This window comes from Oncorhynchus tshawytscha, linkage group LG09, assembly GCF_018296145.1.
Source record: "Oncorhynchus tshawytscha isolate Ot180627B linkage group LG09, Otsh_v2.0, whole genome shotgun sequence".
In the NCBI taxonomy this organism is placed as follows: Eukaryota; Metazoa; Chordata; class Actinopteri; order Salmoniformes; family Salmonidae; genus Oncorhynchus; species Oncorhynchus tshawytscha.
This window is the reverse complement of record NC_056437.1, coordinates 66,426,925-66,480,193: the sequence shown is the minus strand read 5'-3', so window position 1 is coordinate 66,480,193 and position 53,269 is coordinate 66,426,925. Positions and strand designations below refer to the sequence as shown.

The 53,269-nt window shown below is 43.6% G+C and overlaps 2 protein-coding genes and 2 long non-coding RNA genes across 6 annotated transcripts; all 4 read right to left on the bottom strand.

Moving 5' to 3' along the window:
• Nucleotides 1-2,857: 2,857 nt before the first annotated feature.
• Nucleotides 2,858-5,760, bottom strand: LOC112258439 (heme-binding protein 2). Its single transcript, XM_042327277.1, has 7 exons — nt 5,609-5,760; nt 5,260-5,319; nt 5,004-5,085; nt 4,403-4,523; nt 4,104-4,243; nt 3,711-3,874; nt 2,858-3,594 (listed from the first exon to the last, which is right to left on the bottom strand). Coding segments are annotated over exons 1-7 (648 nt in total). The 5' UTR covers nt 5,611-5,760; the 3' UTR covers nt 2,858-3,515.
• A 3,455-nt stretch (nt 5,761-9,215) lies between these two features.
• Nucleotides 9,216-9,850, bottom strand: LOC112259397. Its single transcript, XR_002954842.1, has 2 exons — nt 9,767-9,850; nt 9,216-9,460 (listed from the first exon to the last, which is right to left on the bottom strand). It is a non-coding gene; the product is annotated as an uncharacterized LOC112259397 (long non-coding RNA).
• An 11,909-nt stretch (nt 9,851-21,759) lies between these two features.
• Nucleotides 21,760-23,930, bottom strand: LOC112259396. Of its 3 annotated transcripts, none has more exons than XR_006084141.1 (3): nt 23,202-23,928; nt 22,148-23,066; nt 21,760-22,042 (listed from the first exon to the last, which is right to left on the bottom strand). XR_006084141.1 is itself a non-coding variant. In XM_042327276.1 (3 exons), the coding sequence occupies exons 1-3, from the start codon at nt 23,629-23,631 to the stop codon at nt 22,096-22,098; spliced, it is 1,296 nt and encodes a 431-aa protein (XP_042183210.1). In that variant the 5' UTR covers nt 23,632-23,930; the 3' UTR covers nt 21,760-22,095. The 3 variants fall into 3 exon arrangements, 2 of the variants coding, with proteins under 2 accessions (XP_042183210.1, XP_024289869.1); XM_042327276.1 differs by having other exon boundaries at nt 21,760-22,118; nt 22,224-23,066; nt 23,202-23,930; XM_024434101.2 differs by having other exon boundaries at nt 21,760-23,066; nt 23,202-23,927.
• A 1,231-nt stretch (nt 23,931-25,161) lies between these two features.
• On the bottom strand, nt 25,162-26,834 carry LOC112258437. The gene is made up of 2 exons (XR_002954753.2): nt 26,455-26,834; nt 25,162-26,176 (listed from the first exon to the last, which is right to left on the bottom strand). It is a non-coding gene; the product is annotated as an uncharacterized LOC112258437 (long non-coding RNA).
• Between the last annotated feature and the right edge of the window lie 26,435 nt (nt 26,835-53,269).

The following is a 53,269-nucleotide window of genomic DNA, read 5'->3' as shown; positions in this document are numbered from 1 at the left end:
AAAAATAAAAACAGGGAAAATAAGTACTTAGAACTACCAATTTATTATAGATAAATATGACAGAAAAGGGTAAACACAACACTGGACTGAACCCCCTAATTGTCAAACTAATATTAATCTACAACAATATAGAAGATACATGACTAGAGTTTCTTAGGTGTGTAATTGACAGGACCAAGGAGCTATTGAAATGAGAAAGTTTGGCATATTCATGTAAAATCGAGTGAGATAAAAATGGACAAACAAAAGGGTGTGCAATATCGAAGGGTAGTCAGTGGACATTCTGAACCTTGTTTGAGTCAAGTAGGTCACATGACCAAGGAGCTATTGAAATATGAATGTAAAAAAAAGTTTGTTCTTTGTTCACGCTCTAACTAATTCAACTAGGAATACAAAATGATGCTCACATTTCCACATGTTTATTAGCTTTGGAAAGTGAATTAATGTCCAAATCGTGAAAATAAGACCTGTGCAATGTTGTGCGCAGTTTTTCCAACATCATGCCACTTATTTGGAGTCTGTGGCTCAAGTGGTTTGAAAGCGTAAATATCCTTCGAATATCCAACTTGAAACCGTCTTTACCTCGGTATTATTTCAAGGCTATATAGCCTACAAAGAAATACATTCTGAAGCATTTGCGAGTGCGACACAATAGGCTGGTAGGGACATAAAGCGTGCAGCATTTAAACAATTATTATAGTCTATATATTGCGCATATAGGCTGTGACTTACTTAGAATTAAATAAAAATTGAACGAAAAATGTCTTATTAGTGCCTTTGAATTCATTTTTAGAAACACGAGTTTGGCCAGTCTGTGGCTTCAACCAATCCAAACTTGCAGAGCCACTGGGGATGCTAAACGCCCCTTTTGGCCACTCTTGCCAGGTTGGTCAAAGATGCAAAGTTGTTTATTGTTTTATTTTTTTCTATAGGTAGGCCTATAGTTTTTTAGGCAAAATAACCCAATCAAAACGGAAAGCTCCTTGAAAGTGGGAATATGCCTGGCCTATTGGGCCAAAATCTATATAGATAATAGAACGAAAATGAACGAAACATTTAAGAGACCTGATTTTCTGTTGATAAAAACTTTGCTACAATGACACACTTAGTTATCAAACCACCTCATTCCTTTCTTTTAACATGTGCACATTGTAAAGTACACCATCATACTTTGGGGATAAGTGTCTTTTCAGATTCCACAATGATTCTTTAGTTGTGGATGTTTCATGTAACCAGTGTGTGACTGCCAAGTCCCGCGCGTAGAACAATTGACATCCGGTCTATAACCTAACAGTTTTAGCACCATACCAGCAGGTGGCATCCAAGCCTTACACATAACAGTGGACACTATCACCGCACTCCCGCTCTTGTGCTTGGTCATCATCTTCGTAAGTCTCCTTGATTTAGCATCTGTGTGTTTTATTAGTTTCTTTATGAAAATATTTAGCGAACTGGGGCATATAGGCATTCTATAACGATATTCAATCTGTCAGTACAAACTTTGATTGAGAAAGGATGATGATGTCATTTACTTTTTTGTTGTTGCCCTCCCTCACCTCAAAAAAGAGCATTTAGTACACCACTGCGCTTCGGCTATGGAAGGAGGTAGCGCAGCCTCTGAATGTCATAGAGACAAACCAAAGATCTCTTATATGTATCTGAGTCACATCTTTCCCTGGCATTTTACAGCTTGTTTCTAGCATAAAGCATTGTGGTCTAAAGCCTCGTTATAGATTGCTTTATATAATCAGGTCCATTTAATTTGTATTAAAATCAATTATATCAGTAGCAAGCTTTGGACCCAAGAAAAGTAGCTGCTTCCTTAGCAATTTTTTTTTTAATACCTCTGATCCTCCATATCATATTCAGCTCTCGTTCTCAAACTGAACAGGACATGAGTAGGCCTGGTCCGCGTGCACAGATATGGCTTTTTTGGTTGTTGAAATTGACTCGCCTCCTGAGGTGCCACCATACACAGCACAGTCATTGGTTAGGCAGAACAAAGCGGTTTACATCTGCAAGAGCAGGGCAGGCCAGAGTTCATGACTGGGAATGCCTATCCATTGCAGTGTGTAATGCAGTGTACACAAAAAAAAAAAACATGTTAAGTAGAACCATACAGGGTTCTTCAGTTTGTCCCCATAGGGGAACCCTTCTATCTAGTACCCTCTATGTTTGGTTCATGAAAGAACCCCCTGTATATGGTTTTACCTAGAAACCTCTATGAAGGGTTCTACCAATAACCATTTTATAATCTAAAGGTTCGTCCTACAACCATCTATGAAAGATTCTACAGAGGGAAGATTGAAAATTGAGACGACCTCAATCATTTAAACTGAAACACTCATCTCAGTAACGGGTGGAATAAATCCAATTACTAACCGATTGGATTAGTTTAGAAAACTGTATGTTCTTTATCTTTGTGAAGCATAACATGAATCAACTGATCAATGTACAGTACATGCAAAAATACAGATATTACAGTAAAACAATCTATTCGGAAAATCTCCCTGAAAAAGAGCATGCTGGGAAATATTATATATTGTTCCATATAGAATCCTTCTTGCCTTCCAAAGAATTATCCAAGAACCCTTTCTTCCAAAAATGGTTCTTAGGATGTTAAAGGTTGTAGGTAGAACCCTTTGACTGATAAAGAACCCTTGTCTTCCAACAAGGGTTCTTCTGATCAAGTTCCTCAGTAAAGAACCCTTTTGGAACCCTTTTTTTCTAAGAGTGTACTTACTTGTGATCGGTATTTGAGATGTTTTCTTAGAACATGCCCTGAGTGGCAAAAAAGTGGCGTATAGTGGTCTTGTGTTGGGCACCGCTGAATAATAACAAACAAATGAGATTTTAATGGCTTTCAAATATGACTTCACTGTATTTGTGAAAGGAGTGACTGGGAAAAAATGTCATTTGTAATGTTCATCATAGTCTCTCATGGACAGTCTATGTAACAAATATGGTTTCTGACACAATGACCCAAGATTTTATGTTCATTATATTATATACTGTATGTACCACCACTCAAGTTTTACCAAAGAGCTGGAGAGGATTTGTTTGGCATATATTTAAGGGAACAAACTCAACACAGACAAAAGATCCAAATCATGTTCAACATTGAATGTAGTAGTTTGTCAAAAGGGAAGTTACTTTTCATAAACAGACTTTAGTACAAATGTATCCCTGTCTACATCTACATTCACCCCACATTGTTAGAACATGTCAATACGTACAGAGTTCGAATTATGGGGCTGGGTGGTGGGCAAGGCACCTTCCTAACAAACTGAACCCTGAATAAGAATGAGCAAATTCTAAGACATATGTATACACTCTATAGTATGTGGCATATTGATTGTGGATTATAGTGCCACCAGATCAGAGACACATGTCTTAGTTAATATCTTTGTTGCCCCCAAACCACATTTTCTCAGATGTTCTCAGTCTACCATGCACCTCCCATTGGTCCTCCTCAAAGTGGTTATGCCAGACTCAGCAGTAATGGAGGAGGATGTTTAGGAGGAGGTAGGGCACACAGGCTCTCCCTCAACCATGTACCACACCTCGTTGTGCCTATTCAGAATCTTCATTGGGCTGTAGGACACACACACACACACAAAATATTAAAGGATGGTTGAAAAAGTATTTTGGTGGAATTGTGTTGGATGTTGGATATGAGTATATTGAAGGATTTGTATCTGTGCTCTCACCTGTCATATCCCACAGCATAGTGGTAGTCTTTGTTGTAGGTGGCCTGGACGTTGTCTAGCTGCCTTTTCAGCAGCATAGAGTTTACATTGGATGTCAAAGACATCATCCATCCACCGTAGCTCCTCACGTACACTTTCATGTCTGGCGTCTCTGTAAAATATACCTGCACGGGGAAATCACAAAGACATCCACATTTTAACCACGGTCTTTAAAAAAACATGACATACTTGACATGGGTTCAAATGGTATTTGTGTTCTTTTTAATATTTTAACTGCGCTCGATTAAGCTTTTCTTGCACAATGGCACCAATAGAATACTCCCAAAACGGCAAACCCCAACCACCTGGCACTCTAGAAAAGCTGCATAAGCTGTAGGGTCTATTGAGTCTTACACTGCCATCAGTGGGTTGGGGAGGAATAAACTGATAGTCAGACGGCAGGAGGAAGTTGAGGGTGAAGACAGACGACTGCCACAACCTCTTCTTCTCCTCAATTTTGACAGTCACCGGAGTTGTCATGTCAATGTTGACACCTATAGGAAAAATGTGCATCCACACACACACAAATAGATCAATATGCACAAACTCACACACACACACACACACACACACACACACACACACACACACACACACACACACACACACACACACACACACACACACACACACACACACACACACACACACACCAGCCTCGTTGGAGCCGGTGATGTATTTGAAGAGTCTCTGGAAGGCAGTGTACATGGCCTTGTCCATGAAGTAGCTTTCCTCGTCTGTCGACACCCATTTCACAGAGTCATAGTGGCGCACCTGTAACACAGACACAAACTTTACTCAGAGTCCTGTGTTGGAGAACGTGTTGAGTTACGGATGTTGGATGCAGGGGGAGCAACTTTGGTGTCTTGGTCCAGTAGAAAGTGGTGGGAATCCTGGTTTCTGGGGCTTGGGGACTTGGGGACTTGGGAACTTGTCAGGTGGATGGCACCTTGGTAGCAGGGTGGGGATTGGGGACTTGGGGACTTGTCAGGTGGATGGCACCTTGGTAGCAGGGTGGGGATTGGGGGAAGCTCCTGTTTTACGCATGCAGGTACAATTCGTCTGTTTTTAAAATTTTATGGAAAATGATCATTATTATTATCATGTTGATAAACGATATTCTGATGAAAATGAAAATGTATTTCATCTGCAACCCTGACAGAAACCTAAACGATCCCCCAAAAAATGTGGTCACAAATAACACCCCTGATTCCGTTTTATGTGCCATTAATTTGTGCTTTACAATGAACTCACCTCATAATCGTCATTCTTGCACACCAGATCATACAGCAGACATTCCCTTGACTCGGTGCAGAAGCTAGACTCAGAGGAGATCCTATAGGGATCAGTGGAAAACAAATCAATCATGGAGGAATTCAGAAAATATTGCACAACATCATTATTCAATATGAATATTCAAACATTCACTATACAAACAGCGTGTGATTTCTGAAACGTGTGGTTACAATGTGAGGAAAGTAATAACAGATGTGCGTTATAACTTCCTTACCCAACTCTGGCTTCAGCAGTCAAGATGAGAAGCAAGCCAACCAACCCTACAAAATAAACCCTGAAGTACACACAAACAGTCATTGTCATCACATTAAAAACCTAAAGTACACACAAACAGTCAGTGTCATTATTAGAAGTCTAAACCGTCAGTGACCACATCACATGAAAAATCTATTATTCAGTCATTAATGATTACTATTGCAATATATTATAATACTTTAAGACAGTTTCCAAATTATGATACTACAACGTCCAATTTCTATAGAAATCATTCTCCCTTTAATAATGAACACCATCACAAGTCAAATGAAACATATCAAAGCAATGAGACTATCATTTCTACTTACATTGTGCTGAATGTGTGTCTTTTAGATCAGCTCAGTTCAGATGCATCCACTGGCCTGAGGGAAATGCTTGCAGAGAAACTATTTATACCAACTGAGTGTTATGAAAGAAATCCTGGACCCCTTCCCAAAACTTGTGAGACACACCCACTTCACTGCAGAATGGCCCAGGGGCCTCAACAAATATGTGCAATGGGATTATTTAACCAGCTGAAGAGAAAACCAGGTGGTTTATAAATGTATGTGCCAAGTTAGATAATGCGAGACGATCAGTCTTGATGTGTCTTTGAAAAAGAGCATAGGATAATGAGAAAGAGGCTGTGACTAGATCCGTCACTTGTAGTAGACTGTTATATATTTGTTTTTGGAAAATAGAAAGTCTGTTTCGCAATAACAGCTTGACTGCCACGTTTAGAGGAAGTAAATAGCACTTGGATGTATTCAGTTTGTTCACTGAGCATTTCTGGGTCGACTTTACCAATCGCTAGTGAGGAATGGAGTAAGAAGCCTTGTTAAAAACTGGTGCTAACATGGACCCTTTGTCCTGATATGGTATCTGACTCAATTACCCAAGATTTTATGAGCATTATAATCATACTGTATTCACCACCACTCGAGTTTGACCGAAGAGCTGGAGAGGATTTGTTTGGCATATACAGTTGAAGTCAGAAGTTTACATACACCTTAGCCAAATACATTTGCGCTCAGTTGTTCACAATTCCTGACATTTTAATCAGTTGAGAGAATGATTTATTTCATATTTTATTTCTTTCATCACATTCCCAGTGGGGCAGAAGTTTACATACACTCAATTAGTACTTGGTTGCATTGCCTTTAAATTATTTAATTTGGGTCAAACTTTTCGGGTAGCCTTCCACAAGCTTCCCACAATAAGTTGGATGAATTTTGGCCCATTCCTGCTGACAGAGCTGGTGTAACTGAGTCAGGTTTGTAGGCCTTCTTGCTCAAACACGCTTTTTCAGTTCTGCCCACAGATTTTCTATAGGACTGAGGTCAGGGCTTTGTGATGGCCACTCCAATACCTTGACTTTGTTGTCCTTAAGCCATTTTGCCAACAATTTGGAAGTATGCTTGTTGTCATTGTCCATTTGGAGGACCCATTTGCGACCAAGCTTTAACTTCCCGATTGATGTTTTGAAAAGTTGCTTCAATATATCCACATAATTTTCCTGTCTCATGATGCCATCTATTTTGTGACATGCACCAGTCCATCCTGCAGCCATGCACCCCCACAACATGATGTTGCCACCCCCGTGCTCCACGGATGGGATGATGTTCTTCGGCTTGCAAGCCTCCCCCTTTTTCCTCCAAACATAGCGATGGTAATTATGGCCAAACAGTTCTATTTTTTTTCATCAGACCAGAGGACATTTCTCCAAAAAGTACGATCTTTATCCCCATGTGCAGTTTCAAACCGTAGTCTGGCTTTATTATGGCGGTTTTGGAGCAGAGGCTTCTTCTTTACTGAGCGGCCTTTCAGGTTATGTCGATATAGGACTCATTTTTACTATGGATATAGACACTTTTGTACCAGTTGCCTTCAGCATCTTCACAAGGTCCTTTGCTGTTGTCTGGGATTGATTTGCACTTTTCGAACCAAAGTATGTTCATCTCTAGGAGACAGAATGCGTCTCCTTCCTGAGTGATATGACGGCTGCATGGTCCCATGGTGTTTATACTTGCGCACTATTGTTTGTACAGCTGAACGTGGTACCTTCAGGCGTTTGGAAATTGCTCCCAAGGATGATCCAGACTTGTGGAGGTCTACAATTGTTTTTCTGAGGTCTTGGCTGATTTCTTTTGATTTTCCCATGATGTCAAGCAAAGAGGCACTGGGTTTGAAGGTAGGCCTTGAAATACATCCATAGGTACACCTCCAATTGACTCAAATGATGTCAATTAGACTATCAGAAGCTTCTAAAGCCATAACATTATTTTCTGGAATTTTCTAAGCTGTTTAAAGGCACAGTCAACTTAGTGTATGTAAACTTCTGACCCACTGGAATTGTGATACAGTGAATTATAAGTGAAATAATCTGTCTGTAAACAATTGTTGGAAAAATGACTTGTGTCATGCACAAAGTACATGTCCTAACCGACTTGCCAAAGCTATAGTTCGTTAACAAGACATTTGTGGAGTGGTTGAAAAACTAGTTTTAATGACTCCAACCTAAGTGTATGTAACTTCCGACTTCAACTGTACAGTCGTGGCCAAAAGTTTTGAGCATGACACAAATATTAATTTTCAGAAATTCTGATGCCTCAGTTTGTATGATGGCAATTTGCATATACTCCAGAATGTTATGAAGAGTGATCAGATGAATTGCAATTAATTGCAAAGTCCCTCTTTACCATGCAAATGACTGAATTCCAAAAATAAAATTCCACTGCATTTCAGCCCTGCCACAAAAGGACCAGCTGACATCATATCAGTGATTCTCTCGTTAACACAGGCGTTAGTGTTGATGAGGACAAGGCTGTAGATCACTCTGGCATGCTGATTGAGTTCGAATAGCAGACTGGAAGCTTCAAAAGGAGGGTGGTGCTTGGAATCATTGTTCTTCATATGTCAACCATGGTTACCTACAAGGAAACACGTGCCATCAACATTTCTTTGCACAAAAAGGGCTTCACAGGCAAGGATTTTGCTGCCAGAAAGATTGCACCTAAATCAACCATTTATTGGATCATCAAGAACTTCAAAAAGAGCGGTTCAATTGTTGTGAAAAAGGCTTCAGGGCGGCCAAGAAAGTCCAGCAAGCGCCAAGACCGTCTCCTAAAGTTGATTGAGCTGCATTTTCCAATGCCTTTTCCAGCATGATGGAGCACCGTGCCATAAGGCAAAAGTGATAACTAAGTGGCTCGGGGAACAAAACATCAATATTTTGGGTCCATGGCCAGGAAACTCCCCAGTCCTTATTCCCATTGAGAACTTGTGGTCAATCCTCAAGAGGCGGGTGGACAAACAAAACCCACAAATTCTGACAAACTCCAAGCATTGATTATGCAAGAATGAGCTGCCATCAGTCAGGTCATGAGCTGCCATCAGTCAGGATGTGGCCCAGAAGTTAATTGACAGCATACGAGGGCGGATTGCAGAGGTCTTGAAAAAGAAGGGTACACACTGCAAATATTGACTCTTTGCATCAAATTCATGTAATTGTCAATAAAAGCCTTTGACACTGAAATGCTTGTAATTATACTTCAGTTTTCCATAGCAATATCTGACAACAATATCTAAAGACACTGAAGCAGCAAACTTTGTGGAAATTAATATTTGTGTCATTCTCAAAACGTTTGGCACGACTGTATTTAAGGAAACAAACTCAACACAGACAAAGTTTCAAATCATGTTCAACATTGAATGTAGTAGTTTATGAAAAGTAACTTCCCTTTTGACAAACAGACTAGTACAAATGTATCCCTGTCTACATCTACATTCACCCCACATTGTTAGAACATGTCAATATGTACAGAGTTCAAATTATGGGGCTGGGTGGTGGGCAAGGCACCTCCCTAACAAACTGAACCCTGAATAAGAATGAGCAAATTCTAAGACATATGTATACACATACAGTAATACGTGGCATATTGATTTTGGATTATAGTGCCACCAGATCAGAGACACATGTCTTAGTTAATATCTTTGTTGCCCCCAAACCACATTTTCTCAGATGTTCTCAGTTTACCATGCACCTCCCATTGGTCCTCCTCAAAGTGGTTATGCCAGACTCAGCAGTAATGGAGGAGGATGTTTAGGAGGAGGTAGGGCACACAGGCTCTCCCTCAACCATGTGCCACACCTCGTTGTGCCTATTCAGAATGTTCATTGGGCTGTAGGACACATACACACATACACACACACACAAAATACTAAAGTATGTTTGAAAATAAGTATTTTGGTGGTATTTGTATTTTATTTAACCAGGCAAGTCAGGTAAGAACAATTTATTTTCAATGACAGCCTAATAACAGTGGGTTAACCGCCTATTCAGGAGCAAAATGACAGGTTTGTACCTTGTCAGCTCAGGGGTTTGAACTTGCAACCTTCCAGTTACTAGTCCAACACTCGAACCACTAGGCTACCCTGCCACCCCAGGGAAGCCTAGTGTATTGAAGGGTTTGTATTCGTGCTCTCACCTGTCATATCCCACAGCATAGTGGTAGTCTTTGTTGTAGGTGGCCTGGACGTTGTCTAGCTGCCTTTTCAGCAGCATGGAGTTATATTATTTTGTAAGAATGGCTGTCAAATAATTAGCATACACGGAGGCACCAGCTAGTCTGGTCACAATGTCGACATATTGGACGGATAAGAGACACATTTTAATACAATTGGTAAGATCACGAAACTCACGTCAGCGCAAGGTGTAAACAAGGATTCAGTGTACTCCTACTGAGGACCCTGTCAGTGGTGTTTCACCTATTAAAGTAAATATAATTACGCTGCATTGGTATGATATTATTCTCTGATATTAAATCAATTCAAGACTTCATCAGTTTTCTTTATTATTTGTCTGGTCCAACCATCATCATCACTTCATTTTAACATGTTTATGTGTCATTACGTGTCAATGAGGGATCAATTGGTTAAAACCGTCTTTAATGTGAAATTATGATGTCATTATAATGTTGAGTGAAATATCAAATACACATTGGACGAACATGAACTAATTCATATAAAACTATATTCCCCACCTATGAAAACAGACAGCACTTGCATGACCCTAAGAGTTCAACTTTGACCCCCACAAAGAGGAGAGTAGCCTAGAAAAAAATAACTCTGGGGTGTAATCTCAATTGACTAAAATGTCTTCCTCTCCTCGTCTCCTTCCCTTCTCATGAGCTGATCTGAAGCTGAACACTGTAGATAAATACAAAATGGCATTTCTCACTGTGAATTTGATTTAATCTATCCCAGGTCTTTCACACCAGTGCAGAAAAAGAGATAAGAAAAAGGAAGCCACTGAATATCGAGATGGGATGTGATCATGGAATGAACCCTGCCCTAGATAAAAAAATATAGATAAAAAATCCCCCCCATGCAAAGTCAGGTCAGTTTGTATTGGAGAGATGCCCAGTTCGGGTAATGCCATTGAGAGGGTTGTTGTTTAACCCCCTCAGGCCTTTCAGCTTTCACAGTTAGAATATTGTCAAAGGTCATGACCTTTAACAAACCTCTGACATCGCCTGTGATGTCAGCTGGTCACCACCTCAGGTGCTCAACGGGCGACGGCCTTCACTTGGTGACTTCAACCTCAGGCGAAGACAAACTCAAAATAACTCAAATGATCCCCTCTCTTATTCCTGTTCTGTGTGGAGCAAGCACATGTGCTTTAGGTCAACTTCTTAGCCAAAGCGTGTTACTTTAGCTTGATTCAATCAGGATCACGAAGTTGCATGCTGTGAAAGTTTCCATGGCATCATCACCAGACATGGGCAAAAATGACAAAATACAAATACAAAATAAAAAATACATTGGAGTGTAGTTTAACCCAGTGTAATTTAAATGAAAGTATACTCAGAAGTAATTAAAATGCGTATTTTAAATACAGTGTATGTGTAACAGAAATACTGCCCGTCTCCGAGAGTATTTGCTGAGAGAGTATTGTTTTTATTTCTCTCAGAGCACGAGACACCCTGTTCCAACACAAATCACTAGAGTACAGTTCACTGTGTGTGTACAGGCCTAACTGGTCTTGAATAGCTACCTTGGGCTCCATAGTCTAACAGGGACAAGTCTAGCAGGGACAAAGACGTTGCACCAAATAACGTTTGACCTTTCTAGTAGACTATAGTAATAACGCATGGGGGAGGTGGTTCACACATCCATTGCTGCTTTGTTTCTATGTACTATCACAGGTCACATGATACCTGCTTTAACCATTCTTGGAGGGAATGGTGGGTGTCCCTTTGTTGTTGTTGTTCCAGAATCACACCAAGGTCAGATCCCTGTGATGAACTCAATTCTACAGAGGGACAATGGAGCAGTGCCTACACGCCCACTTAGAATACCCAGGATACGTTCAGTACAACAGAATACAGTACAATGTTTAATTCAACTGAAACGGCACTTGAAGAGTTGAAGAACATTGTGTTTATCGTGGCCTTGAGTGCGATTGAGTATGATGTACTACACGAGTTTTGCAATGTCAAATGATCATACCCATATAGATTATATAATCAAACTGGAACAAACATACCTCAAAGACTGTTGAAGAATGGTGCACACTGTTTTGGGGAAACGTGTTGTTCAGTTCAAACTGTCACGCAAACATTTGAAGTGAACTAAACATACCCCAGTACTATAACAATACTATAGGGATAGTATGTGTGACCAGGTTGAGACACCCACCGACTATTTATCTGTCAAAAACATCCTGTCACTATCTCACAATCTGTTAAGGTGGACTTGTGACAGCTAAACTCTGAAATATTTATTATGTACTTACGTGACAACGTGCTGTGTGACTGACACAAAGTACAAGATATCCACATCTCTTGATGTAAAGGGATGGACTCTACAAGGTGAGTCACGCCTACTCCCGCTCCCCCTCTCTGGCGCTCGATGTCGCCGGTCTACCAACCACCGGTCCAGGCACCATCATTTCGTGCACCTGCTCCACATCATTAAGTACACCTGGACTTCATCATCACCTTGATTACTCTCCCTTTATTTATCCCTCAGTAGACTCAGTATTCAGGCAGTATTGGTTTTGTTTACCTTCAGTACGCTACTCCTGTTTTGATTATCTTCATGTTTCTTATTATTAATGCCACCTTCTTCACCTGCTTCCTGACTCCCTGCGTATACGTTATAGAATACTTCCTCTCAAGAATTGGAAGCAGCAGAAGTTAAGGATATCGCCCAGATGGTCGATGGACAGGAACACCTACTCCGTCAACACCACGACCAGCTGACTCAACTGGGTACGGTAATGGATAAGGTCCTTCGCATTCTCCACCACCTCGACAACACTCGAGAGGATTCATCTCCTAATAGCGTGAGGATCCTCTACCACATGTCATCCCAGAGAGCCAGTCCCCCAGTCCATCCAGAAGTCCGCCTAGGTCAGAGATGCCCTATTGTCCCTCCCAGGGACTCCATCGGGTTCCTATGAGAGGTTCATGGCTCTGTTCAGGGCGGTCTTCAATCATCCACCTGAGGGCAGAGAGGGAGGAGAGCGATTACTCCAACTTCGGCAGGGTGCCCAGACCGCTGTGGAGTATGCCTTCACCTTCCGGACTGTGGCAGCCTCCAGCTCCGCACCTTATTCCGTTGAGGACTGCGCGAAGAGGTCCAGACGGAGTTGGCGTGTCGGGACGACAACCTTTCCTTGGACGCGCTCATAGCAATGGCTCTCTTCAAGAGCGCCTGCACCCCCCTCATCTCTCGCCTTCCTCCTTTGGCTATCCTGAAACAGAGCCTGAACCCATGGAGATAGGGGTCACACACCTCCCCGTGGCAGAGTGGTGTCGTTGGAGACAGCTGGGGCTCTGTTCCTATTTTGGTCAGGAGGGGCACTAGCTTCAGCGGTGTCTGGTGCACTCCAACCCAGTGTCCAAGAGGGCAGAGGGGCAGCCCTGTGATCATCCGTCTCCCAGGGTAGGCGTGAGTAGTCCATTATCATCACTTTCTGTCCAAACCTTTTCTGGTTTCCATTTCACTGGCTGGGAGGAGGCCCTTGCCTCCTCTCTGAACATCACCTCATACCCGCTCACCTTTCCTTTTCTGGTCCAAGCACTGGATACTCGACCATTGGGATCCGGCACAATAACGCACATCACAACACCACTCACCCTCACAGTGGAACCCACGCATCAAGAAAGCCTTTTCTTCCTCATCATCAATGCACCCATACACAAAGTCGTCCTCGGCCACCCGAGGTTCCAACGTCATGACCCTACCATCTCATGGTCGAGGATGAAAATCACCGTCTGGGCACCGAATGCCGAGGACCTGCTTTCCTTTACCCTGTGGTTCCACGTCGGTTGAGAGTCCTGTGGTTGCCCTCCAGCCCAATATCGCAGAGGTATACACGGATCTCCGGGAGGTTTTCTCCAAGACCCGTGCCACCTGTCTCCCTCCTCATTGCCCCTGGGACTGTGCCATCGACCTGCTTGCAGGCTTTGCACCTCCACACAGCCGCATCTACCCTCTGTCGGTGGTTGAAACCAAGTCTATGGAGGAGTACATCCAGGAGGCTCTCCAACAGGGTTTCATCAGCACGTCCACCTCCGCTGCGTCGGGCAGGCTTCTTTTTCGTGGCCAAGAAGGATGGAGGTCTACGCCCGCGCATTGATTACAGAGGCCTCAATTCCATCACCACCAAGTACCGCTAACCTCTCCTGGTGCCGGGTGCGATCAAACAGCTCCGCGGACCTGAGGAGTGCCTACAATCTGATCCGCATCCGGGAGGGGGATGAATGGAAAACAGCATTCAGCACGATGCCTGGACACTACGAGATTTTGGTGATGTCTTATGGATTAGCCAATGCTCCGGCGGTGTTCCAGACATTCGTTAACGAGGTGTCCGGGACATGCTCGGGGCGGCAGGTGGTTGTGTATATCGATGACATCCTGGTCTACTCGGCCACCTTGGAGGATCACATCGCCCACGTCAGAGTGGTCCTGGAACGCCTCCTGGAGAATCACTTGTACGTGAAAGTGGAGAAGTGCCAGTTTCATCAGGTCGCTGTCTCCTTCTTAGGATACCAGATCAGTCCACAGGGAGTGATGAAGGAGGAGAGGACGGTCAATGCAGTCAGGTCTTGGCCAGTACCAACCACCATAAAAGGGTTCTTGGGGTTTGCCATCTTTTACCGCTGCTTCATCAGGACCTTCAGCTCCATAGCCTGTCCTCTCACCTCAAGGGTGGTCACCGTGAGTTGTAGTTTAGTCCTGCAGCCGATGAGCCTTTCCATATACTGAAGGGGCATTTCACCTCCGCCCCGTTGCTGAAACACTCAGGTCCTACACTGCCTTTCGTGGTAGAGGTGGACGCTTCAGAAGTGGGCGTGGGGGCCATTCTGTCCCAATGTCAAGGTAACCCACAGATATTGTATCCATGCAGTCAAAAATAACTGTCTCCTTTAGAGAGGAACTATGATGTCAGTGACCGGGAACTCTTGGTGGTGAAGTTGGTATTAGAGGAGTAGCGTCACTGGCTGAAGGACGGATTTCTCATCCTCACCGCCCAGGTTCAAAGAACATTAAAGCTGATGCCCTGTCCCGTCACTATGATTCGGGAGAGGTTCCTGTCCTGAGTGCGCCCATCATTCAGCCCTCCCGAGTCATTGCCCCCATGCTTTGGGACGTAGATGTGGGCATTCACCAGTCACCGGAGAGGGAACCCACGCCTGCTACCTGGCCTCCAGAGCGCACCTACATTCCCACAGGGATATGGGATCGGCTGTTGACCTGAGCACACATCTCTCATCGCTGGACACCCAGGTATCACCCGCACTATTCAATCTCCGGAAAGTACGGGTGGCCCACCTTGGTGCAGGACGTCGTGACTCGTTATGTAAACTCCTGCTCCACCAAACTAACTCCTGCTCCCCAAACTAAATCTCCCCTGCACGCTCCAGTACGGAATCTCCTTTATTTACCCGTGCCTCAGTGGCCTTGGTCTCATCTGTCCATTGATTTAGGTCATTGATCTCCCCTCTTCTGATGGTTTCACTACTATTATGGTTGTTTTGGACAGATTCTCTAAATCCTGCCATTTTATCCCTCTCTCTGGTCTCCCTACCACTCTCCAGGTTTCTGAGACACTATTCTAGCAGGTCTTTCGGCACTATGGCCTTCCGGAGGACATCGTCTCTGACCGTGGCCCCCAATTCACGTCACGGGTGTAGAGAGCCCTCATGGAGAAGCTGAGAATCACGGTCAGCCTCACTCACGTCACTGCCAGGACCGGCATGGGGAAGTGGGCACGGTTCCTTCCCTGGGCGGAGTACGCCTAGAATTCACTGCGTCACTCCTCCACCGGGCTGACCCCCTTCCAGTGTGTCCTAGGCTATCAGCCAGCTCTAGCTCTGTGGACCCTGAGCCAGACTGAAGCTCCTGCGGTGGATGAGTGGTTCAGGCGCGCAGAGGAGGTTTGGAACGATGCCCACATGACGCTCCAGTGCGCCATCCACCATCAGAAGGAGCAGGCGGACCGCAACCGCAGTGAGGCTCTTGTTTTCCATCCTGGTGATCTCGTTTGGCTCTCCACCAGGAACTTCCTGGGTACTGTCACACCTTCAAATTACGGTTTTCAAAAGTATTTTGTTACAAAATACATTAGAGTGTAGTTCAGCCCAGTGTAATACAAAATACACAGAAGTAATTAAATTATATATTTCAAATACATGTAGCAGAAATACTGCCCATCTGGTCATAGCTCAATAACCCAATTAAGTGCCCCAATTGCTGGGCCAAAAATAAACCAACAAGTGTTCTGTCCATCAAGGAACACACCACATCACAGCCCGACACTAATGTTAACTGTCACGTGTTCTGCGGTCTACCCTGTTTCCTTCGCTTGCTCTGGGATGAAGGAAGGGAGGTAGTTGCCTTATCTCTTTCCGAATACCCCTCTTTTTTCTCTCCCTATTTCTGAATCATGCTGAATCATGAATCATGAATCATGACTGAAATTGACAAGCAGGTTAGGAAAAAGGTTCAAACCATCCTAAGCTAAATGAATGCCCTGTGTTCAGGTTGACGTCATGGATTGTGTGCATAAACAAGCAATGACATGGTTATATGATCACTGTTTATTTTCTTACTGGGTGAATACCTTTTGTTAGGAACTCAAATGGAGGACCATAGAGTGTTAGGCACCTTGGCATACTGAACCAAAGAAGAGTATTGAGAAAAATGAGTACAAACTATGTACAGTCATAAGAAACATACAGTATCTCTGACAACAAAATGGAATTTTATTCCTCTGCGTGTTCAGTACCAAGACTCATTGGAGTTCCAAAAAATGTTTTGTCTGTCTCTACCTAGATAGTAGAAATAGCATAAAGAGTCTTTAAACAGGAGCTCTGCATCCACCTGAACACATCCTGTCCTACTCTCAGATAGATGGTGAACGTAACCTAACAAGGTCAATCAGGAGGGAGTATCATGATGACCATGGACAACACTGTTGGTCTGAGGTGTGTTCTCAACCCCAGATAGCTGACCAGCTACCTCTGTAACATGTCGTAACCTTGACGATGCACCTTGACCAGTAATGCCAGGTTCTGAGGACATATAGGCCTGTGATTGGTTGGCTTAGGGTAGAGCAGCCTTTAATTGGTTCGCTTGGGGTATATAGGCCTGTGATAGGTTGGCTTGGGGTAGAGTAGCCTGCTGTGGCAGTGGCACTACTTGGGGTATGTTTATGTGGAATGGAGCGTTACCTTGAAGCAAACCATCAGCCTGGGGTTGGATGATGACTGGGGGTGTATTGGCTTGGGGTTGTAGCGTGCCCTAAGACTGAGGGATGTGGACGGTTTCAGTCACTTGAGGTGTACTGACCTGAGGACAGGGTTCAAGGTTCAATCTGACTATGTTCACCCGGGGTTGGAGGTTGGGTTGGGGTTAAAATGTCCTGGGTGAAGTGGCAGGCATTGGTGTCTGGGGTGGATGGACTCTGCTGGCCTCAGACGATGTTTCAGCATCCAGAGTTTGCTTGGGGACTAACTCATATCTTGTTACTTACATTCTCTCTGTTTGATCACATTACATGACATACACACATCAAAGGTCACAAAGTTTCAACTGCAGTCAACTGCAATTTTCTGCAGTTGCTCCTCATCAGCTGAAACTTGCAGCCATCGCCTGCATTGTGGGAGGCTCTATTGTCAACCGATCATTAGGGCGTTTTTGTTTTGACACACACGAATGTGAAACAGGAACCAACTTTGCTCATTCATGTACAGTCTTGGCCAATTCTATGTGAACCCTTGCACTTTTCTTAAATAATTCCCTATTTCTTTCAAAAAAGGTTTAACTTTAAAAAAAAACATTTGGTCTCCACACCAGTGCCGGTTCTAGACCATTTCAACTGGGGGGGCCAAGCTGGGGCCAGTTGTACTGTTAGAGGGGCCAGTTACATTAGACGTTATTGTTGTCATATCGTTTTCTTCACTGCATAGCAGGCATTAGCAGGCAAAAGACCATGTTCCGTGTTGCCACTGTCTAATAACGGATGTAAAAAAAGAACGATAGCAAAAATTAGTTATGTAAAAATTATTTCATACTCCACATTTAGGGGGGCCACAAGGGGATCCAAAATTGTTGTCACAGGAGCACTGGCCCGGTGGAGTTTGGAGTGTGACTGTTTGAGGTTGTGGACAGGTGTCTTTTATACTGATAACAAGTTCAAACAGGTGCCATTAATACAGGTAACGAGTGAAGGACAGAGGAGCCTCTTAAAGAAGAAGTTACAGGTCTGTGAGAGCCAGAAATCTTGCTTGTTTGTAGGTGACCAAATACTTATTTTCCACCATAATTTGCAAATAAATTCATTAAAAATCCTACAATATGATTTTCTGGATTTTTTTTCTTCTCATTTTGTCTGTCATAGTTGAACTGTACCTATGATGAAAATTACAGGCCTCTCATCTTTTTAAGTGGGAGAACTTGCACAATTGGTGGCTGACTAAATACTTTTTTGCCCCACTGTATGTAGCTTTAGAAAAAAATTAAATACATTACTTGTTAACATCGGATGACATACATACATTAGCCATCTCTGAAACTCAGATAATTCATTTGATGATGCAGCAGTGGAAATACAAGGATATAACACCTACAGAAGAGACGTGAATGGTTGTGGGGTTGCTGTATTTGTTCAGAGCCATATTCATTTAAAGCTTAGAGAGGACGTCCTGTCTAATGTTGTGGAAGTGTTGTGGTTGCATGTTCACCTGCCTCGTCAAAATCCTCTTCTTTGGGGTGCTGATATAGGCTACCAAGTGTCAACAGTCAGTATCTGGATAATATGTGTGCAATTCTTGATAATGTGTGTGATGCTGACAGAGAGGTCTATTTTCTGGGTGACCTGAACATAGACTGGTTTTCATCAAGCTGTCCATTCAAGCGGAAGCTTCTTACTGTAACCAGTGCCTGTAATCTGGCTCGGGTTATCAATCAACCTACCAGAGTGTTCACAAATAGTGCAGGAACTACTGTACATCATCCAAATGTATTGATAAAATGGTTACCAATGTAGCAGAACTTTGTTCTAAAGCTGTATCCGTACCCATTGGATGTAGTGACCATAATATAATGGCTATATCCAGGAAAGCTAAAGTTCCAAAGGCTGGGCCTAAAACAGTGTACAGCCGTGGCCAAAAGTTTTGAGAATGACATGAATATTAATTTCCACAAAGTCTGCTGCCTCAGTGTCTTTCGATATTTTTGTCAGATGTTACTATGGAGAACGGAAGTATAATTACAAGCATTTCATAAGTGTCAAAGGCTTTTATTGACAATCAAAGGAAGTTGATGCAAAGAGTCAATATTTGCAGTGTTGACCCTTCTTTTTCAAGACATCTGCAATCCGCCCTGGCATGCTGTCAATTAACTTCTGGCCCACATCCTGACTGATGGCAGCCCATTCTTGCATAATAAATGCTTGGAGTTTGTCAGAATTTGTGGGTTTTGTTTGTCCACCCGCCTTTTGAGGATGGACCACAAGTTCTCAATGGGATTAAGGTCTGGGGAGTTTCCTGGCCATGGACCCAAAATATCAATGTTTTGTTCCCTGAGCCACTTAGTTATCACTTTTGCCTTATGGCAAGGTGCTCCATCATGCTGAAAAAGGCATTGTTTGTCACCAAACTGTTCCTGGATGGTTGGGAGAAGTTGCACTCGGAGGATGTGTTGGTACCATTCTTTATTCATGGCTGTGTTCTTAGGCAAAATTGTGAGTGAGCCCACTCCCTTCGCTGAGAAGAAACCCCACACATGAATGGTCTCAGGATGATTTACTGTTGGCATGACACAGGACTGATGGTAGCGCTCACCTTGTCTCCTCCGGACAAGCTTTTTTCCAGATGCCCCAAACAATCGGAAAGGGGATTCATCAGAGAAAATGACTTTACCCCAGTCTTCAGCAGTCCAATCCTTGCACCTTTTGCAGAATATCAGTCTGTCCCTGATGTTTTTCCTGGAGAGAAGTGGCTTCTTTGCTGCCCTTCTTGACACCAGGCCATCCTCCAAAAGTCTTCACCTCACTGTGAGTGCAGATGCACCCACACCTGCCTGCTGCCATTCCTGCTGCCATTCCTGGTGGTGCCCCAATCCCACAGCTAAATCAACTTTAGGAGACGGTGCTGGCGCTTGCTGGACTTTCTTGGGCACCCTGAAGCCTTCTTCACAACAATTGAACCGCTCTCCTTGAAGTTTTTGATGATCCGATAAATGGGTGATTTAGGTGCAATCTTACTGGCAGCAATATCCTTGACTGTGAAGCCCTTTTTGAGCAAAGCAATGATGGCGGCACGTGTTTCCGTGCAGGTAACAATGGTTGACAGAGGAAGAACAAAGATTCTAAGCACCACCCTCATTTGGAAGCTTCCAGTCTATTATTCAAACTCAATCAGCATGACAGAGTCTTCTCCAGGCTTGTCCTCGTCAACACTCACACACCTGTTTTAACGAGAGAATCACTGACATGACGTCAGCTGGTCCTTTTGTGGCAGGGCTGAAATGCAGTGGAAATGTTTTTGGGGGATTCAGTTCATTTGCATGGCAAAGGAGGACTTTGCAATTCATCTTATCACCCTTCATAACATTCTGGAGTATATGCAAATTGCCATCATACAAACTGAGGCAGTCAGACTTTGTGAAAATTAATATTTGTGTCATTCTCAAAACTTTTGGCCATGACTGTAGTCTCATCTGACACACATTCCACACCACATTCACTGAGCCTCTCTATCCAGGGTTTGAGCTTCCGGAAGGCACGTCAGTCTCTCTGTGTCAGGTAAAATAACATCATGTGTCCTGAAGGAACCACCTGAATCTTCAGGGAAGTCACACTCCTGTTTAAACACAACTTGATGACATGATGGGACATGTTTTAATCATAAGAACCCCCCCCCACCACTTGAGTAAACAGATTAGTATTCATGAATATACAGTGTACAGAACTTTAGGATGACATAGACTGACCAGGTAAAAGCTATGATCCCTTATTGATTTCACTTGTTAAATCCATTTCATATCACTGTAGATGAAGGGGAGGAGACAGGTTAAAGAAGGATTTTTACGCCTTGAGACATGGATTGTGTATGTGTGCCATTGAGGGTGAATGGTCATGACAAAATATTGAAGTGCCTTTGAACAGGGTATGGTAGTCGGTGCCAGGCGTACAGGTTTGAGTGTGTCAAGAACTGCAACGCCGCTGGGTTTTTCATATAACTCCGGCAAAGTTGTTTAGGTTTAACTGAGTACTTAGTCTTTCCAAACAGGTTATGTGGATCAGATGGGAATGGTACCAGATGATAAATTATTAATATTCTGGAGGTGCCTACCTACTGGTACATTGCTTTCACCTGTCCAGTTCGCTCATGTTAGTTGAGATGAAGGAAAGTAGACCCCCAGGAGTGGCTGGATGTCCTGAGATGTCTTTGAGTTGTTACCGTTTAGTTCTGCATGCTTGATGTTGCTGGGAAGACGTTGTAAGGCTGTCATTTCAACACTAACAAAGTTGAGTGGTTTCCAGACCGTCTGGGGCAACTGCAGCACCAGAGTCATCCCACCTCAGCTTTGGTTGTAGGAGACGACATGTCAATCCTTTGAGGGTGGGAGAGAGGGAGGTAAAGACAGAGAGTGAAGGAGGGAGGGGTAGAGGAGGAAGGAAGAAACACAGCCCGGGACTGAAATGTCATGTGTTCTGCAGTCTTCTCTGATTCCATCACTTGCTCTCCAGTGTGGGCGCAGGACAAAGTGATGGAGGTGCCTTCTCTTTTTGTATCCCCCCCCCCTCCGTCAGTATGTATCATGCCTCTGAGAAAATGATCAAGCAGGTTAAGAAAAAGGTTCAGAACACTTCTATACTAAATGAATGGCCTGTGCACAAGTTGACCTCGTGGATTGTGTGCATAAACGACCAATGACAGGATTATAACTGTTTGAACACTTTTTTTGAAAATACATTTTATTTCAGAACTCAACAGGAGGTCCATAGAGGTTTAGGCACCTTGAACAAAAAAAGATTACTGAGAAAAGGGAGCATATATTATTTACAGTCATCGACAAGAGAAACATATCTCTGATAACAAAATGGACCTGCATGTACAGTACAAAGATTCCTAGAGTTACATTTACTGCACAGAACTTTATTCAATGTTTTTAGTCCATCTCTACCTGGATGGTAGACATTTGAAATAGTATAAAGAGTCTTTAAACAGGAGCTCTGCATCCACCTGAACACATCCTGTCCTACTCTCAGATAGATGGTGAACGTAACCTAACAAGGTCAGGAGGGAGCATCATGATGACCATGGACAACACTGTTGCTCTGCATCCACCTGAACACATCCTGTCCTACTCTCAGATAGATGGTGAACGTAACCTAACAAGGTCAGGAGGGAGCATCATGATGACCATGGACAACACTGTTGGTCTGAGGTGTGTTCTCAACCCCAGAGAGGTGTTCAACAGCATTAACCAGTCTTTCCAGGTTGTTGTTGATGGATGACAGCAAGGGCTGCAGCACTCTCTCCATGCTGCTCCTCATACTGACCAGCTCCCTCTGTAACATGTCGTAACCTTGGCGATGCACCTGGACCAGTGCTGCCAGGTCCTGAGGAGGTAGCTGGACCTGCATGTGTGGTTGGACCTCAATCAAAGGAATGTGGACCGTAGGTTGGTTCACTTGGGGTATGTTCGTCTGAGGCTGCACAGTGGACTGGGGCATATAGGCCTGTGATTGGTTTGCTTGGGGTATATAGGCCTGTGATAGGTTGGCTTGGGCTAGAGTAGCCTTTGATTGGTTCGCTTGGGTTATATAGGCCTGTGATATGTTGGCTTGGGGTAGAGTAGTCTGCTGTGGCAGTGGCACTACTTGGGGTATGTTTACGTGGAATGGAGCATAACCTTGAAGCAAACCATCAGCCTGGGGTTGAACAGTGACCGGGTGTGTATTGGTTTGGGGTTGAAGGGTGCCCTGAGACTGAGGGATGTGGACAGTTCCAGTCACTTGAGGTGTGCTGATCTGGGTACCAGTTTCAAGGTTCAATCTCACTACGTTCACCCGGGGTTGGAGGTTGGTTTGGGGTAAAGTGGGCCTGGGTGAAGTGGCAGGCGTGTGTGTCTGGGGTGGAGGGACTCTGCTGGCCTCAGACGATGCTGCAGCGTCCAGAGTCTGTTGACCATCAACCAGGTGGTTAGTCGAGGGACTGTCCAGCTCCACCCCAATGCATTGGGAACCAACTTCATTCTGAAACGCTAGGGAAGAAAAAATAAGCTATATTTAGTGTTCCTTACATACTGTTTTACCACATGACATCACGTAGTAGGCACACACACATTACAAAGCTAACAAAAACTAATGTTTTTAAAAATTGAAACCATAAACTTTACCTTGTAATGCAATGGGTCCTTCTCCATCCACAAACTCAAATTTATAACGTTTTGTTCGGACTGAGAGGAAAGGCTCCTCCTCTTCTGTTGGATGGTGAAGTTTTGCTTCTGTCTGCCTGTTCACTCGCTTCCTCTTTGACCCAGGACCCTTCTTGATATAACAGGGTTGTCTGCGCATCAGGTCATTGTATCGCTTTTTACACTGCATCCCGGTTCTGAGGTATCCAAACGAAGAAGTGCTCACCTTTGCTGCGATATCTTCCCATGCGGCCTGTGCAACACGGGTGTAGCCAGGGCCAGGTCGTCGAGCTTGCACTTCACGCACGAGTATTTTGAGCTCTTCCTCGTTGAAACGCTTCTTTCGTTGCCTCTCCATATGAAGCATCTCGATCTCTGGCCTCCCATCTCTCTTATCGTTATCGGAATCCATATTTTCTCAGGGAAAGCCATAAACGAAGCGCAAACGCTAAAAATAACGGAAAGACACAATAGTGTTCTGAATGTTTACATAGCCTAGCCTACTCATCTCAAGGCTGCAACGTATTAAAAAAACAATTACAAAATGGGTGTTTGTTCAGTTACAAAACAGCAACGGTTATTACGGTTACGGAAAACCCTAATAAGGACAGTGGACACCGTTCAGGCGTTCCAAAACAATCTGGGCTACCATTCAGCAGGACCACAAAATACAATACGCTTGCGCAGTTGATACCGGCCGTGCGCAGTATATTGCCCTCCCTTTGTTTTTTTAAATTTTATTTTACCTTTATTTAACCAGGTAGGCAAGTTGAGAACAAGTTCTCATTTACAATTGCGACCTGGCCAAGATAAAGCAAGCAGTTCGACAGATACAACGACACAGAGTTACACATGGAGTAAAACAAACATACAGTCAATAATACAGTATAAACAAGTCTATATACAATGTGAGCAAATGAGGTGAGAAGGGAGGTAAAGGTAAAAAAAGGCCATGGTGACACACTGAACTCTATCAGAGAAGTAGTTGGTGAACCAGGCTAGGCAATCATTTGAGAAACCAAGGCTGTCGAGTCTGCCGATGAGGATGTGGTGATTGACAGAGTCGAAAGCCTTGGCCAGATCAATAAATACAGCTGCACAGTAATGTTTCTTATCGATGGCAGTTAAGATATCGTTTAGGACCTTGAGCGTGGCTGAGGTGCACCCATGACCAGCTCTGAAACCAGATTGCATAGCAGAGAAGGTATGGTGAGATTCGAAATGGTCAGTAATCTGTTTGTTGACTTGGCTTTCGAAGACCTTAGAAAGGCATGGTAGGATAGATATAGGTCTGTAGCAGTTTGGGTCAAGAGTGTCCCCCCCTTTGAAGAGGGGGATGACCGCAGCTGCTTTCCAATCTTTGGGAATCTCAGACGACACGAAAGAGAGGTTGAACAGGCTAGTAATAGGGGTGGCAACAATTTCGGCAGATAATTTTAGAAAGAAAGGATCCAGATTGTCTAGCCCGGCTGATTTGTAGGGGTCCAGATTTTGCAGCTCTTTCGGAACATCAGCTGAACGGATTTGGGAGAAGGAGAAATGGGGAAGGCTTGGGCGAGTTGCTGTTGGGGGTGCAGTACTGTTGACCGGGGTAGGAGTAGCCAGGTGGAAAGCATGGCCAGCCGTAGAAAAATGCTTATTGAAATTCTCAATTATGGTGGATTTTATCAGTGGTGACAGTGTTTCCTATCTTCAGTGCAGTGGGCAGCTGGGAGGAGGTGTTCTTATTCTCCATGGACCTTACAGTGTCCCAGAACTTTTTTGTGTTAGTGTTGCAGGAAGCAAATTTCTGCTTGAAAAAGTTGGGGAAAATGTGCCCAAAATAAACACTTCTTCAAAACAGTAACAATCACCACAATATTGAATGATTAGATTCTTGAAATTCTTGACATTAGACCTATAGATAAATCGTAATAGATTTTCTCGTTGAGTAAGTGATAGGTTACATTTATGATACTGTGGTTCACAGCATATTTATTCCCCAAAAAACATTTAGAAACAGATTGAAAGATTTCATCATTAAATCATGGTCTGCACATTGCCTTCCAAAACCATAAGCAATTCTCTACAGATTTACAAACTTTACCCCACACACATACACTTCTCCTTCTGAAAAGTGAAAGCAAAGTCTCCCTTTGAGGGGTCTACTGTCTAGTAGGCTAAATAATTGTAGGTTTTTATAGGCTACAGTAAAACCAGTCAATGCATTTGGAAAACGCTACTGTGTGAATACAGCAGGTTTGATTGAATTATATAGACTACATTTAATCACTCTTATGAAAGCATTCTAATAAATACATGCAACAACGAACACACCATACATTCGATAGCATACCATAGTTCATATTTTTTGGTTAATGATTTTTTATATTTTTTTTCTTGAAATACTTGTAGGAAATTGTATTGTTAAAACAGAAGTAAACAGTCGTCAACATTGCAAGAAACCAGCAAACATCACAAAGGATGTACTCCTGTGGAATCAGTGTATGACGGTCCATTCAGTCTGTGTTGGAGAGGCATTGTGATGGGAGTGACAGTCTGTAGTGGTGACTCCCTAGGATCGGACAGCCTTTCAACAGCACTAGCAAGTCTCTCCAGGCTGTGGCTGATGGAGGACAACACAGGATGCAGCATTTCCTCCATACGGTTTTTAGTGTCCATGATCTCCTTGTGTAGCATGGCGTAGCCCGCCTGGTGCACCTGGCAGAGGACTGTGAAATCCTGGGAAGCGGGCTGGACGTGGATAAGGGGCTGGAAGTTTATCAGCGGGATGTGAGCTCTGAGGAGCTGTCCCTGACCCAGTCCCTGAGATTGGTTCATCTGCGGTGAGCTGACCTGAGGGGCTTGGAATGAAGAGGCCTGGGTTGGATCAGGTTGGGGAAGATGTTGTGGTGTTCCAGCCTGGGATGGACCAGCTGTCTCTGCTTTGATATCAAGGCCATCTCCAATTTGATGCTCTGGAATAGAAAAATCAAACCATGATGTATCATTTTATCCCCCAATCACATAGCTCACCCATTTACACTCAACCAGCATGGTGCAATCTCAAATCAACACATCTTTTTTTTTAAGTAGTTTGCTTGCACACAATACTACTTTATAAATGTGGAAAATGCAGCCAACATAGTAAGTAATCAACAAATATCTACATGATTTCCCTATTTATAGCCTGCAATTCCTAGTATAGAAAATGGTAGGCCTAATTTGCCTAAATGTAATCATTACTGTACTCTACCTGCATGCTCAATTTTAATTGAGGAAATAGAGTTGTTGTCTGTAAGGTTAGAGACTGGTTTTGGCAATCTGTTTTCAAATATTCTTATTCCTTGTCTCCGTTTAAGATCATTAATTCGCTTCCTGCACTGGTTGGCTGTTTTCTGAAGCCCAACGGTAGTGGCGCTCACTCGCTCTGCTACTTGCTCCCAGGCTGACCGAGCATTGGAAACTCTGAACGGTTTTGTCGGTGTACCATAAATAGAATATCGCCGTGCATGGACTTCACGCAATAATATTCTTGTTTGCTCTCGCGTAAAACGACTTCGAGTCGCCGCCGTCAACATTTTAGAGCCTGCACACGGTTTCATAACGTAAACACGGAAATCCCGAATGCGCTTCTCGCAGGAGAGGGGCGTTTTTGCGTTGCGAAAGTGATAAATAGTAATGGCGTATTTTTGTAGGCACTAAAACTGCGCCATGGACAAAGCCTATGGAAAAAATGAATGGTGTTTTTGTAGGATTTTCGGAAAACGCCAAAAATAAGGTATGTGGTAAACCCAGGTTTAGGAGATCTTATGTTTTGTTCCATGAGATAATATTTTTTATGTTAGAAAAAAGCATACCAAGGTCATGTTAACTGACTGCTAAAATCTACTAAACCTGTGTTAATCTCAGACCTCATTTTCGGTGATTATTCCTAAACACTATTCTCTCTTTTTGCACTTAGGGATAGCTGAATGACTAATTTCCGGGTTGTAAGACTACAAACTGGCGAGCTCTATTGACACGCAGATGCAAGCAGTAGTGCCTTTACGCACAGACGTCACTTCAGGAGTGTCAATTGTGGGATGTATTTCAGAAAGCCCAATGTCCTTATACGTTTCAAATGTTTTGCATCGCGATCAAAGTCCACTTTTGTCCCTTGTGTTTGTTATGCAGTCTGTATTTGCAATGTCAAAACTAACTTTATGTATTTATTCACACAGTAAATTCAGTATGTAAAAGCAATAATGTTTTTTTTTTTAAACAACAGCCTGAAAATTGACCCTCATCTGCGGGTGAGATTTTGTCTCGTGGTCTAGTAGAAACCCAACAACCTAAGAAAATATGACTACATGGGTGAGACTTTTCTTATGGTCAGCTGTAAAGCTGGAGCTTCTACATTCTGGCATTTGGGATTTTCTCTCTCTCCCTCTCTTTATGTGTTTCTCTCTATCTGTTTCTCTCGTTCTGTGTTTCTCTCTCTCTCTCTCTCTCTCTATCTCTGTATTTCTTCTCTAGATCAGAGAATATGTAACCCCTTATACAAACTCTTCTAAATGTGAGGATAACGTCCAAAACAGGCCACACCCAAAAACCAGAGAACTAAGGAGACAGCCTGTGGGAACAGCACAATCCAGTCACCATGGCTACCCACCTCCCTCCATTTTTGGGATCTTTTTTTCCTGACTATGTTTGAAGATTTATTCTGTCTGGGATTCTGAGTAAACAATAGTCAGGGGTGTTGACTGAATTGTGTTGCTATCTACAGGCAATGGAAAGAATCAGACATGGAGGTGTAGTCAGTTGCATAAAGGTTGACTGTATAGAACATAGTGATGACTAGGCTGTGGGCCACACTGACAGGAGTGAGATCATAGTGTCTTGTTTTGTTATTCCCTGTGGTAAGCTTGTCTTGTTTTCTCTGAAACAACAGCAGACCAGAGCATATAATCAATGTAGTAGAACAGTCCTGTTTTTCCACAATTCAATATTTTTTGAACATAGAAAGGTACTTTTTTTCACATCAAGGTTTTGGTATTGGTAGCTTTCCTCGAGAAAAGTATTTTGGAGAAAAGAATAGATCAAATTAAATGTACATACATTCTTTTAAACTATCCCGACCAGTACTGATTCTGTAAAATGCCATTATTTATGTTTTGTTCAATTTTTTTCTCATGACTTGTAGCTCACATTTGTGTAACTTCTGTATTTTCCCAGAAACCCAAAATATTGCCTGATCAAAAGTGTAGTTTAGTATATGACCTCCATGCGAGCAGAATCCGTCCCTAACACACACACACACACACACACACACACACACACACACACACACACACACACACACACACACACACGACTGTCTATACATGTCCCCCTCCTGACCTTCAGATGGCCCACAGGATCTGATCCACGATCAGATTGGCTTTTTATCCCCCAATGGTTAAGGTTACAGGATTGGGGATGAGGAGAGGGGACCATAGACGCTCAGGAGCTAGGTCTGCCTGGAGGTTCACAAGACCAGAGGGACATCCATCTTAGGATGAATCAGCACATCTTCTTTCTCTTGTCTGTCTTCTGTTGGAGTGGAGACTCTGCCCCCACCTTCTTCCTCTCTCTCTCTCTGCACTTCAGATCAGATGTTTGTCTCTGTTCACCTTTCAGAACACACACACACACACTAAGGCAAGGTGAGGTCAGCGTGATTGTCCGGTAGCTAGCACGTTCCACTTTGGTGTGTGATGATCAAACAACTTCCAGTCTGCACAGCACATCCATGGTTTGGTCACGCTGTCGCAGGGTGTTTACAGCAATTAGGAGAAAAATACAACGGAGGGAAATGATGGGGTGAGGGCATGTGTCGACACACACTGAGTACCTACCTCTTACTGTGGTAGACTGTCTGGAGGGAATCTCCTACCAGAATAGACATAAAGGGTCTTACAGTATGGCCTCATAAACAGATGTTTTTTAGGGGTGATACTGAGCAAGGTGATATGGACAGAGGAGACTGACAACTGTGGAATATGTAGAGACACAGGAGACACTGAGATGTTATGGGGGTGACACTGAGAGGGACGTTACATAGGAGACACTGAGAGAGACCTTACGCAGGATACACTAATGGGGGACACGTAATGAGAGGGACCGAGATATGTGTTATGGGGGTGACACAGAGAGACGGTAATGGTAGAGACACTAAGACACGTTATGGGGGTGACACAGAGAGACGGTAATGGTAGAGACACTAAGACACATGTTATGGGGGTGACACAGAGAGACGGTAATGGTAGAGACACTAAGACACATGTTATGAGGGTGACAGAGAGACGGTAATGGTAGAGACACTAAGACACATGTTATGGGGTTGACAAAGTTATAGGAGGAGTAATAGACCATATGTAATGGGGATGACAGAGATGTTATGGTAGAAACACTGTAATCCAAAGTAAACTCTTTACAGTGCATAGAAGACGTATCAATGTACCCCATTGTCATAACCATAATATGATAGCTTTAGTTAGACCTGTTTCACAAAGAGAAGGCCTCTCGAGGAGAAATACTGGGTGTAGTAGAACAGTTTTCATAGGAGGATCCAATGCAATCTGCCGAGTGGGGTTCGGCACTGACATGCGTGTGTTTTCTGTGGGCTTATTTAGGTTTTCCTTTTAATATGGTGAGCTATGGGTGTGGTACTGGCACAGACAGCTGACTGGAATAGTGTTTTCTCCTGTCTGCTGATATGTGCTCTCCAGCTATGATACCCAGTGTGATATAATATGTAGCCTGAGCCCATGTTGTTTACAGGTCTTTTTACAGTTATTCCTGCTCTTTCCTTAGATGTTTATGGTTTATAGTTCAGGTACGTAGCTAGATACTTAAGGTAGCTCTCGATACGACAAGCTCATATTACAGTCACAGTAAGTGAAACGTGTCGTAGATATAAAAGCAGAGAGAGCGTCTTAACCAAAGAAAAGGTGAATACCTTTCTATCTCGCAATGTTGCAAATCGTCAAAGAGACATATCACTGTTTTCTGGAAAACACATCTCTGACTTTGTGTAAACAAAAAAGGCACAGTGATAGTTACATTGGTTTTCCCTTTATTGGTGTTGCTTTTATCTCTGTGTATCCAGAACATTCCACCAGTCTCTAGCAGTGTGTGTTTTTTTCCCAAGTCACATAATGAGTGTGAGGTGTGTTTATATACAACGGCAGTGCCACACACACACACACACACACACTCCCTAAAGATTGGAAAGCTGCCGCGGTCATCCCCCTCTTCAAAGGGGAGACATTCTAGCGGAAAACTTGAAAATTAAGGAGAGCCGCACACTCTAAGAGCTCAGATGTAAAAATGTAATGTCCAACGTTTCAACAGGCAAGCTGTCTTCATCAGGGTATAATCAAACACTGCAGGGTGACTTGTTTATATAGTGTCAAAAGACACACACACAGGTGTCAGTAATCATGGCCAAGTATGACCTAATATCATTGGTTAATTATCAAATATTAAAATGACCTAAAAAACAAATGGATAGCATACGAAGCCATTCTTGTGATTATTGTGACTTTGTCATTGTAATTGTTTGTAGGCTTATGTATTCAACATTGAATCTATGATCGTATGCTATCCATCTGCTTTTTGTATGTTGTTCTTTATGTCATTTTAATATTTGAGAATTAACCAATGATATTAGGCCATACTTGGCCATGATTACAGACACCTGTGTGTGTGTGTGTGTGTGTGTGTGTGTGTGTGTGTCTTTTGACACTATAAATGAGTGACCCTGCAGTGTTTGTGATTATACGCTGATGAAGACAGCTTGCCTGTCGAAATGTTGGACATTACATTTTTACATCTGAGCTCTTTTACATCTGCATGCTCTTCAACCAATCGCTGCCCGCACCCGCCCGCCCGACTAGCATCACTACTCTGGACGGTTCTGACTTAGAATATGTGGACAACTACAAAGGACAACTACAAATACCTTGGTGTCTGGCTAGACTGTAAACTCTCCTTCCAGACTCACATTAAGCATCTCCAATCCAAAATGAAATCTAGAATCGGCTTCCTATTTCACAACGAAGCCTCCTTCACTCATATTGCTAAACATACCCTCGTAAAACTGACTATCCTACCAATCCTTGACTTCAGCGATGTCATTTACAAAATAGCCTCCAACACTCTACTCAGCAAATTGGATGTAGTCTATCACAGTGCAATCTGTTTTGTCACCAAAGCCCCATATACTACCCCCCACTGCGACCTGTATGCTCTCGTTGGCTGGCTCTCGTTGGCTGGCCCTCGCTTCATATTTGTTGCCAAACCCACTGGCTCCAGGTCATCTATAAGTCTTTGCTAGGTAAAGCCCTGCCTTATCTCAGCTCACTGGTCACCATAGCAACACCCGCCCATAGCACGCGCTCCAGCAGGTATATTTCACTGGTCATCCCCAAAGTCAACTCCTATTTGGCCGCCTTTCCATCCAGTTCTCTGCTGCCAATGACTGGAACGAATTGAAAACAATCACTGAAGCTGGAGACATATCTCCCTCACTAACTTTAACTTTAAGCATCAGTGTCACGCCCTGGTCTTAGTATTTTGTGTTTTCTATATTTATTTGGTCAGGCCAGGGTGTGACATGGGTTTATTTTGTGTTGTGTTTATGTATGGGGGTTTTTCGTAGGTTTTGGGATTGTGGCTAGTAGGGGTGTCCAGCATAGTCTATGGCTGCCTGAGGCGGTTCTCAATCAGAGTCAGGTGATTCTCGTTGTCTCTGATTGGGAACCATATTTAGGTAGCCTGGGTTTCACTGTGTGTTTGTGGGTGATTGTTCCTGTCTCTGTGTTAGTTGTCACCAGACAGGCTGTATTAGGCTTTCACTTTTTCCGTTTGTTGTTTTGTATTGTTCGTATTCGTTTTCATTAAACATGTCTCGAACTAACCACGCTGCATTTTGGTCCGACTCTCCTTCGACGGAAGAAAGCCGTAACAATCAGCTGTCAGAGCAACTTACAGTTCACTGCACCTGTACACAGCCCATCTGTAAATAGCTTACCCAACTACATCATCCCCATATTGTTATTTATTTTTGCTCTTTTGCATCCCAGTATCTCTACTTGCACATCATCATCTGTACATCTTTCACTCCAGTGTTGATGCTAAATTGTAATTATTTCGCCACGATGATCTATTTATTGCCTTCCCTCCCTAATCTTGCTACATTTGCACACACTGTATATAGATTTTTATATTGTGTTATTGACTGTACGTTTGTTTATCCCATGTGTAACTCTGTGTTGATGTTTTTGTTGCACTGCTTGGCTTTATCTTGGCCAGGTCGCAGTTGTAAATGAGAACTTGTTCTCAACTGGCCTACCTGGTTAAATAAAGGAGAAATAAAAAAATCACACACACACACATACACATTGACCACTAGATGTCACTCTTGAGCCAGCATAATATTTTTCCACAAATTCTCATTGAACATGATTGTCCACTGTTGCTGTGAATTCTCCACACATAAATTGAGCATTAATCATTTGTCACTTTGTCAGATTCTAGAGGAGTGGTTGTGAGGGATTGGATTCAGCAGAAGGTTATCCTTGTTGTGTTGAGTTACTGGCTTCTTCCCTTTTCAAAATATGTTTTTTTTTCAGTTAACAAGTCTCACTGTGTAATGTTCATGAAGATATCACAACTGTTGTCAAATTTTATACATCATGCATACTACTTATATAGGGGTGTGCACTTTATGTGTGTGGGTGGGTGTATTTTGTACATGTCCGTCTGTCCGTCCGTTCGTTCGTCTGTCCATCTGTCGGCTGTAATCCTCCTGTATGTCTGTGTGTGTGTTTTTGTGTAGACCGTCCTACATTACACACGTATTGTGTTTTTGGTATGGGCTTGGGCATCACTATTGACTCCCCTCCACCTCCCTTGCTTCTCCAAGTGGCCCATTACCCATTTACAAGCTGTGGGGTCAGAGGTCAGAAACACCTGAGCCCCCCCCCCAGCCAACTGCAGGAAAGTGTATTGAAAACCCATCTATTTTCAGTTGCTCTTTAGTCTAGCAAATCTGTGGAGAAATCATACAACAGGAAGCTGTATTTCCATTTTTTTTAAAATTCGGATCGCCCTAATTCTTAAACTCTCATTGGTTGATCTTATTCAACAGAGATAAACTCTCTTTCTGATTGATCACTCAATTACAGACGTTGGTCTCACAACAGGTGCAAGATACATAGTCATTAGACAGGAGTTTGTCACAGTCTGCTTTCTTATATAATTTTCTGATCAGCTTGTTTGAAGAAAGAATGAAAAAAATATATTTATTTCATAAAAAAGAAAATCATGTTCTGTTTGTGTGTGTGGTAGTCACCAGCGGAAGACATAGGTCAGGCCCTCACACACACATCCTCATCGACACACCTCTGGACATACAGGTTGCACAAATTCCCTTCCTGGGCAATGCAGCTGTAACACTTCAGGGAGGGCCTGACCTGGCATGCACACACACACACACACACACATATATATATATATATATATATTATATATATATATATCGGAAAGTATTCAGACCCCCTTGACTTTTTCCACATTTTGTTACTTTAAAGCCTCATTTTAAATACTCATCAATCTACACACAATAACCCATAATAACAAAGCGAAACAGGTTTTTAGCAAAAAAAAATTAAAAAAACAGGAATACCTTATTTACATAACTATTCAGACATACAGTTTGCACATAATCTACACACAAGACTCTTCCTAGAGCTGGCCTCCCGGCCAAAGTGAGCAATCAGGGGAGAAGGGCCTTGGTCAGGAAGGTGACCAAGAACCCGATGGTCATTCTGACAGAGCTCTAGAGTTCCTCTGTGGAGATAAGAGAACCTTTCAGAAGGACAACCATCTCTGTAGCACTCCACCAATCAGGCCTTTATGGTAGAGTTGCCAGACGGAAGCCACTCCTCAGTGAAAGAAACATGACAGCCCGCTTGGAGTTTGCCAAAAGGCACCTAAATACTGTCAGATCATGAGAAACAGAATTCTCTGGTCTGATGAAACCAAGATTGAACTCTTTGGCCTGAATGCCAAGCGTCACGTCTGGAGGAAACCAGGCACCAGGCTTACGATGAAGGATGGTGGTGGCAGCATCATGCTGTGGGGATGGTTTTCAGTGGCAGGGACTGCGAGACTAGTCAGGATCGAGGGAAAGATGAACGGAGCAAAATACAGAGAGATCCTTGATGAAAACCTGGTCCAGAGCGCTCAGGACCTCAGACTTGTCCAACAGGACAATGACCCTAAGCACACAAAAACGTAGGAGTGGCTTCGGGGAAAAGTCTCTGAATGTCCTTGAGTGGCCCAGCCAGAACCCGGTCTTGAACCCGATCGAACAGCTCTGGAGAGACCTGAAAATAGCTCTGCAGCGACTGTCTCCATCCAATCTGACAGAGCTTGAGAGAATCTGCAGAGAAGAATGGGAGAAACTCACCAAATGCAGTTGTGCCAAGCTTGTAGCGTCATACCCAAGTATACCAAAGGCTGTAATCGTTGCCAAAGCTGCTTCAACAAAGTACTTTAGTTTATACATTTTCCCCCCAAAATTGCCTTGTCATTATGGGGTATTGCGTGTAGATTGATAAAGAAAAACAAAAAAATGGAATCCATTTTAGAATAAGGCTGTAACATAACAAAATGTGGATAAAGTCAAGGGGTCTGAATACTTTTCGAATGCACTGTACAGTGCCTTCCGAAAGTATTCACACCCCTTGACTTTTTTGACATTTTGTTGTGTACAAATTGGGATTCAAATAGTTTAATTTTCATTGTTTTTGTTTTTATATTCGTAAAACATTTCTGAGAAATACAACACTATTAGAGTATTCTACCTCTGTGTCAATACATGTTACAATCACATTTGTCAGTGATTACAGCTGTGAGTCTTTCTGGGTAAGTGTCTAAGAGCTTTGCACACCTGGATTGCACAATACTTCCACATTATTCTTTAAAAAATTATTCAAGCTCTGTCAAGTTTGTTGTTGATCATTGCTAGACAGCCATTTTCAAGTCTTTAGATTTTCAAGACGATTTAAGTCAAAACTGTAGGCCACTCAGGAACATTCAATGTCTTCTTGTTAAGCAACTCCAGTGTATATTTGGCCTTGAGTTTTAGGTTATTGTCTTGCTGAAAGGTGAATTTATCTCTCAATGTCTGTTGGGAAGCAGACTGAACAAAGTTTTCCTCTAGGATTTAGCCTGTATTGTACTTAGCTCCATTCCGCTTCTTTTCATCCTAAAACACTCCCTGGTTTGCCGATGACAAGCATACTCATAACATGATGCAGCCACCACCATGCTTGAAAACATGAAGAGTGCTACTCAGCAATGTGTTGTATTGTATTTTCCCCAAACATAACACTTTTGTATTCAGGATATGAAGCAAAGTTTTTTGCAATTCTTTTTGCAGTTTTACTTTAGTGCCTTAAAGCAAATAGGATGCAGAGTGAAAATTGACAGAGTAAAAAGATGGAAGCCAGTACAAAATAACAATTATATACAGGCTTCCATCTTTTCACTCTGCCAATTGGGTTAGTATTGTGGAGTAACTACAATGTTGTCGACCCATCCTCATTTTTCTCCTATCACAGCCATTAAACTCTGTAACTGTTTTAAAGTCACCATTGGCCTCAGTGAAATCCCTGAGCGGTTTCCTTCCTCTCCGGCAACTGAGATAGGAAGGACGCCTGTATCTTTGTAGTGACTCTGTGTATTGATACACCATCCAAAGTATTGTTAATAACTTCACCTTGCTCATTGGGATTTTCAATGTCTGCTTTTTAACCCATCTACCAATAGGTGCCTTTCTTTGCAAGGCATTGGAAATCCTCCCTGGTCATTTTGGTTGAATCTGTGTTTAAAATTCACTGCTCGACTGAGGGACTTTACAGATAATTGTATGTGTAGGGTACAGAGATGAGGTTGTCATTCAAAAATCATGTTAAACACTATTATTGCACACAGAGTGAGTCTATGCATCTTATTATGTGACTTGTTAAGCAAACTTTTACTCCTGAGCTTATTTAGGCTTGCCCTAACAAAGGAGTTGAATAGTTATTGACTCAATACATTTCAGCTTTTCATTTTGAATACATTTGATTACATTTTGAAAACATAATTTGACTTTGACATTATGGGGTATTGTGTGTAGGCCAATGACAAAACAAATCTCAACTTAATTTTACATTTTACATTCAAAATGTGGGAAAATGTCAAGGGGTGTGAATACAATCACAAAAGCCACTACAAAAGCCACTGCATATATTTTGTTGACGCAAAAGCACGAAGGGAAATATGTGAAATTGTGTGATTTGTTAACTAGTTGTTCCCTAAACATATTTTGATGGTGTGACATTCTATTAAACTAAAAACAAAACGAATAAAACGCGTCAAGGAACATCTCAAAACAAGAAGTTAGCAGGGTAACACAACCCACTGGTGCTGTAGGTCTCAACAGTAACACTGGACTAACTCTCAGATATTTGGACCATGGGGAGGACGAGTGCCACAGAGAATCCCTTCATATCCCACTATCCATTAACACAAGAGGAGACAACGATCTGCTGCAGTGGTGCAGTGTTGGACCCATCAGCAAAAAGTAGCACAAAGACCCGTTGATATAAATGAGCATGTTCCTACCGTTTCGCTGTCCTCCTCAAAGTTGCAGCCTGTATCTTTCTGCCTGCTTAACTACTTGAACCTATCTGACTTCACAAGTTTGCTGTACCCGCATCACTTCACACGCAGGCAAACACACGTTACAAAATACATAAATGAACCATTGCAATATCTAACCACTCCTCACATTACAGTAAATCTGCAGATAAATGTACTGTAGGTAAAAATAAAAAGCAACGGTTGCCAGTAGTTACTAAGTATTTATTATCTTAGAGATGCATATAGCACTTGAGTGATATGACAAAAATATATAATAACTTGGTGTATACTTTGGCTTGAAACGCAAGGGGGAGAGTATGGTTAGGTAATTCATGTTAAAAGCTTCACCATTTCAAGTGTTCAAATGATACATTTGATTGACATTTTATGTGTGAAAATGACTACACTATATATTTTTGGAATATTGAATAAATTAATAACATTACTCCTGTCCAAATCCTGCGAAATGGATTATTATTGACCTTCAGGTTGGGTCCTTTCACACGGTGTACTGAGATAAGGTGTTCCCACTTAAACTTATCCCAAAACCTCTACTGGAAAATGAATATGTACTGAGAAATGAGACTGTGCACGTGCATGTGTTGGTTTGTGTGTCTGTGCCAGTCTCTGTTCACACTCAGTGTTTTCACACGTTGTTAGTGACCTGTCTGCACCTCACCCCCTCTAAGCATCGAGGAACATTTTCTTGGGCAATAAAGAGGTGTTCACCAAGGCACCCTCCAAGGCACCCTTACTTGATTCCATACCATGAATACTTAATCAAGTGCCATGAATACTTCATCAACCCCTTCTATTGGGGTTGTCCTCCATTAATCTACAAATGGATGAATAGATTCAGGAACAGCTCTTAGATTCTGACCCAGACAACGGACGCTTCCAACCAATGACCTCATCTGGTCATTGGTCCTCTCTTATCTCTCTCGGACATCGAGCAATTCAGAGAGGAAGGAGACAGGCTCGGTAGTCCTCAAAAACTACACACACACACACACACACACACACACACACACACACACACACACACACACACACACACACACACACACACACTGCAGAGGGCAATGCCACAGTGCACGTACTGTATACTCTGCAGGAAGTTATTAACTGTATAAGATCAAAGCCAGTGGACAGGATAAACATTCTTCCCCCCAGCTCCTCTAGGCAACAAACCAAACAGCTTCCTCCTCCAACTTCCTCTCCAGTCAGTCCCACCACCACATATTGTTACCACATGACCAGTCCTGCAGCTGCTGACTAACGTGTGGATGGAACCAGGTTAATGGCCATATGACTCAGGACCAGGGCTTGTATTCATAAAGCGTCTCAGAGTAGGCGTGCTGAGTCTAGTATTTGGTCCCTCCTGCCCATGTAATCTAAAAGGTAAAAAGGTACTTGGATCATGTCTGGTGCACAATCACAGCAGGACAGATTTGAATGATTTAAAATGCTTTGGCGATCGACATGACGAAGACTCAAAAGCACACGTCTTTCATGGCAAATACTTTTTTTTTTAGAGTGATAGATACTGTAAGTATTCCAAACACTTCACAATCAACAGACACAAAAAAAGATTTCAGAAATGCATTTCTAAAAACAAAATTATTTTAAACAGACAATAAAAAAATAAAAAAATCTGAGGTAAAAACTATGCAGTTAGTTGACTTGTAATCAAGCAGTCAAAACTGACATTTATTTGACAATGAGTGTGTCAAGAGTTATGTCTCCCTCAGGTAATACCACATACTTTGCTAAGTATTTCTTCCATTGGGGTTTTGTGTCGTGTTTTTCATCTACTTACCAATATTTTGTGGTAAATGTGTAAATTGTACAATATAATTATGAACTTTGGTCAACATTTATTTCTGAAGTGAATTGATCAATTTACATTCAGAATGACCACATGACTGAAATTGCAGTAGAGGGCAGTAGCCACAAGTAGAGCTCCAGTCTACACTGCTGATATGGAAAGCATGTAGCAAGCTGGTTTCTGGTGTAGCAGGGGGATCCTTGATAGCAGATGACATTGGAAAAGGAGTTAGTGAAGAAACTGAGAAGATACACTGTTGTGTGTATCGCAACACAATGTTGTCTTGAAAGATCGACTTTTAAGGAAAGTGTGAAAGCACTAAACACTAAACAATACATGAATTACACTATAACGATGAGGTTTTTTCTTTATTTTTTACTATTTTTTAGATTTTAGAATAACAGTGAAGACATCAAAACTATGAAGTCACACATATGGAATCATGTAGTAACCAAAAAAGTGTTAAACAAATCAAAATATATTTTTTATTTGAGATCCTTCAAATAGCCACCCTTTGCCTTGACGAAAGCTTTGCACACTCTCGGCATTCTCTCAACCATCTTCACCTGGAATGCTTTTCCAACAGGCTTGAAGGAGTTCCCACATATACTGAGCATTTGTTGACTGCTTTTCCTTAACTCGGCAGTCCGACTCATCCCAAACCATCTCAATTTCGTTGAGGTCGGGGGACTGTGGAAGCCAGGTCATCTGATGCAGCACTCCATCACTCTGCCTCTTGGTAAAATAGCCTTTACACCGTCTGGAGGTGTGTTGGGTCATTGTCCTGTTGAAAAACATATGATAGTCCCATTAAGCCCAAACCTGAAGGTATAGTGTATCGCTGCAGAATGCTGTGGTAACCATGCTGGTTAAGTGTGCCTTGAATTCTAAATAAATCAGAGACAGTGTTACCAGCAAAGAACCCCGACACCATAACACCTCCTATTTCATGCTTTACGGTGGGAACCACACATGCGGAGATCATCCGTTCACCCACACCGCGTCTCACAAAGACACTGCGGTTGGAACCAAAAATCTCCAATATGGACTCCCAGACCAAAGGACAAATTTTCACCAGTCTAATGTCCATTGCTCATATTTCTTGACCCAAGCAAGTCTCTTCTTTTCATTGGTGTCCTTTAGTCGTGGTTTCTTTGCAGCAATTCGACCATGAAGGCCTGATTCACACAGTCTCCTCTGAACAGTTGATGTTGAGATGTGTCTGTTACTTGAACTCTGTGAAGCATTTATTTGGGCTGCAATTTCTGAGGCTGGTACCTCTAATGAACTTATCCTCTGCAGCAGAGGTAACTCTGGGTCTTTTATTCCAGTGGTGGTCCTCATGAGAGCTAGTTTCATCATAACGCTTGACGGCTTTTGTGACTGCACTTGAAGAAACTTTCAAAGTTCTTGAAATGTTCCGTATTGACTGACCTTCATGTCTTAAAGTAATGATGGACTGTAGTTTATTTTTGCTTACTTGAGCTGTTCTTGCCATAATATGGACTTGGTCTTTTACAAAATAGGGCTATCTTCTGTATACTCCCCCTACCTTGTCACAACACAACTGATTGGCTCAAATGTATTAAGAAGGAAAGAAATTCCACTTATTAACTTTTAACAAGGTGCATCTGTTAATTGAAATGCATTCCAGGAGACTACCTCATGAAGCTGGTTGAGAGAATGCCAAGAGTGTGCAACGCTGTCATCAAGGCAAAGGGTGGCTATTTGAAGAATCTCAAATATAATTATTAGTCTCAAATACAAACACTTTTTTGGTTACTACATGATTCCATATGTATTATTTCATAGTTCTGGTGTCTTCAATATTATTCTACAATCATGTTATTCAATCGCACGCATCAACAAGCGTCTGTGTAGCCAGGCGCTAAAATATAACTTGATTGTATTTATGATGCTCGACACTCTGCAAGTCCTGCCTCTCTCTTCTCCTCATTCGTTTTTAGGAACATATACCAACGTGCCATCTCCTCATTGGCTTTTAGGAGCATATAACCATGTGGGTGATTAAAAGATGAACTGAGGTCCACACTCTGGTCGGTTGTGGTAATGCACCTTAAAGTTGGTTGCCAACCGCCATATGAAGTTCAAAGAAGATGAAGAAGCCTGAAGGAGGAGAGATGACTAGAATCAAACTCGGTTTAGCGATACCCTTTTATCTGTGGATTAATTGTTAGAGTAGAGGACCTTGTGCATTTCAGGTAAAATAACAACCCAATGTTTAGATCCAAGGACAAATTAGCTAGCAACAGCAAGCTAGCTAGCTATTGCCATGAATGTTTAATACTTTTTGACCTGTCCCCAAATTAAAATAGTTTGTTCAGAGTTTGTTTCGATATTTTAACCTGCATGTCCTGATCACATCTGCTGTGGGTGTACAAATTCAACATGCACTCGATGGCGCATGCAGATGCATGTGCACGGTCTGGTTAGCATGTAAGGGCCTACATAAAGTTTTCCCAACAGCAGAGCTTTCTTTTCAGCACCATGGAGTGATTCAACAAGATGGCACTGACAGAGATGACAGCTTCGCTTCTAGTCCTTAGGAAACTGCAGTATTTCGTTTTTTTGATGTATTATTTATTACACTGTTAGCCCATAAAACCTTAAGTGTTATTACATAAAACCGGGAAGAACTATTGGATATCATAAAGACGTCAATTTACCAGCACAATCTAGAAGAAAAAGCAACGCACACCTATTAAGACGAGGTGCTGGCTAGCGGAATAGAAAACTTGAAAATAAAAGAGAGCCGCACACTCTAGGAGCTCAGATGCAAAAATGTAATTACCAACGTTTCGACAGCCAAGCTGTCTTCATCAGGGTACCAGCCCAACCAGCACTACGACCAGGATTACAACTTGAACTGACCCAAAACAATGCCGGAGGAGAGGGTGCTGGAGCGGTCTTCTAATGACGCTTCAGATGTGCGCACACCACCCACCACTCCAGAGTATATTACTTACTAATGTCCAGTCCCTAGTTAACAAAGTCAACAAAAACAGGGCAAGAGTTGCATTCCAAAGAGATATACGGGATTGTAACATACTCTGTTTCATGGAAACATGGCTAGCTGGGGACATGCTGTCGGAGTCCATACAGCCAGCGGGATATTCAGTGCATCGCGCCGACAGGAATAAACATCTCTCTGGTAAGAAGAAGGGTGGGGGTGTATGTTTCATGATTAATGGACTCATGGTGTAATTATAACAACATACAGGAACTCAAGTCCTTTTGATCATCTGACCTAGAATTCACAATCAAATGCCGACCGTATTATCTCCCAAGAGAACTCTCGGTTATCGCCACAGCCGTGTATATCCTCCGGGCAAACGGATACCAAGATGGCCATCAAGGAACTTCACTGGACTTCATGCAAACTGGAATCCATATATCCTGAGGCTGCATTTATTGTAGCTAGGGATTTTAACAAAGCTAATTTGAGAACAAGTCTCCCCAAATTATATCAGCATATCAATTGCTGTACATGAGCGAGCAATACGCTTGACCATTGCTACTCTAACTTACACAATGCATACAAGGCCCTCCCCCGCACTCCTTTTGGCAAATCTGCCCATGACTCCATCTTGTTGCTCCCCTCCTGTAGGCAAAAACTAAAACAGTCTGCAGACAATCACGGATTACAGAAGCAAAACCAGCCCCGTTGCGGACATCGAAAATCTTGCTTCCAGACAAATTAAACAACTTCTTTGAGTGCTTTGAGGACAATACAGTGCCACCGACGCAGCCCACTACCAAGGACTGTGAGCTCTCCTTCTTGTGGCCGATGTGAGTAAGACATTTAAACATGTTAACCCTCGCAAGGCTGCCGGTCCAGACGGCATCCCTAGCCGCATCCTCAGAGCATGCACGGACCAGCTGGCTGGTGTGTTTACGGACATATTCAATCAATCCCTATCCCAGTCTGCTGTCCCCACATGCTTCAAGATGGCCACCACTGTTCCTGTTCCCAAGAAAGCTTAGGTAACTGAACTAAAGGACTATCGCCCCGTAGCAGTTCTGTCAACATGAAGTGAAGGATCATATCACCTCCACCCTACCTGTCACCCTAGACCCACTTCAATTTGCTTACCGCCCCAATAGGTCCACAGATGATGCAATCGCCATCACACTGCACACTGCACACTGCCCTATCCCATCTGGACAAGAGGAATACCTATGTGAGAATGCTGTTCATTGACTTCAGCTCAGCATTCAACAACATGGTACCCTCCAAAGTCATCATTAAGCTTGAGACCCTGGGTCTCGACCCTGCCCTGTGCAACTGGGTCCTGGACTTCCTGACGGGCCGACCCCAGGTGGTGAAGGTAGGAAACAACATTTCCACTCCGCTGATCCTCAACACTGGGGCCCCACAAGGGTGCGTTCTCAGCCCCCTCCTGTACTCCCTGTTCACTCATGACTGCGTGGCCATGCACACCTCCAACTCAATCATTACTTTTGCAGACAGCACAACAGTAGTAGGCTTGATTACCAACAATGACGAGACACCCTACAGGGAGGAGGTGAGGGCCCTCGGAGTGTGGTGTCAGGAAAATAACCTCTCACTCAATGTCAGCAAAACAAAAGAGATGATCGTGGACTTCAGGAAACAGCAGAGGGAGCACCCCCTATCCACATCAATGAGACAGCAGTGGAGAAGGTGGACAGTTTTAAGTTCCTCTGTGTTCATATCACCCACAAACTAAAATGGTCTACACACACAGACAGTGTGGTGAAGAAGGTGCAACAGCTCCTCTTCAACCTTAGGAGGCTGAAGAAATGTGGCTTGTCACCGAAGACCCTCACTGACTTTTACAGGTGCACAATTAAGCGCATCCTGTCGTGATGTACCACACCACCGTCTGGTACGGCAACTGCAACGCCCAAAACCGCAAGGCTCTCCAGAGGGTGGTGTGGTCTGCACAACAAATCCCCGATGTCACAGGAAGGCAAAAAAGATAATCAAGGACAATAACCACCCGAGCCACTACCTGTTCACCCTGTTTCCATCCAGAAGGCAAGGTCAGTACAGCTGCATCAAAACTGGGACAGAGAGATAGAAGCTGTTTTTCAATCTCAAGTTTATCAGATTGTCAAACAGCCACCACTAGTACAGAGAGGCGGCTGTCTACCTACATACTTGATATCATTGGCCACTTTAATACTGTAAATGGAACAGTTTAATACTTTAATAATGCCACTTTAAGAATGTTTACATATCTCAACTCAAAAGTATATAATGTATACTAACAGGTATGAAGGGAAGACCTAGATGCAGACCACGTTGAATAAACAAAAGTTTAATGTTCCAACAGGGACAGGCGTAAGAGTAGATGGGGGAGGCCAGGGTACTGTGACACCGGATAAAACGGCGGTAGAAGTTGGCGAACCCCAGGAAGCGTTGCAGCTGCACCCTGGACGTAGGCTGGGGCCAATCCACCACCCCTTTCATCTTCTCAGGATCCATCTTGACGCTCCCAGCAGAGAGAATGTAGCCCAGAAAGGGAATGGTGGAGCGATTGAACTCGCACTTTTCTGCCTTAACGAACAACGGGTTCTCCAGAAGGCGCTGGAGAACCTGCTGGACATGGAGCATGTGTTCTTGGGGGGAGCGGGAGAAGACGAGGATGTCATCAATGTAGACGAAGACAAACCAGTTCAGCATGTCGCGGAGAATGTCATTCACCAGAGCCTGGAACACGGCAGTGGCGTTGGTGAGGCCAAAGGGCATGACCAGATATTTGTAGTGGCTGCTGGCCGTGTTGAAGGTGGTCTTCCACTCGTCCCCCTCTTGTATCCGCACCAGGTGGTAGGCATTTCGTAGATCCAGTGATGTCATTGAGTCCCCAGTAGTCAATAAACGGTCTTGTCCTTTTTCACCATGAAGAAGGACCCTGTGCCAGCAGGAGAGGAGAAGAGACGGATAAATCCAGTAGCTAAGGTGTCCCCAATGTAGTCCTCCATAGCCTTGGTTTCAGGTCCTGACAGCGGTCCTGACAGCGCCCCCAGGGCGGCGTGGTGCTAGAGAGAAAATCAATCCCGCAGTCATAAGGGCATGTGCGGCAGAAGGGAAGTGGTCTGGAACTTGCCGAACACCTCCCAAAGATCCTGGTAATCCGCTGGAATGGCAGAGAGATCTGGTGCCCCCTCCGAGGACCCAGGAAGACATCCCAACTTCAGACAATGGGCATGGCAGAACGGACTTCAGCCCATGATGGCACCTGTAGACCAGTTGATGAGTGGGTTGTGTATCTGGAGCCAGGAGAGTCTCAACACCATGGGAATCTGGGGGGACATGATGAGCAGGAACTGAATGGTCTCGCTGTGATTCCCTGATACACGTAGGTTGATGGGAGTGATGTTATGGGTGACCCGACCCATAGAGTGCCCGCCCAACGCTCTAACATCCACGGGAATGGAGAGGGGCTGAGTGGGGATGTTCAGCTCGGCATCCAGTGTGGCATCCAAAATGCTCTCATCGGCCCCAGAGTCAATGAGGATCCGGAGAGATTTGGACTAGTTTCCCCACAGCAAAATGACATGAAAAGGGTGCGAGTAAGGGAAGCAGAAAAGTTCCCAATATGGCTCACCAGAGTACTCACTCCCTGGTGAGCTGGCCCTTTAGCGGTCACAAGGACACAAAATGACCAAAAGTCCCACAATACAGATAGCTCCTTGTGCTGATTCTGTATTGCCGTTCTGCTGGCGACAACCCAACTCTGCCTAGTTGCATGGGTTCGGGAAACAGTGCCTTGGCCCTCTTTGGTGACTCTCGAGGAAGGTTGGGAAACCTCGGGTGCTCTCGGTCACGGGACTGTTGGGAACTTCCGGGATGGCTCGGAGGCGAGGTGGAATCTCTGGACGTGTGAGTGACGTTGAATTCCCTCTCCACCCGTCGTTCCCACAATCGCCCATCGATGCGGATGGTCGAAGCGATGAGGAAGTCAAGATCTGTGGGCAACTCCCGAGCCACAAGCTTGTCCTTAACCTCTTCTGAGTCGCCGTGCAGAAACATGTCGATCAATGCTTCCAGGTTCCACTCACTCTCCGCTGCCAACGTGCGGAAATGCTTAGTCGTCCACTGTGCGTGCATCCTGCCGGAGCTGGATTAGCTTCCAGACAGCTTCTCTACTGGAGAGCAGGGCTTCAAAATTCTTCCTCACCACTCCCACAAACCCCTCCAGGCTCACGCATTTTGTTGGCTGCTGTTCCCATATGGCGGTAGCCCAGGTGAGAGCCCTTCCAGACAGCAGCGTGATGAGGTAGGCTATTCTGGAGCGATCCGGGGGAAGGAGGAGGGCTGAAGCTCGAAAATGAGGGCACACTGAGCTAAGGACGCCCGACAGGTGCTCGGCTCTCCATTAAAGTGTTCTGGTGGGAGGTAACCAGGAGGAGTGGCCGGTGGGTCGGCGCTGCTATCCGCCGAGTTACTGAGGGGCGGTGGGGTTACCACTGTGGCAGGCTGACCCCCAGCCAACCCGCGGAATTGCTCCCGCAGCATGTCCCAAGCCCGGTCATGGAGCTCATTCAACATTTGGATCCCCTCCATCAGCACACGAAGCAACTCCTCATACCTACCAATGGAGTCTCCTTGCGCAGTTGGCCTGCGTCTGCTGGGTCAGTCATGGCCAGTTTGTACTATCAGGTATGAAGGGAAGACCCAAATGCAGACCACATCCAATAAAACAATAGTTTATTAATGTTCCAACAGGGTCAGGCAATAGACAGGTCAAGGCAGGCAGGGGTCGGTAATCCAGAGGGGAGCAGAGGTACAGTTCGGTAGGCAGGCTCAGGGTCAGGGACAGGCAGAGTGGTCAAGCAGGCGGGCTAAGAGTCAGGACAGACAAGGGTCAAAACCTGGAGGGCAAGAAAAGAGAGACTAGAAAAAGCAGGTGCTGAGACACAAACCACTGGTTGACTCGAACAAACAAGAACTGGCAACAGACAAACAGAGGACACAGGTAAATGTGCACAGGAGATAATGGGGAAGATGGGCGACACCTGGAGGGGGGTGGAGACAATCACAAGGACAGGTGAAACAGATCAGGGTGTAACAGTATACCGTATCCTTCACTACCTATTCTTTACTATCTATTGCATATTAGCCGCTCTGTCACTAATCATCCATATATTTAATACTTATATTCTCTTATCCCATTCCTTTACTAGATTGTGTGTATAAGGTTTTGTTGTGGAATTGTTAGATTATACCTGTTAGATACAGCTGTAATGGCGGATCTAGAAGCATAAGCATTTCGCTACACTCGCAATAACAACTGCTAACCATATGTATGTGACCAATAACATTTGATTTGATTTGATTTTAATCCTTACCACCGCTACACCTGGCTATCATCGGAGCCTTGTCTGGCAGCGAAACTGTTCATTCAGCCTCATTTACTGCATTTAAAAAAACATAGCTGATATGGCTGACTTGCTTAAACAAATGTGGTTTCTTCTGACAATTGAGAAGTACAAACTATGGCAAAAGGGAATGACGAGCAGATATTAAAGCAATCCGTCATTTTGATTAAGACATTGAGTGAGCTAGGATGGACGTAAACATTTGTTTATGGACGTAGTCAATATAACTATTTGTTCAGCACTTTTTAAATGTACAGTGAAATAATTGAGTATTCTCCCTGTACACCAAGTCAGAACCGTAGGATAAATAAAAGGGGGCATATAAGCAGACAATGAAAGCTCTTACAGTATTCGATGATTACATTTTTCTAAAACAGGCTATAGGCTACATGTGCACCACCAAGTCAGAACAGTAAGCTAAGTTACAAGGGGAAAAGGATCAAATTATTAGGGTGAGGCACATGGCTACTAACAGCTTACTACACCACATACACTTAGTATTACTTTATTAGTTACAGTATACATTTCTCCCTGGCATATTACATCATTTATGCAGCAGCATACAATACCTTTTTGGACTCACCTTGTTGTGCTGCACTCACTTGAACAGGAAGGTGGTGTGGCAGTCCTACTTTGTCATCAACGCAGCAGAAGTCATGATGGATTGACAGCATGGTCAATGTATTCAACCTTTTCTGGTCCATGGCATGTGAATGTTTATCCATTTAAGCTTGGAAAAGAGACCCTTAAACCCAGACTTTGACGACACACCCTCTCCACTGAATATCAGGCTAGTGATTGCTTTGCAATGCTTGTAGCTAGCCACTGATACCTTCCAAACCACTCATTGTTGAATTTGAGATTTACAACTTGTTGTGTAATGTTTATGTCCAATGGCCAATGAGCACCGATACTTTTTATCTATAATTTCTTTTCATATGACAAGTACTGAAAAGGATTTGCTAGTAGATTGTCGACTTGATTCGTGATGATTCAAGATGATGACTGCTCATCTAGCTTGCTAGCTAAGATTTTTTAAGTATGATGTTGACATAATTCTATCTGTGGCCAATGACCTTGAGCCTTCTTGGATGGGAACTTATAATGTAAATCTATGGCAGCACCCAAAGGGCTTGAATTGTTTTGCTCTCCCCGTAGATTTTGTGGTGACGTACTGTCCCCATGACTGACAGCACACTGAGCCAATCACAGCGCAACTAGAGCTGGGCTAAAACACCTGCATTTTGGATCTGCCTTACACAATAAAGCAAAAAAAGTGACATTGTTTTATGCGGCTTTATTAACACAATATTGTTTGCAAACTGATATGAGACACGTATTAATGCCAAAATAACATGCAAAACAAGCATGTCATTTTTTTGCTAAACAGGTGGGGCTCAAACCATGTAGGGCAGAGTGAGGAGGCTTGAATGAGAGTGGGGCCTGAAACGTTGGGCCTGAATGACTTGTCGTCACTGAGTGTGTAAAGCAGTGGCATGTATTCATGGAAGCAAAGGGAAGCCAGGCTTCCCCCAAAAAATGGAAAAAGATGTTGTTTTGTAAATTTCCTTCAATTCGCAAAAGGCTGAATGTATTTCACCAGAGAATGCATCCGAGCGAACAAAACATCGCTCTTCTGTCTCAGTATGTGTAGCGTATCTATCTGATGCTGTCTGGAAAGAAAGAGCATGACATTGTTGCCACCCATTGCATTGAATGCAAGGGAAGCCAGCAAACATTTGGCCTCCCTTGATAAAAAAATAAATAATCACATCCAATCAGCGTAGAGCTAAACTTAGTGAGCTCAGCTGTGAATGTTCCTGGTGCACCAAAAAAAGTGTCATGGTGTGAAGGAAAATGCTATGTTTGTGCTTTTCTAATAATGAATAAGACTGGGTTCATGCAAGTGACTGATTGATCGTACCTGGGAGGAATCCTCTTATCAGCATAAGCAATTTGGCAGTATGCCCAGAACATTGTTTTGAGAACCGAAAGGGGTGTCTCAGTTTCAAGGTCTCAGCTTAGAGAGAAGAAGCCTCGTGAGGTATTGGTCGGTCACATGCATGAACCAAATGTTAATGATGAATTGATTATGAATAATGAATAAGCTAGATCATGCAAATATAACTTGTCTTGTAAGCAGAATATTAGAGAACTAATGGGACTGCCACGGTGGAGCTGCTGACAGACGTGTACTACTTGGTGCATTAAGCTTGTTTAAACCTCTCCAGCATGCTGAAAATAAAGAATGATTCATTTAAGATTGACTTCAGTTGTTACTGGTAATAATTTCCACGACAAAGGGAAGCCAGTTTGGATTTGGCTTCAGACCAATTCCCTCACAAGTCAAACATCAAAAAAATTGAATTGTTGCATTTTGTTTTGTTGTCCCCTTGTGGCCAGCTAGCTAGCTAAAATCGTCCCTTTCCCAAATTAGCCATTGGAATTTGGACTAGATGAGGTATGCTAATGTTAACTAGCTGCCCATGAAGTTAGGCTAGCGAGCAAGTGTTTTAGCCAGGGGGAGAGAAGAGAGAAGAGAGAAGAGAGAGAGAAGAAAGAGAGAAGAGAGAGAGAAGAGATAGAGAGAGAGGGATGACTTGGATAATGGGCTTGTAAAACTGAAACCTACTTGAAGGTTAAAGCTTTAACTTTTGCCCCTAGTGGCCGGTTTCTGCGACGTCTGCTGGCGTCCTCAGACACGTATACAAGTCAAACACTGACTTGTATCACGAGTGACCTAGCTAGTTTCATCAACTATTAATCCACACACATGCACATGGCACACACATACACACTGCCTTTAGCTGAATGGTGGGTAATTGTTTCGGAGAGGGAAATAAATGAGGACTTGTTTTCCTTTCCACTGGCCGTGTGTCCTCCCGGTGGTGTCCTCCCCTTGGGGCATCATTTCAGCCAGCCGGACCAAGGTCCAGCCTGGCCTGGGCTAGCATAGCCAAGCAGGACATCCAGAGCACATGTTGGAGCAATCAGTCCCTATAATTCGGAGCCTCCCAAGTGGGGACCAAGCCAGGCAAAATGCACAGGGCATGTATGTCTCACAGCCTCCCAGAGGACGGTAGAAGTATGTCTCTAAAAGCCGTGCCTGCCCTGCCGTGCCTCCCTCTTAGTACAGATCTGCTGCAGGGGCACGCTACACACAAGGTGACCCCCAAACAGTGCAGATAGGGATCATGGCCCCAAGTACGTCCCTGTGTGTGCGTGTGCGTCTGTGGCAAGGTTAATCTTGACATTACCACCCTGTTACAGCCAAACTCAGACCACACCATTGTATAAAAGTTCCTATCATTTACAGACCTCACAAGATGTTTAGGAATAACAGACCAAGACCAACATGGAGTTTACATCTTCCTCCCAAACAATCAGCCTACATACAGTCCAAACTAAAGCCAAGGCTTGTAATTTGAGTGAATACTAGAATTAAATGAATCGTCACTCTGTCTGTGTCTGTCTGTCTGTCTGTCTGTGTCTGTCTCTCTCTCTTTTGGCAATTATCTGATGGAACAAACAGCTCTGCTCCCACATGTGTCGGTCGGAGGTTGAGCTTCCCCAGCCACAGACCATACCGGCTACACACTTACCAACCAGCCCCTCACGCACGCGCATGCACACACACACACACACACACACACACACACAAGCACACATACTGTACATGTGTGCACACCCGCACACACACCAACCAGCTCTACAGTATTCTGCTTACTATGCTTATCTGACTGGACCACATGTGGGCACCAGCTAGGGCCATCTCTCTGGCCATCATTAGAAAGCACTTCATCTGATAGGAGCTTGGCAAACTGTTGAAGGTTGGAACCTTGGTGGACTGACAGGGCCGAGGGGATGAAAGATCGTGCCAAGCGTTGCCAGGTTTTGCATATAGGATAAGGGGTTCCCGTGGAGAGCGTTGCCAGGTGTGAAGTGAACTGGGCCTCTGTGTTGTTGATGTTGGGCCCCTGGCTAAAGCTGGACAGCTGTTTTGGCCCTATTAGTAATGCTACTCTGGATTTGGAGCTGGTCCTCCATCCAGTCCAGCTGTGGGAGGGAGGGAGGGTGTCATTGTCATTGTGACCCCAATTACTGTGGACCTTGAAAATCTGGTGTTAAGAACTGACTCTCTGGACGGGACAGGAAGTTAGTTAAGAGGCAGTGTCTGAAGAAGGCCTTTCCGATCCAATGTTTCTTTGTTTTGAGGACCTGTTTTTATGTTTTTATTCCAACACTAATTTCTTTCATGTCTTGGCTTCCAAACGGTGTAATATGAAAAAACGGTCATGTTTTTTCTTCTTTAGCTTTTGTTTTCGGGCGTACAATACTCAGAGCAGTTACTCTATAGACACTTCAATAGGACTCTATACAACATTCATACATTTTCACGTATTCAAAAGCCTCATACGCTAATCTTGGATGGCTGTAGTATATTGTCCTTTTCATTGCATTTTCTCTCTAACATCTTTCAACTGTGTATTATTGTGTTCTATGATATAGCTTTCTTATGAGACTCTGACATTGTTCATCACTTCTCTGTTCTCTCCCGTATAATTCAGTGTGTGGGCCTTGTCTCGCTGCTACCACAGAGCTGTGTATGTGCAGTCAAGCTGCAGGTGGAAACCTGAGGGTACACTAACTGAGGGGCTGGGTCATTACATTTTATGCCAGTTACATTAACTCTCCCCTGTGTGTGTGTGTGTGTGTGTGTGTATGTTTGTTTGCAACTAAGGCCTCATTTGAAGAGGGGGAACTAAGGAAGGGGTCCCTGTTACAGTTCAAGGGTGAACCCCCCCCCCACCCCTTCCCGTTGCTATTTATAGGGCCATGGTCAAGATGGCCACCATACTTTGTGAGCTGTGGCCAGGGGTCAGGGGTCAGCGTTTCCAAATGACTGTTTATTTTTAATCTAAACAAGGGTGCTATTTAAGGCATCATGAAGAGGCCGCCCGCTAATTATGGTAGTGATGGTGAGCCTGTCTGCCTGCCACCCCCAGCTCAGCTCAATTGCAGCCATATGCTGCCAAACTAGGGGGTCTTACTGCCTTGTGCCCCCTGCCATCTCTACTGCATCCCTGTCTGTCTGTCTGCCTGTCTGTGTCTGTGTGTGTGTGTGTGTGTGTGTGTGTGTGTGTGTGTGTGTGTGTGTGTGTGTGTGTGTGTGTGTGTGTGTGTGTGTGTGTGTGTGTGTGTGTGTGTGTGTGTGTGTCTTTGGCTCTCCATGTGGTGCAAGTAAAGGATAACCTTGGTTTTGGTATGTGTGTATACATGTCCACCTATCCATCTACCTTTAACCCTATTCCCAGATCAAATATTTTGGTATGTTGTTTACGCCACACCTTGAGTAGCTGGTTACTCACTAATTAAGGTGAAAAAGTGTATCAACATCCCTGGAAAAAACACAAACGCTCGCAAGCATGCACCGAAACACACACACTAACAGTCTTTAGAGGAACAGACCTGGAAAATCCCTCGAACACACACTGACAACACACGCAAATGCTCGCAAGCATGCACAGAAACACACACACTGAAAGTCCTTAGAGGGACAGACCTGGAAAATCCCTAGAACACACACTGACAACAGTCCCGCCGTCTCTTCAAGTAAATTGTCCGTGACTCATCTCACGATCAGTACAGTTCTGGGATGTCCACTTCAACAACATATTCTACGACTTCTATTCCTTTCTCGTTTCAGCTACCAGGTCCTCATAGTATTTCACAACCATGCCGTCTTATAATCACAACCAGCATCTTTGGAATCCACAACCTGAATCAGTAGCCATGTTTTTACGCACCTTCAGTGAAGCATTACGAGACCATAAACATGTCATTGTATCTCAATAAAAATTGCACTTTGGGCGTGCTGCTGGCTCTTTACTTGCAGAACTGGGGAACCAGCTACCAGACCTGCTCTGGAAAGGGGTTACTCTGAATTTGACATACCCATTTCAAGCAGCCAGGTGGCAAGTCAAATGTTGTATTCCATATTACAGGACACCTACTGTAATATAAACACAGTATCAAATGAGTGGATTAATGAGGCCGAAGAAAAGGCTTCCAAATTGGAAGCAACTACAGGGCAAAGCAGACCAGAAAGACATGGCAAAAACCGCTCAACCAC

Coding starts and splice junctions, on each gene's coding strand:
- LOC112258439 (XM_042327277.1), bottom strand. Junction 5,086..5,259: donor ACTGCTGAAGCCAGAGTTGG/GTAAGGAAGTTA, acceptor TGATCCCTATAG/GATCTCCTCTGAGTCTAGCT. Junction 3,875..4,103: donor CCCAACCCACTGATGGCAGT/GTAAGACTCAAT, acceptor TTCCCCGTGCAG/GTATATTTTACAGAGACGCC.
- LOC112259396 (XM_042327276.1), bottom strand. CDS start 23,631: ATGGATTCCGATAACGATAAGAGAGATGGGAGGCCAGAGATCGAGATG. Junction 23,067..23,201: donor AGGACCCATTGCATTACAAG/GTAAAGTTTATG, acceptor TTTCTTCCCTAG/CGTTTCAGAATGAAGTTGGT. Junction 22,119..22,223: donor GACCAACAGTGTTGTCCATG/GTCATCATGATG, acceptor GTGTTGTCCATG/GTCATCATGATGCTCCCTCC.